This window comes from Peromyscus maniculatus, chromosome 8 (genome assembly GCF_049852395.1).
Source record: "Peromyscus maniculatus bairdii isolate BWxNUB_F1_BW_parent chromosome 8, HU_Pman_BW_mat_3.1, whole genome shotgun sequence".
In the NCBI taxonomy this organism is placed as follows: Eukaryota; Metazoa; Chordata; class Mammalia; order Rodentia; family Cricetidae; genus Peromyscus; species Peromyscus maniculatus.
In genome coordinates this window covers 95,205,836-95,277,525 of record NC_134859.1, presented here as the reverse complement: position 1 = coordinate 95,277,525, position 71,690 = coordinate 95,205,836, and the positions used below count along the sequence as shown (strand labels likewise).

The 71,690-nt window shown below is 48.1% G+C and overlaps 2 protein-coding genes across 3 annotated transcripts in view; both read left to right on the top strand.

Annotated features, from left to right (window-relative positions):
- Prkca (protein kinase C alpha) overlaps positions 1 to 708 on the top strand; it is a 400,362-nt gene extending 399,654 nt beyond the window's left edge. For both annotated transcript variants that reach the window (XM_015994108.3, XM_076543615.1), the window contains one exon: positions 1 to 708. This exon is cut by the window's left edge and continues 5,672 nt beyond it. The gene's annotated coding sequence lies outside the window, so the exon portion shown is untranslated.
- Positions 709 to 19,814: 19,106 nt separating this feature from the next.
- Cacng5 (calcium voltage-gated channel auxiliary subunit gamma 5) lies at positions 19,815 to 68,085 on the top strand. The gene is made up of 6 exons (XM_006970475.4): positions 19,815 to 19,932; positions 58,632 to 58,882; positions 60,205 to 60,291; positions 61,438 to 61,578; positions 64,749 to 64,894; positions 65,158 to 68,085. The coding sequence occupies exons 2-6, from the start codon at positions 58,687 to 58,689 to the stop codon at positions 65,413 to 65,415; spliced, it is 828 nt and encodes a 275-aa protein (XP_006970537.1). The 5' UTR covers positions 19,815 to 19,932; positions 58,632 to 58,686; the 3' UTR covers positions 65,416 to 68,085.
- Positions 68,086 to 71,690: the final 3,605 nt, after the last annotated feature.

The following is a 71,690-nucleotide window of genomic DNA, read 5'->3' as shown; positions in this document are numbered from 1 at the left end:
CCTAAGGCATCCGCTTCCATGTCCCTGTGTACGAGTAGACAGAACCCTACTTTTCAGAAACTAGCTCTTGTCCCACTTTGTAAGAACCCCCTTTTCTAAAATACGACAAAAGGCGGCTTTGCACTTTCTGATTAAACAGCTGTGTCTTTTGTCTCCCGCTTCATTTAAAGACTATTCTGTGATCAATGTTTGTAGATTTTTGTTAATATTTTGCCTGGAAAAAATGTGACTCTCTCTTTGGGAGGTTTGGTAGACTATTGAAAATTATACATGAAGGTGGCTACTATTTTGAGCCTAAGTGTTTTCTAAGAATTGGCCTCCTGTCCTGACTATGAAGGTTTTTTGAGATTATCTTTTATAGGCGATCAGAAGCATTGGAAGTTGCGTTTCCTGCATGGTTTCTGTTTTGTTTTATGAAGGACGCGCCATGTTTAAATCTCTCATTGAAAAACACCATGCAAAACCCCAAATTGGTTTGGAGGAAGGAGTGAAGGCCGAGGTTTTCTGCCTGAATAGGCCACCGTTACTGATGAGCCGGAGGGGCTGCTCACTTGGTCAGCTAGCAGGGGAGAAGGATATGTAAATTACTGCATAGCTTTCTTGGATTTGTGTAACCTCTAATCTTTGTTTGCATGATTCGCTTTGTTAGATGCATTCATTGTAGTTCGGAAGCAAGTGTGTATGAATAAAGATACTGATCACTGCTGAGTGAGTGGCTGTCATTTGCATCCCGTAATGGCCTTGCTATTCTTTCCCATCCAAGTGTGCGCTGAATGGCATGGACTCCAGACACAGTCTGTAGACACTTTCTCATCTTTTCAGCGGTTTCAGGCATGGCTCTCTATTAAAGTCACTTTTAAAAAAAATTCATAAAATAGCTTTGGGGACTGGAGAGAAGGTCCAGCAGTGAAGAGCACTTGCTCTACAGTCATGGAGACCGGAGTTCAGGTCCCAGCACACACAGCAAGCAGAGTGTCCCACAAAACTGGCACTGACCGATTGGACGCCTTCTAGCTTCTGAGAAAGCCTGCGTGAGAGCATACCCACTTGCCCATATACTCACATATAAACAAGTGAATAAATAAATAAACGTATTAAAAAGAAATCAAAATGCTGTGTGCTAGGCCAGTGAGATGGTTCAGTGGGTAAAGGCACTTGCCACCAAACCTGAGGACCCGAGTTCGATCCTTGGACTCCCATGTTGGAAGGAGAGAACTGACTTGGGAAAGATGCTAGTTCTTTCTCTCTCCACCCCGCCCCCAAACAGGATCTCACATTGTCCAGGCTGTTCTCAAACTCAGTATGGTCAAGGACAACCTTAAATTCCTGATCCTCCTGCCTCCCCACCTTCCTGTAGTACTAGGGGACAGCAAGGGACAGGAAAACCACCATACCCAGTTATAGTGCTGAGGACTGAGCCTGTGCTTTGCGCATACCAGGCAAACGTCTACCAACTGAGCTGTGTCCCAACCCCCAAACCCCAGTTTCTAAATGCCAAGGACTAATGTTGACAGTGTGTCTTACCCCTGACATCTTCCTCTGAGAAGCCTCTCTCCCCACTCAAAGCTTTATTCCACTGCACCCCACTTTCTTCCTATCCCCAGTCCTGTAATGCCCAGCTCAGGCCAGCTCATTTGAATGCTCTCTATATTCACATGTGCATCTACTAGGTCAATGTTCTGTCCCTAAGATGCTGGCCTCACACCTAACCTCCCGAAGGTCTTGCAGCCGCCATAGAAAGGGCTAAGGGATTGAGTTCTGAGGGAAAGTTCAGAACAGTATGTTCATACACAGGGTCATTCTGCCTAAAACCAGATCCTCAGGAACAGCCAGTGGCCAGAAGGGCCCTAGCCAGTCCACCAAGGTTCACCTCTGTGGTGGCTTCAGAGGCACAGGCAAGACTGAATATGGCTTGTCCACCCAGCCCTTCAGAGGTTGGAGGGGATACTCTGAATAAGGGGTCACGAGCAATACCCTTCCAGAGGTATCAGATATCACCAGACTGGAAGCTCAAAACCTAATTCTCTGTCCAAGGATGGCCTCTCCCATCCCCACCTCTGCCCACTGACCCCCAGTCTGTCAGCAGGTATTGCTGGAGTCACTCAGTCGGGATTCTCAGCTGGGGGCTATTTTGCCCCTGGGGCACCTAGAGAGATTTTGGCTGATACAGCCAGGAGGTATATGCTGCTGAGTCTGCTGGGCAGAGGGTGGGATGCTGCCAAGCTTCCCATAGTGTGTGGGATAGTCCCCGCTGCAAGGCGATGCCACACCCAAAATTTCAGTGGTCCTGCTGTTGAGGGGCCCAGCCTAAAATATCTCCCAAATTTTCCTACTCCTCTCCATCATCAGTTTCGCCTTTTCGCCTGCACTGAGATCATCACCCTTGATCTCTCACAGATGCCCCTGGATAGCAGCCAGCAGGACCTGTTGGTGGCAGTCCCTTCATATTTAAAGCCCCCCCATGGCTTCCCATCACCCACCATGCACAGCCTGTCAGCATAACCCACTCTTGGGATCCTGGGCCAACAGCTAGGAAGGTAAACTCAGATGCTGATTTGAGAGCTGGGGAAATAACCAGTGAAGTGTGTGTTCCGTTAGCGTTAAGGGCCTGAACTCAATCCCCGGAACCCACCCAATGGTGCGTGCTTATCATCCCAGCACTGGGGAGGTGGAGACAGGACCCATGGCCACCCTAGCTGAATAGCCACACCTCAAGCCAATAAAAGACCTCGTCTCAAAAAAAAAAAAAAAGGCAGATAGCTCCTGAGGGACAACACCTGAGGCTGAGGCTGTTCTCAGGCCTCTACGTGTGTGCACACACAAAATGCTGGCTTACTGTGTGCATGTGTGCAAGGCTCTTTCAGAATATACTAAGAGGCCAATATATTTGTCACGTTCTCTGCTGGATCCCAGCAACTAAAGCAGTGTTTGCACATAGTAGAGACCCTAAAGAAAATTTGTCTAATGAGTGAATGCATAAAAGGAGCCCAAGAAGGCTGTGGTATGTCAAGGTACTAGAGAGAGGCCATGTTCCTTGCTCTGGAGGTGTTCACACACTAAGAATGCAAGATAGACACACACAGGCATGGCTTAAAGATGAAAAATACCAGGAGTGGATGCCTCAGAAGCCTGAGTTCTCAGTTTCTGACCCTGAGCCCTGAGTCTGGAGGCAGCGGCTGCCTGCAGTCACACTTGAGTGATCACTGAGCACCAGAGGTTTTTCTCTAGCCTATTGTGTGCTCTTGGGGGGCAGTGGTGTAGAAATTACGGTTCAGCGAACATGGTACCACACACACAGCAAAGGCTATGTATTTTCACACCCTGTCCCAAGAGTGAGCATCACAGGGAGCAGGATACCGCCTGCAGAGTGTGTAAGAAGTGCTTTGAGCTCTAAGGAAGCAAACTGGAATATCCCCGGTTTCTTTTCTTGTAAAGCAACTCAATAAATGTGTTGCAGGCAAGCCTGTTCTAACCATGAAAACAGAAAAATGGAATCTGGTGAAATCAGAGGCCTAAAGGCAAGCTCAAGGACCCAACGGACACAGACAAGTGAGTGTGTTAAAGAAACAGAAGTCTGAAGCAGATGGCAGACACAAGTGTGTGGACACATTCATACACAGCTGCAGGCACAGGGGTCATCCATCATAAAGGTGCAAGGCACTTCTACAGTGCCTTTGTTTGCCTTTATTCAAAGCCCACGGTGACAGACACTTCAGGTAGAACCTAGTGAGCTTGTTCATCTTACAATTTCAGAGATTTTGAATACCAATACCCAGAGCAGCAAACAACAGGTACCCTGAGTCCACTACAAGAGCAGAGATGTGAGCTGGGCCCGGTGCATTCAGGAGGGGCGGGCCAAGAAACCGTGGTCTGATGAAGGAGGGGCTAGGAAGAGGAGGTCAATGAAAGCAGACACTAACTAATGGGAGGGGGAGAAAGGGCTGATGGCCGTCTAGCACCTGTTAGAGATCTGGACATAATGACCTCTTTAACACCCTGTGACCCAGTTGGGATAGAGGTCATGTGAGGACTTACAGATGAGGAAATCTTGTGATACCTCCTTACGGTAGGCGTCACAGTTCACATCTTAATGATGGGAAAATCAAGGCTCAGGTACTAAAAGGCTTCGGTAAGCTGTCTACAAGCTGTGGGTACCATCTAAGTCTGCTCTTCCCAGGCTCAGTCTACTCAGAGGTCGAAGATGCTGCAATAAGACAGAGATGCAGGACCTCCTGGGGGCTTTCTTTCTCTTCCTCACTTCCTTTCAAGCTTGCACCAAGGGGGGAGTTCTTCTCGGTTGACTGGATCATGAGACTAAATGCCCTCTGCAGCTGTTTCTGGAAGTGTATCCCTGTCTTCACCCTCTTTCTTCTGATTTTATTTCCCCCTCTTTAGCACTATGTCAGGGAATAGAGAGAAAAATAGCATCACCGTTCTTAGAACCCGCCAGGTACTTCACAGCCGCCCACACCTGCCTGCCTCTTGCCCAGAGAGACCCAGGAGAAAGAAACCAAGCTGCAGGAATGGCTGGCTGGCCTAGGACGCAGGCTCCCCTGCAGCCTTGACTAGAGGCTCCTCTCCTAGGAGCCAAAGGCTATCAGAGGGGAGCTTGGCCTAACGGGACGTCAGCAGAACAAGATACCCGGTGTCTATGGTGATGAGCAGCCCAGGAAGAAACAGTGGGACTTGGCTGGGACAGAACACTGTAGGAATGCTTTTACTATTTTAGGATTCAACAAAAATAACACCTGGATTTCTGGAACTAATACAAAGAGGGAAAATGAAATCCCATCGCCTTGAAGACAGTACTGTCGTACTTAATAACCAGGTAACTGGCCCATCACATCATGTCTTTCTGTGCTAGCAGAGAAGCCCTGTATTAAATGCCAGTAGGGCTCATGGCTGTTGATTTTGTACATGTGTGTCGCACATATGGTATATGTGTAGGTACATGCACAAGTGTGAGAGCATGCATAGGAAGCCAGAGCTCCACGCCAGATATCTTCTTCTATTGCTGTTGGCCGTATTTATTTGTTGGTTTGTTTTGAGACAGCATCTCTCACTGAACCTGGAGTCCATCAGTTCAGTTTGAGTAGATGGCCAGGGAGCCCCGGGGATCCTCAGGCCTCTGCCTCCCCAGTGCTGAGGTTACTGGCACATGTGCCCCTGGGCCCAGACTTTCTATGTGAATTCTGGGGATATAAATAAACTCAGATCCTCATGCTTGCATGGAAAACACTGTACTGACTAAACCATCTCCCCAGCCCCTACATTAAACATCTTACACATCCGGCAATACGGGAACAAAGAGAGGGGAGGCCAAAAAGTCTATTAAAATTTCTAATTTAGGCTTCGTGGAGGAAAAGCACCATCAGAAGAAATTAGGCACGGCCCTTTTTGACTTTTACAATATTCCTGGTCTTTCTTGGCTGGATTCAATGCATTTTTTTTTTAACTTGCGTTTTCCATCTTTGGTGGATCTACAGGGATGTCACCCCATCAGAAGTCGACAGCATGTGAATAGCAGGCATCAGAAGTTTGAGAAATGGGGACTGAGAGACGGCTCAGTAGTTAAGAGCACTTGATATATTTATGTTAGTTATATATAATTTAAAATATATTCATAACCTAAAGAACAATGAATTCTGCTTTGTAACAGATGAGTCATTTCAAGATTCACTGTGCATACACACACATTATATATATATATATATATATATATCCTATATCTTAGTACACCATGTTACTAGTTCCTGTATATTTTAGCTGTGAGTTGCTGTGTAACTAATTACCTGCTACTTGCCAACTTAAATATTTGCTGTCTCACAGTTTTTGTGGGGTGGAAGTTTGGGACAGCCTAGCTAGCAGAGGGGAGTGGCCCCCACTCTTTATGAAATGGCAGTGATGACATTCTTGTCTTCAAACATAGCTCAGTAAGTCTTTCTGTTGGCATCTGTCTTTTCCCATTTTACTTTTAATTACGAATGCCCTACTGCTGTACTACATAGTGATAGTTAAAAATCTTGAAAAGGGGACTGGAGAGATGGCTCAGTGGTTAAGAGCACTGGCTGCTCTTGAAGAAGACCCAGGCTCAATTCCCAGCATCCATATGGTTCTCTGTAACCATCTGTAACTCCAGGTCGAAGGGCTCTGATGACCTCTGTGGGCTCTGCACATATGTGGTACACAGATGTACATTCAGGTAAACACACTCATATGCACAAAATAAAAATTTAATAAACCTTGTTGAAATCTTGAAAAATATGGAAAAATCAAGACAAGAATAATAAAATTCATTCATCATCACAGAACCTAAAGAGAACATGGACAAAATCTGAGTTTGTTTCTTTTCTTCTTGCATATTATATTACCCTGTTGGGCACACTTTAGGCAACCAAGTGCCTACCCTGCTTTTCCATGTATATGTATTTCCATATAAAGTATTGCATACTTTATACTGGTTTGTTTGTTTGTTTGTTTGTTTGTTTGTTGAAACAAAATCTTGCTGCATAGCCCAGGATGGCCAGAAAGTCCCTTTGGAGCCCAGGATGGCTGTGGTAGTTTGAATGAGAAGTGTCTCCAGTAAACACAATCATTTGAACTCTTGGTGTCCAGGGAGTAGGGCTGTTTAGGGAGGTGAGCCTTGCTGAAGGAAGTACGTCACTGGGGGCGGGCTTTGAGAGATTTTCAGCTTTACCCCACTTCCAGTTCTCACTGCTTAGTACTTTAAGTTAAAGGTGTAATCAATCACTTTCCTGCCCCAGCTGCCAAGCCTGTCCCTTGCGACCATCTCCGCTCCATCATGATGCACTCCCATCCCATCCCTCTGGAACAATAAGCCAAAATAAATGTTCTCTTCCTTAAGTTGCCTTTGGTCATGGCATTTTATCATAGCATCAGACAGGAAGCTAATAAATTGGCTTTGAATTCCAAAATCCTCCTTACTTCAGGCTACCAGTTCCTGGAATTATAGACATGTGCCACCACATCTGGATCTCCACCGAGTATCTTCAGTGACTACTGCTTTCTGCTGTACAAATTGACAACATTTGTTACTAAGTCTGCTATCATTCAGTTTTCAGAGGCTTCCATTTTCTCTATTATTATTTTGAAACTTTGATCCAAATTCTTTTAATGCTTTTATGTCATTTCTTCAGTTGGATCCTAGAAACACAATTGAATGTTTTTTTTAAACTATTGGTATTTGTTTATAGTTTATTGTGGTTTGTTTGTTTGAGACAGGGTCTCATGTATACCAGACTGATCTCAAATTCGTAGCTGAGGCTGGACATGAACTCCCAATCCTCCCGAGTACTGGGATCACAGGCTATACCACTATGCCTGGCTTGAAACCTTGTTTTCTATAGTGACATTTTCTTGCCCCAAGATCAACTAAAAACTAATTATTTGTTTTTAATGTTGTACTGTTTCTACATGGCTTGCCATCTAGCCATCATCAAGAGTCAACTCCTTCATTTCTTCATTCAGCAAGCATCAGGTGTACCTTGTACAGTGTACCTGGACCAGGTGACACTAGAGTACAATGGTTGTCACGGCTCTTAGTCAAGAGGATGTTTACCTTTGGCCTCTTTCTGTGACATTTGAAGCAGCTTGAAGTAAAACACTTCAAGCAAATAATTAAATAGAAATAGACCATCAGGCCCATAGAGAATAAAAACATATATTTTCTACAAAAATCAATAAACTCACTGTCACTGAACTTAAACTTATCTGTGCATTTCCTAGAACCCAAATAAAGTAGGAGCCATGACGGTCAGTCACATGGTTCTTGTTTCTGGAACCTTATGCCTCTAGGAAAGACAGCCTTCCCTAGCACTGACCTCCAAAAGAATGGTTTTATTGCCTCAAAGAGACATTGTCAATATCAAAATTTTGCTTTTAGTGGCATTTTGGAATATTTTTGTTTTGTTTTGTTTCTTTTTGAGATAGGGTCTCATATAGCACAAACTGGCCTCAAACTCTAATAGCTGAGCCTGGCCTTCAACTCCTGATGCTCCTGCCTCCACACCCCCATCCTGATATGACAGGCTGTACCACTGAAAAGTGGCTGACAGATTGGAGTAGTTTTGTTCTTTCTTTTCTTTTTTTTAAAGCCAATCAGTTCAGTGGCCTGTCTCCCCTGGCCTGTCTTTAGTGATCTGCATCAACTACTGGGCATAATATAAAAATGAAATTTTATGAAGGTGACCGATGGGGATGTTCAGGCCAGTGTCTGGAAAAGTAGCCAATGACATGCTCCACCTCGGTCCAAGAAAAGAATTTACAATTCCTGGAGGAAAAAGAACAATGAGATGCCATGTTTCATCTGTCAACTTGGCAAAAGTTAAGGGCCTGCTTTAAAGATTAAAACCCAATTTTGGCAGGAGTTGGGGAAGTCAACCCTTGCCTACCCTGTGGGTGGGAACAGAAATTGGTGCAATAACTTTGGAAGGCAATTTGGCACTCTGTAACAATAATCTTAAAAATGTGCTTAGACACAGCTATTCTACTTTAGGAGACTTTAGCAAGGGGAGTGGGGAGCATGCAAAGCCTTAGGCGGTGGGACTTCATTCTTGCAGGTTGTTAGGATTGAGGTCAACCAGCTGCAGAACTGGAGATGCAGCTGGACTTTGCAGTCATTCACTTAAGCTTATCAATAGTCTTATATATTCATTTATTCATTTGCTCATTCACTAATTTATTCATTTTGTGTGTATGTTGGTGTGGGTGTGTGTATGGGGTTCGGGTTCATGTATGCAGCTGCACAGGCATGTGCATGCATGTGGATGCCAGAGGACAACCTCAGATGTCATCCCTCCTCAGGGTTTTCCACCTTGCTTTTCTGAGACAGGCTCTCTCCCTGAGACCTGAGGCTTATCAATTAGGCTAGGTTGGCTAGCCAGCCAGCCCTGGGCATCCTCCTGTCTCTACCTCCCCAGTGCTGGATTACAAGTGCAGCCACCAATGCCCGCATTTTTCACTCAGGTGCTGGAGCTCCACCTAAGTCCTCCTATTTGCATGGCGAACACTTTACTGACTGAGCCATCTCAGCTCACCCCTTGCCATGCTCTCTTTTAAAAACTAGTTGTTTTGAAAGAATTTCAGACTCAAAACAGTGTGGACTCTTCCCATCTGTTCTTCAGCCAGTTTCCCCTTTGATTTTTATCTACACAGACAAGTGTATGAACAGAGCTAGGGAATGGCTGCCCCACTGAAGACCACCCCCAGGGTTCACCAATGTGTGCACACACACACACAGCGTAGGAGGTTTGCTGCTGTCAAAGTCCACCACATGGGTAGGTTCATGTTAGCCACCACCATCATCAGGATTTCTAACTTGTTCTATACTGTAAGAAACTCACTTCTGCTCGCCCTTTCCAGCCAGACTCCTGCCTCACCACAGCCCCTGGCAACCACCATTGTACTTGGCCTCCCTCTCAGTATCATTTTTAGTGTTATAGAAATGAAAGCATGGGCTGGAGAGATGGCTCAGAGGTTAAGAGCACTGGCTGTTCTTCCAGAGGACCCGAGTTCAATCCCCAGCAACCACATGATGGCTCACAACCATCTGTAATGAGATCCTGTGCCCTCTTCTGGTGTGCAGGCGTACATGAAAGCAGAACACTGTATACATAATAAATAAATAAATGTTGAAAAAAATTCCTCTGCCTCAGAAAGAAAGAAAGAAAGAAAGAAAGAAAGAAAGAAAGAAAGAAAGAAAGAAAGAAAGAAAGGAAGGAAGGAAGGAAGGAAGGAAGGAAGACACCCAGGCCCGGAGAGGTGGCTTAGTGGAGTGTTTGATATGTAAGCATGAGGACCTGAAGTCAGGGCCCGGCACACATGGAAACAGCTGGAGTGATGGTACATGCCTACAGTCTCAGCTCCAGGGAGACAAGATAGGAAGATCCCTGGTGCTTTCTGGCCAGCCAGTCTAACAGAATACGTGAGCTCCGGATTCAGTGAGAGACCCTGTCTCAAAAATAAGGTGGTAAGCAGTAGAGGAACCTATCCAATGTTGACCCTGACCTCCACAAATATGGGCACATACATGCATGTGCCCCTGTACACACACACACACACACACACACACACACACACACACACACACAGAGAGAGAGAGAGAGAGAGAGAGAGAGAGAGAGAGAGAGAGAGAGAGAGAGAGGTGGGGGGGGAGAGAAGATATGGAACCTATGTACATTTTATCTTCCTTGGCATCTCTCTCTCTCTCTCTCTCTCTCTCTCTCTCTCTCTCTCTCTCTCTCTCCCTCTCTCTCCAAGGCTTTAACCAACTACACCATCCCCTTTCCTCTCCTCAGCCTTTGGCCATTCTTTCAGCTTCTTCATCCATAGACCATTCCAAAGAAACAGAAAGGTGGCCCAGTAAGCTTTTGGATGGAGCCACATCACTGTGCACCAAAGGGCCATGAATATTGTCTATGTCAGGTTCCCACTTCAGATCCATTCACCTGTGGCTGAGACGAACAGGCTGCTTAGTACAAAATATGACCAGCTCAGTGTAGCAAGTCTTTCTGTCCTACCATCCTGCTACCAAATCATGACATGGAGACTTATTATTAATTATAGAAGCTCAGCCGATAGCTTAGGCTTGTTTCTATCTAGCTCTTATAATTTAAATTAACCCATATCTTTTACTACATGTTCTTTTACATGGTTCAGTTACCTTTACTCTGCACTGCCTATCCTGCTTCCTCTGTGTCTCCTGGCTTCTCTCTTCTTCTTCCCAGCATCCTCTCTACCTGGAAATACTGCCTAGCTATTGGCCATTCAGCTGTTCAGCTTTTTTATTAAACCAATCAGAGTGACACATCTTCACAGTGTACAAAAAGATTATTTGAACAACAGCTCAGCACACCCCACCACTGAGGAGGGCACAGAGACATGCCAGTGAGAAGGGCAGGGGCACACAGGATAACTATAACCATGCCCAGCTCATTGGACATCCATGGCTACAAGCTAGCCATTCCTCTGCACATCCTTGCTCATAGAATCCTGAGCAATTCAAGGTTGATATGGGTTAACTAAGTGTTCCCAGAGTCCTCCAGAACCTCGGGAGATACACATTCACTGGAGTAAACCCATCCTAAGTATTCCACTTGCTTTGCCTAAGGAGGGTTAGGTGAGAGTCTGTGACCTGAGATCCCAGTGAAGACTTCCATGGCCCAATCTTGGTCCATGAAAGCTTTCTAGTTTGGGGCCAGGTCCAGAGATTGCGGGTTAATTTAGAAGAGCTCCTGACGGCGTCTTCAGTATGAGGAAGTGGCTTCTTGGGCAGTTTCCTTGTTTTTAAAAATGTGTATGTGTGTGTGATGTGCCCAAGGGTGAGAGCACATCTGTTTGCAGGAACAAGTACACATCACAATACACAAGTACACAGTGCTAATGTATATGGAGGCCAAAAGTTGACCTCAGATAATGTCCCCAATTGTTCTCTACTTTATTTGTAGAGGCCAGGTCTCTACAGTAGGTCTCACTGAACCTAGAGTACACTAATTTGGTTTATTTCGCTAGCCAGTCTGGCCCGTCCCCACCTCTGGATTACTAGGACTGCAGACATCTGATACACCTGGCCAGGTTTTATGTGACTGCTGGGTATCTGAACCCTGGCCCCCACCCTTGAGCACAAAGTACTTTATCTCCCTCTCTAATCCCTGTGTGGTTTCTCCAGACATCCTTACCCAGGGAACATTGCCCAGAATACTATAGCTATGGCAAAGACAATTTAGAGCTAAACAAAACAGAACTCGAAATAATAAAGCAAGGGTGGAAAAAAAAGATTAAAGGCCAGAGAGGAGATGTTGGAAATTTTATTAGACTGAAAAAGTGCAGCGTAAAGAGTTTCTTGAGCTAGGTGGATCGTTCCATCCTGGATACCCTGTGTCATTCCTGTGACTGGGAAAGTTATTGCGCCCTTCCTCAACCGCTACACACCCTCCTGTCTCCAGACTCCCCGGGGAGCAGAACTGAGCAGAGCAGAACCAGAATGCTAGCTCTGGTCAGGAAGGTGTTCCTCCCCCTCCTCCCATCACCACTAGAAAGAAACAATAGGGCCCCTATGTAATTAACTGTCCAGTCCAGGGCACATGCAGGTGACGATGTAACTAAATATGCAAACCAGGACAGATGTGAGTTTTAAAAAAATGCTGTTGGATGTTCTGTATGCTGTGAATGTGTTGCTCTGATTGGTTGATAAATAAAAAGCTGATTGGCCAGTAGCCAGGCAGGATAAGCAGAGAGGAGAATTCTGGGAAGAGGAAGACTGAGTCAGCAGATGCCAGTCTGCCATCCAGGGAGCAGCATGTAACAGCACACAGGTAAAGCCACGGAACATGTGGCAACATATAGATTAACAGAAATGGGCTGAGTTTAAGTGTAAAAGCTAGTCAGTGGTAGGCCTGAGCTAATGGCTGAGCAGTTAATTAATATAAACTTCTGAATGATTATTTTATAAGTGGCTTCAGGGTCCGTGGGACTGGGCAGGACCAGAGAAAACTTCAATATATATATATATAGGAAGCTGTCACTTAGTGCCTGTGCTAATTTTTATCAGTTTGACATAAACTGGAATCACCTGGAAAAGGGAACTTCAAATGAGGAATTGCCTCCATCAGACTGGCCTGTGGATATGTCTGTGGGACATTGTCTTGATTAAAGGTTGATGCCTGAGTGCTCAGCTGACTTCTCAGTGACTGCTCACTCTGAGCAGATGGCCCTGGGTTGAATTCAGAAAGCAAGCTGAACAAAGCCATGAAGGGTAAGCCAGTAAACCACGTTCCTCCACATCTCTGCCTCGGTTCCTGCCTTGGTGTCCCTCAGTGATGGACTATGACCTGTAAACCAAGTCAACCCTTTTCTCCCCAAATTGGTTTTGGTCATGTACCTACCACAGCAACAGAAACCAAAGTAGGAGAGTATCCATGGGGTATCTAAGGATATTAATATAAACCATATCGTGCTGAAGTGCCATATATGAAATAGGTGGGGTGGGGCATGACCCAGCCTGCAGTGGAGGCTGCTGGCAGGTCCCCTAAACACACCTGGGGGTAGAAGGCTGCTGTGGCCAGAAAGGATTCATCCGGACCCTCTGCTGGTCTTCTAGCAAACTCCTTCACTCATTGATTTCAAAGCTTTTTTCATTAACTTCAAAGCTAGGAAATGGCTGCTTAAGATCCTATTTCCTGTCATCCTGAGAGCCCAGTAATTGGGGAGGTGACATGAGCCTAGCCTGGTTCTCTTTGTTCTGAAATGAGTGGAAATGCTCTTATTTTCTAGCCCCTCTTTTCTCTGCACTCCCATGCCATCTTCGAGAGGCAGGGTTCTTGCCTTTGCCTTGGGAATCCAGCCTCTTCCCTGGTTGATGAGGTCTGCCATGTGCAGCACACTGGTGAGAGAAGACCACTCGTCGGACCCCAGAGTAGGTGAGCTCAACTGAGCTGCCTTCCCTTCCATGGAGCCTGGGGCCCTTGACAAGCTTTCAGAGCTTGTGACCATGAAGTCACTGTTCTTACAGAATGTTCTCCAAGGCCCTGTTCTATAAGGCCCTAGACACCCCTTACCAGGCCTGTTTAACCCTTTATGGCTGGTAGGTGTGGGTCCACGCTGATGTCTTTTCTGTTTTCTTTTGTTTCTCGAGACAGGGTTTCTCTGTGCAGCCCTGACTGTCCTGGAACTCGCTCTGTAGATCAGGCTGGCCTAGAACTCACAGAGATCCACCTGCCTCTGCCTCCCATGTGCTGAGACTAAAGGTGTGTGCCACAATGCCTAGCTATAATATATTTATCTCTGTGTGTGTGGGGGTGTATAGGCATATACATGTTCTTGTGTATGCAGGTGTGTGTGTGTGTGTGTGTGTGTGTGTGTGTGTGTGTGTGTGTGTGTGTGTGTGTAGAACAGGGATTGATATCAGGTGTCTTCTATTGACTCACCCCGCTTTTGATACAGGGCCTTTCACTGAACCTGGAGCTCCCAGGCTCGGCTTGGTGGCTGGCAGAAAGCTCCAGAGATGCCCCTGTCTCCCCAGTGCTGGGATCACAGGCACCCCCACCATACCCAGCACTTTAGTGGGTGCAGGAGATCCGAACCCTTGTACTTGCATGCCAAGCACTTTTCTGACTAAGCCATCACTCCAACTCAGTGTCCTTATCTTACTTTGGGGAGAGGAGTTTCCAGACAGGGTTTCTCTGTGTAGCCTTGGCTGTCCTGGAACTCACTCTGTAGACCAGGCTGGCCTCAAACTCGCAGAGATCTGCCTGCCTCTGCCTCCTGAGTGCTGGGACTAAAGGTGTGCACCACCACCACCCATCAGTGTCTTTATCTTATCAGATGATAAGTGTCTCCCTCAGGCCCAAGGCTTGAGTCACCAGAGGTGCTTTATAGGGTGAGAACAAGGAACAATCTGGAACAGTGATCCTCAACCTGTGGGTCGCAACTCTCTTGGGGGTCCCATACCAGATATCTTCCATATCAGATGTTTACATTTCAATTTCTAACAGTAGCAAAATTACAGTTATGAAGTAGCAACAAAAATAATTTTATTGTTGGGGGTCACCACAACATGAGGAACTGTTTTAAAGGATCACAGCATTAAGAGAACCACTGCTTTGGAGTTTATGATTCCCTGCAGAGAAGTCCATGTTTGCCTGGCAACTTAGCCTGGCGAGGAGCTGTCCAGGTGCTGACTGAGACTGCGCTCCTTCCCAGCCTCCTGCTGAAGTTTCTTTCTTCCTCCTCCCCTCCACCCCCACCCCACCCCACCCCCAGCGTATTTGACTCCACCCAGGGCCTGTATGCGAAACTATTCCTTGTAACTTTCCCCGGGATCAAAATCGAGAGACATCTTCATTTTGAGGATGGGCTCCCCTGACCTTGAAACTGCTTTAGAAGCAATCATCGAGTTACCAAGGGGACGGACGACGCAGGAGAGCAGAAGCTGAACAGCTGGCCTTTGAGTAAGCAGGGAACTCAGCCCTGAGAACATGGAGAACAGCCGTGCTGGGAACAAGAGCTGCTGCGGCAGTCACCAGGTGGGAGTGCGGGCACCAATGTCATCACCCGGGTTCCACAGGATGCTGCCTGGAGAATAAGGGAGAGCGTGTTCCCAAGCAAGCAAGGAAATCGCTTCTTTTCCTGCTGGGCCTGGAGCCTCAGCAAGGCACTTACTGGGCTGTGGGAAGGTGAGGGGTGGGTGGCTGGGAGGGAGCATAGAAAACAGCTCAGACTGGCTGATGGAAAAATGGAGGGATGTGGCTGGGTCTGAAAGAACAGGGGGCAAGGAAGAATATACCAGTGTGTCTGTAGAGCACGTGCCATGCCCAGACCAGCAAAGTTAAGTGCAGGAAAAAAAGGAAGCCACTTACAGAGGGGGGGGGGGAAGAGCTGGAGAGCAAATAACAAAGCCTGACCTTCCAGGTCCCCACCTGCCAGCCTCTCCCCTCCCCCCTTCCTCCTCCTCCTCCTCCTTCCTCATGAGTCTCTTATAGTTTAGGATGGCCTCAAATTTACTATGTGCCCAAGGATGACCTTGAACTCCTGAACTAATCTTCCTGCCTCCACTCCCTAAGTGGTTGGATTATTGATCTTCACCATTGTACCTGATTTGTATGGTGCTAGAAACCAAACTGAGACTGTGCATGCCAGGCAAGCACTCTACCAACCGGACCACATCACCAGCCCTGGACTTTGGCTTCTTGAAGCTACTCTTCTTTCAGCCCTGTGGCCAATCATCCTGTCATCCCCAGCCGTCCCTGCTTGCCCAGTCTGAGCTGTGTGACTCAGAAGAGCTCCCTGACTCTCCTGTTATGATCAGCTCTTGGGACCCGGGGCCTTGTCTCTGAGAGCAGCCTGAAGATTCTGGATTTTGCTCTCTCCTTCAGCATGGGTGATACCTAGATAAACAGAGCCTGAACTTGCCATTTTCCTTTGGGCATTGGAATCTGGCTGCCTCTGGGGAAATTTACTTCGCTAAGCATCCAGTTCCCCACAGGCAATGATGACGTCTGAGCTGGTAGCTTTGCTTTAAGAATCAGCTATGCTAACACAGAACACACTTAGGTGTGATTGTCTTGAGTAATGACAGGGATTACAGGGTTAGCCATCAGCCCTCCATGAGGACGGGTAGACATTGTACTCAGCCCCTGCCTGCTCTGCTGTTCTCACCTCCCCCAGGCCATCTTCCTTCCCCTCATCTCCAAAGACATAGATAGACATGTGTCCTCAAGTCACAGTTCTACAAACCTGGCCTGCATCTGCAGAGAAGCACTGACTTCCTTTGTCCTTGATACCGAAAGGGTGCCGCCACCTGTCCATCACTGACAGGTTCACATCTGTGGGGACCACCCCTGTGACCTAAAGTTTGGGTTCCCAGCCCAGCTCCCCGGTGCTCACTGTGTAGTAATCAGCCCACAAGGCAAGACGGGGGGGGGGGGGGGGCACCAGCACACACTCTGTGGAGGTAACAGCCTGCTTGCCTGTTCTTGCCCATGGCGTGTGTCTATCAAAAGTTATCCAGGAAGTTCAGCTGCTCGTTATCACATACAGGAACTCAGGAGACAGAAGACAGCATGTCTCCTGTCTCCATGATCCCCAAAGCAGAGAGAATCGGCTGACAGAGCAGACACTTGAAAGTGACACCTGTCACCATCTCCCCGTCCCCAGGGTCAGGAGGAGGCTGTCAAGAAGGCATTCCCCATCCCCAGACACAACTGGACATATCCTTCCACATGTACGCAGAGCTCACTGGGCAAAGCTGACATGCAGGTGTGGAGAGTGGCAGGGTGTTCCTAATTAAGACCTAATGTGTGGAAGCTCAGACTAGCTCAACTCAGCTGCCGATTCAGAGAAAGCTTGTGTTTCATGAAACTCCTCGCCCAACAGGGAATGCATGAATTATTGAAAGGATCGAAAAAAGAGAGCCAGGGAGGGAGATCTGCTCCATTATTCATCAGGCCCGGAGTCCCCAAGTCCCCAAGCACAGCTGCTGGCTTTCACACCTACAGCATTTTCCCATTATGTCGACATGAGCGTTTCCAGCCGCCGTATTGGCAGCCTCTGAGCAGGCTTCCTCTCCTGCCGTTCAGGGCCTGTCCTCATCTGCAGCCAGCCCTGCCGAGCTCTAGCTAGGGATGGAAACCCTGCTTAGAGCTGCCTCCCTTTCCGGCCCCAGCTCAGGGGTCCTCCAGGCTGAGGGCAAGACTCCTGAGAGGATCAGAGGGCTTTTCCACAACCCCTGTCTGTGTCTAAGGCTGTTGCTTCTGTGCTGGCCACGCCCACCGGACCCTAGCTCATTTGCATTTCAAACCTGAGTGAATTGTCTGCTCTCACTCTGACCTAGGTCCACACTGGCCACTCCCTCTGCTCCAAACTCTCTCTCTCTCTCTCTCTCTCTCTCTCTCTCTCTCTCTCTCTCTCTCTCTCTCCCTCTCTCTCTCTCTCTCCCTCCCCCCCCCCCCGCCCCTTCTGAAATGCTCCTCATCCCTACATGTCCAGATCTCAGGACTAGGAAGTAACTTTTTTTTTTTTAGAGACAAGATTTCTCTGTGTAGCTGTGCGCCTTTCCTGGATCTCACTCTGTAGACCAGGCTGGCCTTGAACTCACAAAGATCGGCCTGGCTCTGCCTCCCAAGTGCAGGGATTAAAGGCCTGCACCACCACTGCCCTGCGGAAGTAACTTTCATCTGGGCCATGTCAGGGGTCACGCCTCTTCACCCACCAGGTCTCAGAAGTATCCCAGTGGCCCAGGGAGTTCAAGATTCTCACCAGCTCTGGCTGCACAGGGAGGAGGGAGCCTGTGCAAAAAAATGTCAGAGCCTCAAAGCCAAAAAGATTAAGAATTATGAGGTGGGAAAGCTTATCAGTAAATACACCAAACAGCCTTCCTGAGAAGGCTGTTCAACTGTGCAAGCCATACCCTGATTATACCAAAGTGAGGCTCAGAGAGGTTAACTAATTTGTCTGAGGTCACACAACTAGTTAGGTGGCAGGCTCAGGTTGAAGATTCCATTCCAGCAAAACCACATCCTTTCTCTCTCAACCAGCTAAGTCTTGGGGCACACTGCCTTGGGCAGAAGAACTGGGAAGGAGGCCATGAGCATCCCTGGAAATGCCCTTTGTAAAGAGTTTCATAGGAAAAAGAAAAAGTTGGGCATGGTGACACTCGCCTTTAATCCCAGCTCAGGGCCAGAGGCAGGCAGATTTCTGTGAGTCTGAGGTCAGCCTGCTCTCACCATGTAGCCCTGGCTGTCCTGACACTCACTCTGTAGACCAGGCTGGCCTCCAACTCAGATCTTCTTTGTCTTTTCTTAGCGTGGGTCCACAACACCTGTAGTTTAGTTTGTTTAGTGATTGTCTCCTTGGCAGTTTTAGTCTCTGGAAAATTTATCCAACTTTCAGTCATTCATTCAACAAACACCTCCCTCGCACCTGCTATGTGCCAAGCCTCCTGCCTAAGCTCACAGTATACTCAAGGAGACTGCCAGTCAACTTATCATTGCCACGCTGATGGGAGGAGGGCCCAGAGAAGAGGAGAAACGAATCCTTAGACCAGAGGGAGCATCACTAGTATGTGGTGCAGTTCATATATGGCAATGTCCACCCATGCTATCTGAATCAGGTGACCTTAGCCACCTAGGGCTTCCATGCAGGTGGGGCTTCTGGTCTGTGGTGAATGCGTTTACTGCTGATGACTCAGCATCTGACCACTCCCTATACACGTTTGGGCCAAGGACACAGCTGAGCTGGTAAAATGGTGGCACACACTTGCAGTTCTGACATTAGGGAGATGGCAATGGGAGAGTCTCTGGGGCTGGCTGGCCAGCCAGCCAAGCCAAACAGGGTCCCACTAAGAGACTCTAACCACACAAACACACATGTGCGCGCGCGCGCGCGCGCGCGCGCGCACACATGCACCCTCCCCATCTTGACCCACTTCATCGCCTGTAGGAACTTGACAGAGCTGCTGCTGGAAGCTCCCTGGGGCCTGGCGGGCTGGCCAAGTCTCCATGCCTGCAGGGCACTCTTCCAGCTTGCAGCAAATGCCACTGTATGCAAGGCTCACAAACGTGTGGACAAAGATATCAGCTGCCATTGCAGAGAAATGGAGAGGGGCAGATGTTCCAGACAGAAAGTGAAATCTTGCATTTTCCCAGCCAGCCTGGCTGGGTAGCCCCTCACCACACGCCACGCCGTGGCTCCAGTTGCAAATTGTCCAGGGCCCCATAAGCCTGTGAAATTAAGTTTGACGGTGCTAGGCGTAACCATGGAAGCCCTGTATTCCACTTAACAATTTAGAGAAGGAGAAAGTGCTTAACATCAGAGCCAGGAAGCTGTGAGCTGCAGATCTGGTTGTGTAGCTTGCCTTCAGGCACACATCTTGGATCCAAGTCTCCTCATTAGCACCCATGAAATGGGACTGTTGTGAGAGTCAAATGACTGAGGACCTGAAAAGCGCTTTGACTAGTGCCTGGCCCTCCGGACTCAAACAGCTGCCTGGCCTTGGAGCGTTCTCTTCACCATCAGTGGCAGCAGCTGGCACGGGAAGGTGGGTCTGACTCAAGGCAGGTGTTCTTGATCCAGAAAACCTCCCCTGTTCCACGACACCCTCCCTCAAGCTCTTCACCTAAAATCTCCACGAGGGTGCTTCCCCACCCCAAAGGTTCTCCCCTCAGTGGAAAACAGCATCCTTCAGTATCAAAGCCCACCCGCAACTGACAGCATAGGGCGGGCAGGCCCCGCCCAAGCCCCGCCCCAGACCCCGCCCTCTTCGAGTCCCGGGCTCAGCGGCTGCCACCGCCACGGTCGCTGGCGCAGAGCGGCTCAGGCGGACCGGACGGGGCGGGCGCCCGGCAGGCAGCGCAGTACCTTCCACCGCGCGCAGCCCGCCAGGGACCTTCCACGCGAGTCTGGGGTCGTGGCCGCGAGGTAAGAGCCAAGATGAGCCGGAGGGATAGGCTCTCTCCTTGTCGGGTGTCCGGGAAGCGACGATCTCCAGTGGTGCCACCGCCACTGCGTCGGGCTGGCCTCGTTACTGAGTAGCCAGGGGCAGGGTGGGGTGTGCACCCGTGCCTGTGTGTGTGTGTGTGTGTGTGTGTGTGTGTGTGTGTGTGTGTGTGTGTGTGTGTGCAGGGGTTGGGGGATCATGACGGCCCCTCTTTGCAGACGCTTCGGAGCAATTCGCCCACTCCAAAGCCAAAGCCACACTTTCCCATCAGACTTGAGTCGAACTGGAAGAAATGACCTGGTTGCGGGGAGCAGGGAGAAAAGGAAAGCCCACCGCCACCTGTTGAGCGCTGCGCCTCGAGTCTCTGAGGGCCAAACTCCCCAAGCTGGCGGTCTGTGATTGGAGTCACTTCCCAGGGGTCTCACCCATCCACAAGCTACCTGTTTATCTTAGGACATCTGATCTGTAGATATTGCACTCATGCTTCCTGCCCCAGGCGACAGAAGGATGTCTGGAGAGGCTTGGTAGCTGGAAGGGGCTTTGCCAAAAGCCCGAGAGCTGATAAAGACCTGTGGTGGAAGAGCTTAAGACATGGGGATCCCTTCTATGAGGAAATACCAAAGCCCAGGAGCACCCCCCATTTCCCCTCAGCCACTCCAAAGTGCCCCCTTTTAATGACTTGCTCTCTTTACTGGAATTCTAGCTTGGCAATTGATGAAGCTGCAACATGTTAAGTCTTCTAAAGTGAAATCAAATCCTAGGGCTGAAAGGGATTAGAAACCATACTGAGTGCCTGGCTGAGAAGCCGTGTGATGCAGAGGAAGTCCCTCTCAAGGCTGGCTTCCAGGGTGTTCAGAAACCTGAACACCTTTGTCGGCTTTGTGTCTGGGTTTTCCATATTCCCACCTTCTTCTTGCCACACAGAAGGCAAAAATCCTAACCCTTCCCAGGCTGGAGGCATCAGGGTTTTGTGACCCGGGAGAGGGGTTGGGGACATGGTAGCTGAACGGTTCACATACAGCTGGAAGAGACTGGCCTTAGTTTGTGATGGAAAACACAGACTCCAAACCCAGTTGCTCACCCCCTGACAGCGTGGCATTGGGTAAGTCACAGAACCTCTTGGAGGGCTCCGCTTCCTCTTCTTGTAAAGCCAGGCTGTCAGTCGTGAGAACAAAATAAGGTCACTAATGACGGTATCCACTCACAGAAATGTCTGGGGCTGCCTCAGCTTCCTCACACGCTGGACTTGAGGAGGGTGACCACATAGTGAGGATGCCCATTAGTCTTCCCAGAGGGAGAGTACAGTGTGAATATCACAGCTTGAGAGCTCAGATTGAGTTTAGATTCCCACAGAAGTGAGGATAAAGAAGCTGCAACTGTGGAGCCCTGCCTCTAGGGGGAGCTATCACGGCCTCCCCAGGCTTCGGTCCATTCATTGCAGATTCCTGGGTCATTGCCAGCTGCTCCTTTACCATGTGCCTGTCTGTCACCTTATCCTGAGTTTGATGTCAGCCTTACATGTTGCCGAACTGGGAATTGGGGACAGCTGCATGTGATTTAGAGTCACTAGTAAAGCCCCTGCTCACCAAATATCCATTTCTGCCCAAGTATAGCTGTCTGATGTTTAATACTCCATCGTGAAAGATTCAGCCCTTTGGTCCACCGCCTTGTATCCCATGTCAGCTACTAAACCTTCACAGCAATGACTTGCTTAGAGACTTTCAGGACCTTAAAGAAAAGAGGATGAGGAGAGAAGAACAGAAAGGGAAAGAGATGGGAGTGCCGGAGAGAAAAAAATGGGGCTTTGCCAACTTTAGGGTCCCTAGGAAGAGACCCAGTAGCCTGGGAGTAAAAAGGGCTGGGCAGGCAGGTGGCAAGTGGTGGGCAGGGAATGGCTGGACCTCAACTGGGATTCTCTGTGGGATCAGGAGGTGGGCGCCTGCCGGGGCAGCCAGGGTAGGTGGTGCTGACGGACTGGGGATGAGCTGCAGGGCTCTGTGGGAGGCAAGGAAGCCCCAAAGCAAAGCATCAGCCAGCCGTGCGGCATGTCTCTTCCCGCACACGGCCCCAGCCCTTCCCGCGAGGCAGCTATGCAGCACTCTTGGAATCTGGAGCCTAGGCTGTGGTTCTGGCCATTTAAATTGTTAGTTAGGGGGCAGAAGAAGGACGCCAGAGAAGAGCTTTCACCCTGTGTGCCTTATACACATACACACACACTCACAAGCCGCGCGCGCGCGCGCGCACACACACACACACACACACACACACACACACACACACACACACCACTGCATCACCTCTCTGGAAAGAAGCAGAAACAGAGTAGTTCACCCACACCCAGTGCGGCTCCAGGGCTAATGGAGGCTGGAGGGACAGAGGGATCCCACTGGAGTCAGCCTGAATGGTTTGTGGGGTTCTGGGTGTACCTATGTGGGGCATGCTGGAGAACTGGGGGAAGTCCCTGCTGAGAGTCCCCGTGAGACGACCTCGTTGGGGAGGGGTAGATGAGCATCACTTGACTCTGGACACCATGTCCTGCCACCATGGCAGCCCTGGCTTCTGATAGTCCAAAGGTGGGTGTTTGCAGCCCATCCTCGGTGTCCAGAAGGCAGGGATGCAACCAGAAAGGAGACATAATGGACCATTAATATATCATACTGGCCCTGCATACCCAATGGACACCTTTTTCTGTTTATTTTGTTTTCTAATAAAGCCCCAGGTCTCATGTACCTCAGACTGGCCTGTAGCCATGTAGCTGAGGATGACTTCGAACTCCTCATCCTATCTCTAGCTCTCAAATGCTGGGATTGTAGCCATGTACCACTATGCCTGGTTTATGCCGTGCTGGGGGCCAAGCTCAGGACCTCATACATGGTAGGCAAGCACATTACCAACTGAGCTGAGCTCCAACGCCAGCCCAAGGGACAACCATTCTTTCTGTTGTTGTTGTTGTTGTTCTTATACACAATGTTGACGGTGGCAGTGTGTCTTTGTTCCTCCACAGGGGCACCTCTTGCTGAGCACCAAGGATGCTTGCGCTAACCACTGAGCTAACTGTCCTTGGTGTGGTGTCCTTGGCTTCGGGAGATGGGTAGTCTTATGTTTGTTGGCAGGTAGGCTGACCTTGTATTGCAGGATGCTCTCAGTCTCCACCAACTAGATACCAGGAACGCCCACTCACTTACACACCTGGCTGTCCGCAGACATTGCCTGATATTCTCCAGGGAGCAAGGCAGCCTGCAGTTGAGAATCACTAGAGATCTAGCTAAGAATAAACCAGGAAGAAAAAAAAAGTCCCCTTCCCTGAGGAGCAGCATTATGTGAAAGCAGCAAAAAGCAGCCAGCTTCCTGGCGAAAGTTATGGCGAGGCAGAGTGAGGCTGGAGAGGGTGGATGGGGCAGGGCTGCCATTTTCAAAAGGGGCCCCACTCAGGAAAGGCCTGCCTAAGTAGGTGACATTTCATCAGAGAGGGGAAAGGGGGAGGGAGCAAGATGTGCAGAAATCTGGGGACCCACCTGCCAAGCAGCAGTGTCAGGGAAGAGCTAAGGAGCGGGTGGTTGGGTTGGATGTGTGAATGGGGTTAGGGACAGATGGCTGGAGTCTGATAATTCTGTCTCTCAGGACTTTGTGCTTTTGCTCTGAGCACTCACAGCCTGCCGAGGGCCAGCCATCTTGACTACAGTTAGCTAACGTTGACAGAGGCAAGTGCTGTTCCATTACTCGGTTTTTCGATTGTGAAGAGTGAAGTCCAGAAGGGTGGAGGAACTTGGAAGAAGGTGCAGCGGGACTGTGAGCACGGGCAGCCCACACCCCTGTCTCCTGCCAAGCACACTTCCGGGCTGTGCAGTTTGAGTTCACTCTAGCCCTCAGCTCTAGCCCCTCACTAAACTTCTCCCAGGGCTCATGTTTTCTCTGAGGACGGTGACCCCCACATGTCGGTGCTCACTGTGAACAGTGTTTATCCTTAGTGCTCATGTGCCCCATGCCTGTCACCATGTACCTACCAGCCAGGAACCAGGAGGTAAGTGGCACCTCCTGCTCCTAGACAAATCTCTTGCTTTTGACTTTGCATGCAATACTGAACCAAACCATGCCAGGGCTATCTGCGGAGGTCAAGACCTGTATCCCAGGAGGTTAAGGGACGTGAGCCCAAGAATCAGAGATGTGAGAGGAAGTCAACACTGTGTGAGCCAGTGTCTCTCCAAGCCTGGCTCGCCATCTCCCTCTGCTAATGCTGGCCTAACCTCCCCTGCAAATGAGACTAGACTCAAAAGTACAATGTTCCTCAGTGGAGCAGAGTCGATAAGACCATCTCCCTCCCCTAGATTCTTTTGCCTCATGCAGAAGTCAGTGTCTCAGTGGGTCCCCCGTAGGCCCTTATTTATTGATCAAACAGTATATATGGGAAGCTGGGTCCTTCTTAAAAATAGAAGCTGAAAAAATAGTTCAGAACTGGGAAGAGGGAAGCAGCTCATAGTGGCTACGCACGAATAACCTCCCAGGTCACCGCTAGGAAGCCATTGATGCTTTTCCCTGCCCACGGATCCCTGGATGAGGAAACAGGTAGAAGGGTGCCTGGAAGAGAGGCATCTGCCAGCCTGCTTGAGGGGCACCCAAGCTAATGAGAGATCCTTGTACCAGGAATTCACCTCCCTGCAGGCTGCAGTGAGGGTTACAGATGGGCATGAGGAATATCCTTGACTTTGGTGGAAAAACCTGGGTTATAGAGTTACCTGTGCCCTCTGGTCTGTATTGTCCTTTCCAGGGACAGGCTGTGTAGGAGCGCAGGTCTCCAGTAGTTCCATTAAGGGGAGGGAGTATGGAATGGTGTATCCTGGGAGCTAACACCGGGTACAAAGTCTAGTGAGCGTCCTGTCTGCTCAGCCTTTGGTGATGCACCGTACTGCCGTGTCAGTGGCTACACCATCCATCCCTTGGGAATGAAAACCCAGGCAGTCAATCATGAGCCCCTCCCCCATGCAGTGGACTCACCAGCATGTGGTCTGAAGTTCAACTGCTCTGTGTGCCTTGAAGAAGTCACTAGACTTCTCTGAGCCTCCACCCCTCTAATCCTGAAATGAAGTGGTAAGCAGTTATTGCATGACTAGAGATCCTTGCTACGCCTGTACCAGGCTCATCCTCCTGGTGCTGTGGGCACAGAGCTCCACCCACCCTCTTCGTGGTGTCTAGACCCAGTTTGGCTGAAGTTTGTGTCTGGAAAGAGTGACCCCAGTGTGTCCTCATAAACCACTATGTTGGTGAGCCTGGTCCCAGAGCCACCATCTGCCGAGAAATGGGCACAACGGTAATGATGATGGTGTGTTTCCTCCTCTGGGTTCCCCCAGGCTGGTGCTCTGATACCTTTGTCCAACTGGAAAATGAATTTGTGAGGCTGTTACCATGAGCCCTGTGTGTGTGTGTGTGTGTGTGTGTGTGTGTGTGTGTGTGTGTGTGTAGACAGAGAGAGACAGAGACAGACAGACAGAGACAGAGAGCATATGTGTGCAGATACACATGTGTGTGCAGATGCATGTGTACAGTTGCACACAGACATGTGGAGGCCAGAGGACTCTCTCAGGTATTGTTCCTCGGGGACTTTCCGCCTTTATTTTTTTTTTTAATTTTTATTTTTAGACAGGGTGTCTCACTGGGCTAGTGCTCACTAATGGACGAGGCTGGATGGCCAGCAAACCTCAGATCTGCCCATGTCTACTTTCCACCCCTGCCTTTTTTATGTGGGTTCCAGGAACTGAAGTCATGTCCTCATCCTTACAAGGCAAGAACGTTACAAACTGAGCACTCTCCTAAATCCCCCTGGGCCACATTTTATAAACAAGGAAACGAAGCACCAAGAGAGCCACTAACTGCTCTCAAGTCACCCAGCTGAACAAATGGTGGAGCCAGAACTTGAACTTGGTTTCCTACGCTTCATGAATCAATGAAATTTGTCAAAGAAAAAAAAAAAAAACGTAACCAAAACATCTAAACTGGGGGTGGACTCTTGTAAAACTGTCTTTTCATCTGAAATGAACCTCCAGATGGAAACCATGTGACTCAGCCAGGTGTCACCTCCTCCAGGAAGCCCTCCAAGATGGTCCTATCTGGGGGCTTATGTGCCTTGGGGGCATCCTTGGTGCATAGCAGTAGCCAGTTTCCTCCAGTGCTGTCCCTTGAGACCAGGAGCACCAAGCAGTGTTTCCAAACTGCTTGCCAAGTAGTAACCACCCCTGTGTCATAGAAGCCCATACACACTGTGACTCTGCCAATGCCCAAGACATTTGTGTGCCCAAGTCTAGTCATGGGCCTCCAGAGTTTGGTGACCAGGGACTTTGAAACAGGTTCCATCTTTGGAGTCTGGTCCTCAGCTGCTCCCAGAGGCAATAGGTCTCTTGATGTGGAAGAGGCCTGGCCCTCCTGCTCCCCGGGGCTGCAGGCCATGTGGCTATCGGGGCAGAGTTCTCAGCATGAGCAATGATGTGAAGGGGTTGGGGCAATTAATGGATGCTTGGGTCTCACCCCTTGATGAACACATGGCTTCTAGTCTCTCCTCCCCCAGTTCCTGCCCTCTTTCCATTGCTTATATACACATACTTGTAGTATGCACCCCTAAATTAATATGAATGGTGCCCTTTCAAAGAAATGCATTCAATTGTGTCTGTGTGTGCATGCGTGCACATGTGCGTGTGCGTGTGCATGTGTGTGTGTGTGTGTACACTGTGTAACTTTTGGCTGGGAGGAGTGGACAGATGTCTGTTCTCCCAAAATAGGATGCAGACATCAGACCAAAGAACTGACTCCATCCCAGTGTAGCTCGGTGAACCAGTGAGTTTACTGCAGTTCCTTATAGGAGGGTGGGTGAATTGGAGGCGGCTGCATCTCCTAAAAGCCCGGCCCAGAGTAAGAGATGACTCCAGAAAGCTGCACACCTAACAGACAGCTCCGTGCAGTCCCCGCCGACCCGCAATTGTTTGCGGCTATCACCTTGAGGATCCACCTTGTACATCTTGTAACTTTTTCAGTTCCCTAAGCTTAGTCATTTTTATGAGTTTCTGGGCCTTTTAAGTTTTCTTAGCTTCCCTGTGAGCCTCTCCTCTCTCCTGGAGGGAGTGTTGCAGTATGGCTATGCTGTACACAGCAAGTCTACCATTTTAGTGCTCTCTCTCTCTCTCTTTGTGTGTGTGTGTGTGTGTGTGTGTGTGTGTGTGTGTGTGTGTGTGTGTGATGTATGTGTATTTATGCTCACATGTGTGGGAGGAGGTACATGCGGAGGCCTGAGGTTGACTTCAGGTATCGTCCTCAGCCCTTCTGCTCCTTCGTCACTGAGGCAGGCTCTCTGAACCCAGAGCTTGCAAACTGGACTGGCCTAGCCTGCCAACTCTGTCTCCACATCCTGAGCACTGGACTTACAGGTGGCCGCCATGCTTGCCTGGCTTTTCTATGGGTTCTGGGGAGCCAAACTCAGGTCCTCACATTTTCATTTGGCCAGCCTTTGCCACCTTCAATGTCTAATTCAATGACATTTTGTAATCAGTGGTGAAGCTGGCCTTGCTCCCTAGAACATGATCACCCAAAACAGAGATGCACCCCAGTGATCACCCTCCCTTGTGGCCCCCATTTCTCTAGGATTCCAGCAACCACCAGTTTGTTTCCTGTCCCCGTGACTTCACCTTCAGGCCACTTTATATAAACGTGTGATGTGAGGTTGTAGCTGATGTCTTTCATTTCACACTTTCCCAGCTGAAATGTATTGAGATTTCTCCCCCCACACACACACCCACCTGCCACCTTCTCGTGTGTGTGTGTGTGTGTGTGTGTGTGTGTGTGTGTGTGTGTGTGTGGTGTATGAGCACAGATGTGTGCAGTGTGCACACCCATGCGCAGTTGGAGGCCTGAGGAGGACATTGGGTGTCCAGCTCTACAACTCTACCTTGCTCCCTTGAAACAGGGTCTCACCGAACCTGGAGCTGAGCTAGAGGCCAGCAAACCCCAGAGATCCTTCTGTTCTGCCCCCTCACAGCACTGGAGTTACAGGCACACATGGCCACACATAGCTCTGTATGTGGGTGCTGGGGATGTGAACTTGAGTTGGAGGCTTGATAAGGATGCTTGTATTGCAAGCACTCTCACCCTCTGAACAAGTTCACCAATGCAAGAGATTCCTTCCATTTGATGGACCACACCACTCATCCATCCATCAGCTGCAGACAGCTTGAAGCAGTGACAAGAATTCTTCCAGGTTCCTGTTTGATTTCTTGTCCTAGCTTCCCTTAACAATGGACTATAGCATCTGGGTGGTGACAGGTGTTGTTCCCACAGTCACAGTAGAGGATGACTGGGAACTTGATAGGGGAACTACCTAGACCTCGGTCTACTCAGGACAGGTTCATAGGCACGGGCTCCTCCCCACCAGGGTCAACTGTCTGATCCTAGCTACCTGCAGGATGGCAGCCAGGCACAAGGGTCTCTGTGTCCTATTCTTGTTCTTGCCACACATGCCAGGCCATTACTGTGAGTTCCAGGTCAAGGTCAAGGGCCTGAATTCTAAGAAGACTCCTTCCAAACAACAACGGTTATGAGGGGCAATGGCTAGAGCCCCTTTTCAGCTTCAATGGACAAGAGTGTTTCAAACAGGAGGAATTCTGCTGTTGGCAGATGTGACTGTCACCTGATGTCCAACCTGGCCCCAGTGCAGATGCATGCTGGTAAAAGGCCTGTAGTCATCATCAGAAAGTGCCCAACCGGGGTGTCTCTATGCTGGGCCCAGCTCTGTACTCATTCCATCCACCTGCACACAACTCCACAAAAGGAGTTCTATTTTTATCATCCCTGTATAGATGCAGAAAGTAAGATAGACGGTCCTACTCAAGGTCACTCCGTTAGGAAGGGCTGGAACCAGGACCAGAACTGACAAAGCACTTAAATGGACAACTCATGGCTTTTGTAGCTTCTTGGGGGATAGCCCTAGGAATAACTTGCATTGGGCAAATCCTTTCAACCCACCAGTGTGGTAATATATTGTGTACTCCCATAAAGCTTGCCTGGGGATCGGAGGACAAAGCCAGCTATTATATTAAACATAGAGGTCAGGAAGTGGTAGCATACACTTTTAATCCTAGCATTTGGGAGGCAGAGATCCATCCAGATCTCTATGAGTTCAAGGCCACACTGGGAACAGAGCCAGGCGTGGTGGCACAAGCCTTTAATCCCAGCATAGAAAGGAAGATGGCAGGGCGCAGAAAGGTATACAAGGCGTGAGTAAACAGGAAGTCTCTCTCTTGAGGCTGAGGATTTCATAGCAGTAAGAACATGGCTGGCTTGTTCAGTTTCTTCGATCTTTTAACTTTCAACCCCGATATCTGGCTCCGGGTTTTTTATTATTATTATTATTATTATTATTATTATTATTATTATTATTATAAGACCTTTTAAGATTCGTGTTACACACCTGCTTTCTCTGTGCCAAGAACACTGATTGGCCCCTGCAGACATGAAGGACAGGGCCATAGGCTGGAGGTATCAGTTCTCTGAGGGTCAGGGCTGGTCCGGACATCCTTCCCATGCACCTATCCACAGGTTCAGCACCAGGTATGAGGTGGTGGCTGACCTTTGTGTGGCCTCTGCACCTTCCTTTGCCCTCTCTGAAGTTTTCCTCAGAGGCCTCAGTGTTCTCCCTTCATCTTTCTACTTCCAAAAATTCTAGAAGCTTGATGGGGGAACAGCCACCCTGTGCCAGGAACTATGCCAACTCCTATTCATGATGCCATATTGCCTGGTTCTGGAACTTCCACAAGAACATATCATCCCACCTCATAACACCAGTAAGAGTTCCTCCTGGAGGAAATAGAGATCCTAAGAGGCTAATTCTAGCCAGAGCACCCAGATGGTAAGCCAGTTAGGAACTGGAGGGCCCCGGCCAGAGTAGCTGATGGGAGGGCCAGATGTAAGTGTGAATCACCTCATACACCCCTTGCCATGTCCCTGAACCAGGCTTTATGATTTTCCTCATGAGAAGGCTGTGAACGTTCAGACTGGAGTGTTAGTGGCTTGATAATACTGTCTGTAACACTTGGATTTCAGCTTAGCTATGAAATGAATGCATCTGAATCTGGGGCAGGGAGGAATTTCTACCTGGCAGGGAGCTGGATTGACAATTACATTAGTAGTGCCGCTTCCCTCCTGGAGAGCCTCCTCCCCGACCCTCAGACCCCTGCAGTTAGACACCAGTGTGGGGTCAGGAAGAAGCAAGGTACAGAGTCAGACGGGGCACTTGTGCACATTGATTGAGAGCTCACTGTCAACCCCAGTGCCCGCAGGTGGCGGCTAGCTATTAAGGGGGCATTGTCAGGTTCCCCCAGCATCAAGATCAATTAATATCAAAACTAGCATTATTTTATCGGCTGCCTCTGAGGAGGGCCTGGAGCAGGGAGGCACAGAACAGACCCATCATTCTCCGATATTGATTTCCTCCGCTCTCTCTCTCTCCCCTCTGGACAGGAATGTCTCCCTCCTGTCATTATGGGCAGGGTGAAGCCACTCATCTTCTGAGGTGCCCAGGGAGCTCTGCTGTGCACAGGCAAGCGGAGGCAGTGGCCATGAGCTGGCCAGATGGAGCTGGCCTGGGAGACGGGGTGGGGAATGCCAGGAGGCAGCCGTTGCCTGGTGCCACCCTCTCCCCACCCTGGAGAGGGAAGATCCAGCATGGGGTGACGGCTAGGCGCCTCTCTGCTTGGGGTGCACATAGCTCTACCTGAGGATGACACTTACCGCCTAAGTGGCCTCCTAGGGCTGTGTTCTGCCTGGGAAAACCCCTGTCTCTTTGGAGGAGTATCCCTAAGTTCAAATCCTACCCCAGCTTCCCAGAGCAGAGCGCCTCCCTTGGCTTCTGTTTTATACTTCATGATGTGAATCCTATCACTTATAATGAATGTCATCTCTATAGGCTTGGTCAAAGGAGCCAGGGAGGTAACACATGCAAAAAGTGTTTGGTAAGACGAAAGTAAAGGTCAGTGCCATCGATCAACAAACACTGCTCTGCCGTCCCCGTGTGACTGACGGCTCTTCTGGGCTCCTGTGGGTATAAGCCTCTGACGGTCAGGAGACACAGCTTAGATGGTGGTGAAAGTAGAGAAATGAGAATTCAAACATGAGGCTGAAGATGGAGCTTAGTCAGTCAGCCAGCCGAGTACTTACTTGCCTGACAAGCACAAAGCCCTGGGTTCGATCCTCAGCACTGCAGAAAGCTGAACATGATAGCACACAGCTCTAATGTCAGTGACTTGAGAGGTGGAGGAAGGGGGATCCAGTCCAAGGTCATTATAGCTACACATCCAGTTTGAGGCTGCCTGGGCTACATGAGACCGTGTCTCAAATACATATATACATACATACATACATACATGCATACATACATACATTCATACATGCCTACATACATAAAATAAAAGAGTTCAACCCAACCACCTGTATGGGGCTGGGGATGTGGTTAACGGGCCAGCACTTGCTTAGCAGGCACAGGACCCAGAGCTCAATCCCCCAGCAATGAGACCAGAAAACAGCAACAACAACTTTAAAAACCGATTCCTAGAGGAAGCGAGCCCCAGCAGAGTTCTCGGCCAATGTAGCCTAGAGCTGAGTTAGTTGGTCAGAAACAAGCCAGGAGAAGGGAGAAAACAAGATGACAGCCAGGGCGGGGTTGGGGGTCGATGTGGGGGATCCCTCCCAAGAGCTGACCCACGGCTGGCTGCTGGCTGCTGGCTGCTGGCTTCCCCTCCTACAGCCAGCCCTCCTCTGTTTCCTTGGCAGATCCTCCCCACCCCTGCTCTCTGGGTCTTGTGCCCACGCTGAGGTGGGGGTAGGGGTGCTGTCTCCATGTGGCCTGGGCATCTGAGGTCAGTTGTCCATAAACTCCAGAGCTGGGCACTCTGCTTCCAGAGGATGTGGGCCACGGTTAACTGGGCAAACGAAAGTAGAACACAGCAAAGCCCCAGGGCAGGCCGGCTGGAGCCCCAGGAAGAAGGAGAGAGAGAAGCTGTGCCAGGGAAAGGGGGGGGGCACTCACTGTCGGCCTGGAAGCCGAGGCCGTGAGGTTTACAGTATATATCCAGCTGCCATTCACTATGGGGGCACTCCCAGGATCCCCAGAGATACCCAAGTCCCAGAGTGCCCAAGCTCTTATATGGTGGTGGATTCAGGGTGCCCATGCCCTCCTCCTGCATGTTTAGAATCCTTTCCACATCACTGGCATCAGCTCTTAGAGAGCAAACGCTGTACCTGCTGCATTCTTCACTGAGTAGTGACTTAAAGAGCCTATACGTGTTCACTGCAGACGTGGTTTAAAAAACTTTTCCAAGTTCTGGTTGTTTGAATTCATGGCCATGGAGAGCTCCCTTATATGGAAGTCATCATTTGTTAATTTTTTTAAAAATAATTTATTTAACTTTATTTTATGTGCATTGGTGTGAGGGTGTCAGGCCCCCTGAACTAGAGTTACAGACAGTTGTGAGTTGCCATGTGGGTGCTGGGAATTGAACCCTGGTGCTCTGGAAGACAGCCAGTGCTCTTAATCACTGAGCCATCTCTCCAGCCCATCATTTGTTAACTTTTAAATTAAAATGAATAAAAATTAAACATTTGTTAATTTTTCTTTTCTTTTTGAGACAGCCTCACACTGTAATCCAGGCTGGCCTAGAACTCGCTCTGTAGACCAAGCTGACCTAGAACTCATAGAGATCTGCCTCCCACTGCCTCTGCAGTGCTGGGATGAAAGGTATGTCCCACCATACCTGGCAACATTTGTTAATTTTTAAATTACAACACACATACACATATACACACACCCATGTATAGACATGTATATAGTCAAACATATAAATATATATATATGTATACACACATCTATAAATACACATGTGTATATACACATGTGTATATGCATACATGTACACACATATATAGACATGTATACATATCTGTGTGTGTGCACACCCCACTGGAGAAATCGTTTGTGCTCTTAGCAGCACATTGGGAAATGTAGAAGACTAGATAGAAGAGCCTTCCTTCCCCTGCTCCATCCCAGAATGCAGGGCAGAGGTGACAGAGAAGTCTGGAACACCCCTAAGGAAGAGAACGGGATGTGAAGTGGCGACCGAGCTCAGACACAGAGCAAGCTCAGCTGAATCGCCCGCCCGTCCAGCTGCCCGCTCCCGAGAGCTTCCCCAAGTACACAGGTGACTTCTGAGAAAGACTCGGCCTGTGTACTCAAACTCAGAGCCTTGAAACTGACATTTAAACCGACATCAAGAAGGGCCCCGGTGTGAGTGTAGATATGTGTATGCGTGTATTGAATCCAGATATGGACCACAGAAACACACACTCACATAGTAACACATGTTCTCCCACACACACCCATCATACAAACATACAACAGTGGTCAATATAAAATTCAAAGGTTAAGTAAAATAACTAATCTGTGGTAATATTAGAAAATTGACAAGAGAGATTTACAAAAAAAGAAAAAATGTTAGGAATGAGATTAGGGTTGCAGATATGGACCAGTAGGAAAATTTTAACACACAAGAGAATATCATGAACTTTTATTAAAATGGGTGATTTTTCTAAAAGTAATGTGGGAAGAAACTGAAACTGAATGGGTTGTAGTCATTAGAGAAACTGAGAGGAATTCAAATGCAGCCACATGCAAAAATAGGCCCGTGAAAAGGGTGTATGTGAATGTGTGTGTGTGTGTGTGTGTGTGTGTGTGTGTGTGTGCATGCACACATGCATGAGCACGCATGTGTGTGCATATGTGTGGAGGCCAGGAGTTAATCTTGTGATGATGTGTCCCAGGTACAATCCACTTTGTTTTTCGAGACAGGGTGTCCCACAGGCCTGGAATTCCCTGGCTGGCTGGTCAGTGAGCCCCAGGGATCCCCTTGTCTAGAATTCTGAGCTTGCACCATAATGCCTGGCTTTCTGGGGTGGATTCTGGGAACAGTCACAGCCCTGTTGCTTTACCAACTGAGCCCCTCGCCTCCCCCAACCCATGAGGCTTTAAGGCGAGTTTGACCAAACCCTTTGGGAGCTGGTTGTCTCTGGCCTGTAAACGCCTCTTTGGGAAGCTAATGGATCATGTAAAGAAGATGTAGTCTGTGCATAACACAAGTTTCCAATTACTCATGTACAGTCGGTGAGGAGACAGAGTTCTCCTGTGCCCTGCAAAGGGCTGGCTGCCCACTAGTAATCTCTCTGCCCCTGAGCCACTCACCAGCTTTCTTCTTCAATGTCATGTAAAGGGGAATCAGACCGTATGTGGTCCTTTGGGTCTCAATTCTAATTTAGCATAATGCTTTGTTTTTTAGATAGGGTCTCACTATGTAGCCCTTCCCTGGCTGGCCCGTAACTTGCTATTTAGACCATGCTGACCTTGAACTCACAACAATTCTCCTTCCTCTGCCTCTGCGCTTCTCAAGTCCAGGACGGTGCCATCACACCCACTTTTTAGATTTTTCAGTTGGTTTTCCATTTACCAGGAAGGGATATTTATACTGGTGATAATTAGGAATCCTTTGAATTAACCTGCACTCAGGACGAGTTTCGTGAGGCTGTATATTTCTCCCAGAGTCCCATCCAAACATGGAACTGGTTAGTTGTATGGCAAAGAAGCTGGCAAACTGGTTTCTGGAATAGTCAGACTGTTCACCATTCTCTCCTGCAATGTGCAACAACCCCTAGTTGTTCCAGGTCTTCACCAACACTTAATGTTGCCAGTCTTTTTAACTTTAGCCACACCTGTGTGTCATGGTATCTCGCTGTGGTTCTCCTATGACTTTGATGGTGATACTGGCAGCTGCAGATCAACCTTACTTATTAATATAATTACAAATGTCACTAAAATTAATTATGTCATGTGTATGCATACATGTATGTGTATGAGATAAGAACAGAAAACCAGACTCACAGAGTGTAAGGAAGGCTTAATGCTAGAAAATAAACATGTTCTCTCAGGAAATGAAGAAGTTTATAAAAATCAACATATTATAAGGCAAATTTTTAATAGCGATAATCAAGAAAGCCTTTGCCCTCCATAAGCCATATTTTAAACAAATATCATAGTCAATGAGAAAATATCAGAGACATCTTTTCCAAATCAGACAAGAATCATTGCTTATATGTCTCAGAGACACTACATAATTTACCAAGATCAGAGAAAGAAATGTGAGGTATAAGAGTTGGAATCAAAACTACAAGATTGTTCAGGTCCAAGATACTGTTATCTATACAGAAAGTCCAGGAGGACCAGGTTCAGCAAAGTTGTTCAATACAAGATCAACACACAAAAATCAATAATAGCACAATACTTTAAAAAGCTCCCACAAGACACCACAAAAAAAAAATGGAGGAAAGCTGTGAAGTTGCCCAAAACATTTCCCATATAAATATATCAAATGTTGTATCTAGCTGATTTTGAGAATTCCCATAAATGAACGAGAAAAGATAGAACAACTTGGAAAGAACAAAGCCAAGGTAAGATTGGAGCGATGGCTCAGTGGTTAGAGAACCTGCTACTTGATCATAAGGTTGGGAGTTCAGATCCCAGCACCCACAGGAGACAGCTCATATTTGCCGGTAACTCTGGCTCCAAGCGATCTGCTGCCTTCTTCTGGCCTCTGTGGGTGCTTGCACACACACACACACACACACCCCTTTTATTCAATGAGGGAAAGAGGCTGCACCTATGAAATTACAATGGGGTGACTAAATAAGTCTAGCAGAGAGACACCACCAGCTGACATGCCAGCATGAATGAGGGAAATCTCACAAGGCCCCGCCCCGAGATGAAGAACTACAGGCAGTTAATGGCTGCTGAGAGAGGAAGAATCAGCATCTTCCAGGTAAGAGTCCCCTGGTAGGTTACCCATCCCAAGTGGTCTACACACACACACACACACACACACACACACACACACACACACACACACACGTGAGACCACCACGTGGACCCAACAGGTTGCAGAGGTCATGAATGTGAGAAGGAGTAAGAGACTGGGAGGAGCTGGAGGGGTGTAAATATAATACTTATATATAAAATTCTAAAAACATAAATAAAATCAGGAAAATAAATAAATGAAGTCATTTCACCAAAAGAGGAATAGTAATATGACTATAAATGAAAAGATGCCTTGTGTAATTGGTAAACATGTGTGGTGGTTTGAAAGAAAATGGCCCCCAAAGGGAATGGCATTATTGGGTGGTATGGCCTTGTTGGAGTGGGTGTGGTCCTGCTGGAGGAAGTGTGTCACTGTGGAGGCGGGCTTTGAGGTCTCATTTATGCTCAGCCATGCCCAGTGAGACAGACCACTTCCTCTTGCCTGCAAGTCAAGATGTAGGACACTTGGCTCCTTCTCCAGCACCAAGTCTGCCTGCCCGCCACCATGCTCCCCTCCACAATAATGGACTAAACCTCTGAAACTGTTCACTGCCACCCCATGTTTTCTTTTATAAGAGTTGCTGTGGTCATGGTGTCTCTTCACAGCAATAGAAACCCTAGCTAAGACAGAAGTTGGTACCAGGAACTGGGGTATTGCTGTGATAGGCCTGACCATGCTTTTGTTTGAAGGACTATGGACCTTGGGACTGTGGATTAGAAAAGCAGTTGATCACTTTAAGTGCTGCTTATCTAGTAGAACACAGAAGACAGGGATGCTGAGAGTGATTTGAACTGTGGGTGCCTGGAGCAAGAGGTTTCAGAGGAGAAGAATATTAATATGTGGCCTAGAGACCAGTTTTGTAATACTTTGGTGAAGAACATGGCTGCTTTTTGCCCTTGTCTGAAGAGTCTGCCTAAGGCTAAAGTGAAGAGTTTTGGATTACTTCCGTTGGCAGAGGAAACCTCAATGCAGCCTAGTGTAGACTCTGTTGTGTGGTTACTGCGGCAACTCTAAAGAAGATTTATAATGAAAAGGAGGAGGGTAAATTACAAAATATAAAATCTGAGGATGAGAGGAGCACCAGGAAGTGGAGTGGAGGCCTGTGTTCAAGGAGATAAACAGACTAAGAAATGGAATAGAGGGGGCGGTGAGCTCAGGGCAAGATCCCACCCGGGTAAGTTTCCAACCTGAGTAAAAGAATTAAAGAAAAGTTTAGAGCCAGGTGTGGTGGCGCACACCTTTAATCCCAGCACTTGGAAGGCAGAGGCTGGTGGATCTCTGAGTTTGAGGCCAGCCTGGTCTACAGAGTAAGTTCCGGGACAGCCAAGCTTAGGCAGTGATGGAAAACAGAAAGCTGGTGAAGATGTAACTGAACAAGAGGGCCATGTTCCAGCCCAGCAAGCAGCAGAACTTGGCAGCTTTGGCCACGTGGTTCTGGCTTTAGCATCAAAGACAGAAGACAGGCATGTGGAACCTTCCTCCACTACTAAGGAAAACTTCTGAGGCCAGGCATGTGTCAGGGTGTCCCTGAATGGAAGCCCAGAGAGGCCATTGTTTGAAGCTGTGAAGTTGAAGCCTGGATTGTTTGGAGACCCCAAGATGTTAGGGATGCCAGAGCTGTGGGATACCTGCTGAGGAAAGCTGCTAACAGGGAGTGGAAACAGCCCAAGAGAAAGAAGTGTGCTGCATTCAACAAAGCTGAGAGGAGTTGGAGATCTGAAGAGCGTTTTGACATCAGACATGAGATGCAGAGTTTGGAGTTTGCCCAGCTAGTTTTTGGTCTTGCTTTGGTTCAGTATTTCCTCACTGTGATCCCTGTCCTATGTTTAGGAATGGTAATGTGTATCCTGTGCCATTATATGTTGGAAGCATGTGATATGCTTTTTGATTTTAATTTTATAGGGGATTACAGTTAAGAGATTACATGAATCTCAGAAGAGACTTTGAACTTTAGACTTTTAAATAAGTTTGAGACTGTTAAAACTATGAAGACTTTTGAAGATGAACTGAATACATTTTTGCATTATGATTTGGCTATAAGCCTTTGGGGGCCAGGGAGTGGAATGTGGTGGTTTGAAAGAAAATGGCCCCCAAAGGGTGTGGCACTATTAGGAGGTGTGGCCTTGTTGGAGTAGGTGTGGTCTTATTGGAGGAAGTGTGTCACTGTGGAGACAGGCTTTTCATAGCAATAGAAACCCTAACTAAGATACCATGGAAACAGGGATGAGAAAACTGGGACCATGTTATTCTCACCACCACTGACAAGAGTGAAGTCTGCAATCCCAGATGCTGAAGTGGATGTGAAGCACTATGACCTCATAGATGGCAGGTGCTACAACTACTTTGGAAAACAATTGGACACCTCCACAGTCCCTGTCACACCACCCTGCACACAGAGATTACCTTGCCCCGTTCTTCTGTCTTTACTGAAGGAGCCTAAGAAAGTTTAAATATCTTGCTATAGTTCCCATAAGCTGTGAAGTTTCAGATTCTCTTTTCTACCGCCTAACTGACAAGGACTCTCTGAGTGGCATTGGGGTAGGAACAGGCCCCCAAATCTGCCCATCATAAACATGAGCCTCAAAGGTCCAATCTGTGCTTCCAGGCAACTCAGGACATCAGGCTGCACCACCATGATACACCAGCAGGGGGCAGGTCAGCCATCTGCCCTCTTCCCTGGTAAGGCCTTGTCTCCTAGCATAGAAGGCTACCTCATTTCATGGGGTGTAAAAAAGTGAACATTCTCCCATCATGATCTTGATGTCCCTCGCCTGCAGAATCCCTCCTCTCTCTCATCAATTGGATTTCCGGAGCTCAGCCTGGTGTCTGGCCTTGGATCTCTGCATCTGCCTCCATCAGCCACTGGATGATGACAGCTAGGTTATTTGCTAGATGGGTCACCAGAGTAGACCAGTCCGTGCACCCTCTGGACCACTGCCAGCAGATCAAGGTGGGGTCATCCTTGTGGATTCCTGAGAGCCTCCCCAGCACCCTGCCTCTTCCTATTCCCATGATGTCCTCATCTCGAGATCATGATGGGAGGACGTGCAGAGATGACCGGCCACACTAGTTGCTGGGCTTGAGCACTGGGCTGTCAGAAAGTAAAGTGAGTCACATCTTTGTTGCTTTGTACTCAGGTCCACATTTACTTCCCTGGCAGCAGTTCCCAGGAGTAGCCCTGTTGGAACCAAGAGACGTGAAAACCCTTAATGCTTGCCCAAACCACTTTCCAAATGAGGTCTACTGTTTCATGTTCCTGTCTGTGTCAAAGTTATTGTTTAGGAGGCGACTTTTTCAGAGTTAAACCTTTAATTTTTTTTTCTTTTCCGTGTGTGTGTGTGTACTGCTTGCATCTTTACATGTTTGTGGGCATATGTGTGTGTGTGTATGTGTGTGTGTGTGTGTGTGTGTGTGTGTGAGAGAGAGAGAGAGAGAGAGAAACACATGTAGAGACCTGAGGTTGAGGTTACGAATCTCTGTTGTCCTCAGTAGCTCTTCCACTCTATTTATTGAAGCAGATCTGGTCTCTGAATCAAACCCAGAATTCATTCACTCGTGACTCTTCTCCCTAGGCAGCTTGCTCTGGGCTGCCATGCCTGGGTTCTGGGGATCCAAACCCTGGTTCCCACTCTAGCACCGTGAGTGCCTAGCCACTAAGCAGGCTTCTTAGCACCTAAACCCTGGGTTTGGAGGCCATTCTGGGTCACCTACAATTGTAGTAAACATGTAGTGATTCCATATGCCTTGTGTCCCCGTCCACCCCCACCCCCAATGGTAACATCTTGCAGAATTACAGCACATCACTACCAAGATTTTGGCATCATACAGTCAGGATACACACCTCACCACAAGAATGTTGCTCTTTTCTGACCACATCCTGCCTCTCGCCATCCCACCTCCCCTCGTGGCCCCAGCAACCACTGATGTGTCCTCTGGCTCTCTTATAGTTCTTTTTATCATTGCAATGCTATTAAATAAATGGATTCATAAGCTAAATTCTTGCCAAGACCGGAAGAAATAAGTTTACTGCTAGAGAGATAGAGAACGCATCCTTGATGGGCCTGTCTCTAAGCCTGCAGAAATGGAATGTGAGTATCATAATTTAAAATTATTCCTATGACCCTACCACATTGGTTACTTTTCTCAATGCTGTGATTATATACCCACAATGGAAGAAAGGAAGGAAAGGAGAGAGGAGGGAGGGAGGGAGGGAGGGAGGGAGGGAGAGAGAGAGGGAGGGGTGATTTATTTGAATTCACAGTTTGAAGGTGCAGTTTGTCACAGTGGGGAAGACATGGCAGCATCTGCCATCAGGAAGCAGAGAGATGGATACAGGCACTCCACACATTTTCTCTTTTCTCTCAGTCTGAGATCCCAACCCACAGAATGGTGCTGTCCACATACAGGGTGGATCTCTCACCTCAGGTAACCCAACAGAGACTCCCCATCACAGACACACACAACGCTTTGTCTCCTAGGTGACTCCAGATCCTGTCAAGTTGACCATATCAACCATCACACATACTAAAAAATGTAAAGGCATGTGTAAAATTAATTTTAATAATATATGTGTGTGTGTGTGGCATATGTGTCTGCACATGTGTGTGACCATGCACATGCCACAACGAGTGAGCATTTGAGATCAGAGACAGCCTAGGGTGCTGGTCCTTGCCTTCCACCTGTTTGAGACAGAGCCTCTCTTGTTTGTTGCCATGTGAGCCAGGCTAGCTGGCCAGCAGGCTGCCTCCACTTCTCATCCCACAGGAGGAGTGCTGGGTTAGAGATGGAAGCAACTATGCCCAGCTTTATATGGGTTCTGGCGATCCCAACCCAGGTCCTCACACGGCATGGCAAGCACTTTACCCACTGGGCCATCTTCTTGGGACCACTGCCGTGAAGGTTCTGTCCTGCCCCATCCTACTGGTCATGGGCTCTGGGTGAGGGCCAGGACACAATGATTCCTTTACTCTCAACTCCTCAGCTGACCTCTTGGAAAGCGTACCTCTCCTTCTGGCAGTTTCTACGTTGCTCCACTCTGCAGAGTTCTGAGCGGCTCTGTCCTACTCTAGCTTCCGACTTGTTCAGTGACCCAGCTACGTCTGCTGTTGGACCGCGGCGCCCAAGCTTCTTGTACGTAGTACCTTCTGCATCGGGCTTAGCCACCTCGACGGTCAACATCCGCATCCTCTCCCGATGCAGGAGTGAAGGTTACCATTTGCCATGAGCATCTTTTCTTATACCGACTCTGCAGAAAGGCATTCCTAAATTATCTATGAGATGGAGGGACTGAGCAAGATGCCCAAGGGGCTCAGCTTGGACAGAAGTAGGAGCCAGACGGCCATCCTGGGGCTGCGGCAGCGAGGCAGAGCTTTGCGCTTGGCTGCCTCCATGCTGCCTCTTCCACACCGATGCTCTCAGATACCCAGTGGCTCGGAGGCCTGTGAGATGGTGTTGTTAGCTGAGGAAGAGGAAGAGAGCAGTGCTCTGCCTTTCCCCACCTTGTCATGAGGTCTCAGCCAGGGGCCCAGTGAGTTGTGAACTCACCCCATCATGGCTCTGCATTCCGTCCCCAGGCCTTTAATTTTGTCACTCAGTCAGGGGAGATGAAGAGTTCTTTAAAACGACTCTAAGCAACTGGACACATCTCTGAAGAGGTGTAAGGCACCTGCCAAGGACACAGATGGGGGTGGTCACAGGCAAGGCCTCCCAAAGGGCCATGGGCCACTTCCCAGAGCCATGGGAGTCAACGGACTTGCTTTGCCTCACTTAGCCTTGGGCTTCCTCCTTCATGGGGACATGCTCCAGACCAGGCCATGAGAGGCCTCAGGTTACCTCAGACATCTTTTCATCTTAAGTTACAAGGATGGGAGGGGGTGGGGATCAAGACAAGAACTCACTCCTTAGAGAAACTCGGCGCCTTCCTCAAGCCTTCCTGTCCTTGCTCGTCTGTCCAGGCTCTCATGCTGAAGGGCTGGTACATCATTTTCCATTTTGCACCTGTCGGGGGTGGGGGGGCTGGGAACTGAGGTTTGAGAGTTGTTTCCTGGGCCCCTGGAAACCTGTCCAGCTTTTCTGTTTGACACTTGAACCCAATGGAGCAAAGCTAGGACATGTGAGTGAAAGGTGGGGATGCAGGGTGGTGGAGAGGGGGGAGGCCCGGGCGTGTGCCCTACATAGCGCAGAACGCTGATTTATAGTAAAATAGGCTGGAGGCGAGGAAGCGGTGCTGAGAGAGGTATTTATAGCAATACGGCCATGCTCTGTAGCAGGCAAGGCCACACTAGATTGTCTGGAAAGTCCTTCTGCAGCGCACACAGCCTTTCTCTCGGGAGGATGGGTCCTCAGCAGGGCACCAGGCTGGGCTGGGAGCCTCTCTAAAGCCAGGCTGGTTCTCCCTCCCCAGGGTCTCCTCTACCCCCCCCCCCAGAAGGAAGGACTGGCACAGATGAGGGGAAGGAGGGAGGAAGGGAGCGAGATTCCTCTTGGAACATAAATATTGACTCTAATCATCAGGGGAGGCCCCGGAGTAATCAAGAATAGCTTCTATCCAGCAGAGACATTCAGCGGCCTTCTCCACCCCAATTCCTTTCCCTCTGTCCTCTTCCCTTCCTTCCTCTCCTCTTCCTGTTTCTTCCCCCATGATCCTCCTCCTCTTTCCTCTCCCTCTCTCTCCTCCTCCCGTCCTGTCCCTCTCTCCTCTTTCCCTTCCTCTTCTGTCTTCTGTCCCCCTTCCCCTCCCCATGGGCATTTACCTCTGTCTCCTCCTCTCTCCTTCATCCTCCTCCCTTCCTCTCTCCCCTCCGTTCCCTCTTTTGCAACCACTATTTTATCAGGGAACTTCCGACTTCTCCATCCACCCGAGAGGCACTCATGCCAACGGGGGAAACTGGAGTCATCAGCGCTTATATCCCAGGCAAGACGCTGACAGTGTTGAGGAAAATTAGGTCAGAGTTTCTGCTTGTCACTCGGCAATCCCTGCTCTTCAGAAGAGTGGTCCCAAGCCCAGGAACCCAAGTAGAATGTGGCGACTGCCCTCCATAGCCCTGCAGGAGCCAGGCCGAGGGGTGAACAGCACAACCCGGATGCTGATAGGCCCACAGGACTGGTTTCAGACCCTGGGTCACCCATACTTTAGCTGGGCAAGTGACTTCCTGCTGTGTCCCAACCTCTGCATCTAAAAGGGGCATGGGGATATGCATAGTGGAGACGAAGTGTGCAGCCACACCCAGACGCAACACAGGCAAAGGCCCAAAGAGCATCATGAAAATGGTATCCTGAAAGAGAAAATGAACACGTATGAGGCACCCTCACCCACCCCGCACATCCAGCAAGATGCAGAGCTGAATCTCCCTCAAACGCCCTGAGTGGAGAATGCGGCAAGGCCTCTTCTTTGAAAGGCTGGAAGATGGAGTGTGGGGGGTGCCACCCACTAAGAATCTCAGAGCCCGAAAAACCACCTGTGGGAAATGAAGGTGGGAGAGAGATCAAAATAAGCCAGCTAAACAAAACCAGAGCATTGTCGGAACCACCTGATCCTCTCTCCTAAAATGCACAAAGCAAATGAAGCTAGATAAGAACATTAAATCCCATAAAATAATTGTAAATAGACCAGAAGTAATTATGCAGATAATTACAAAAGAGCAGTATCACTGCCTATTTCCTCTCTTGACAGCAGTAAAAAAGATACTAAATGATATGAATATAATTACATTGCTGAGCTTCCCTAGAAATGTAATAGTCTGTGTGTGTGAGTGTGAATGTTTGTATGCACACAGATGCACATGTCTTTGGGTGTGTGAGTGAGTGCCCATATAGAGGTCAGAGGTCAACCCCAGGTGTCCTTTCTCAGGCACTTGTTCCCCTTGTTTTTGAGACAGGGTCTCTTATTGGCCTGGAATTCACCAAGTAATCTCATCTGGCCATGATTTCCAGGGTCTGCCTATCTCGATCTCCACATGGCATCTTGCCTGGCTTTTTTTACATGGGTTCTGGATACTCAAATTCAGGTCCTTATGCATAGGAAGCTAACTGACCCATCTCCTCACCAGAATTACAGTAGTTTTGACAATAATAATGCAAAAGATATGGGAACAAAGTTGTAGTAGACAGAGGAAATGTCATCATGTGTTAACTCTGATCCAAAGGAATGAAGAGAAGCAGAAAGAACAGATCGCAAGGTCGGTCAGTGTAACCAATTCTAAATCAAGAGGTTGAGGCAAGGGCATTTCTAGTTCAAGGCCAGCCTGGGCTACAAAGTGACACTCTGCTTTAAACACTGAAAATAAAGAATAGGGACTGGAGAGATGGCTCAGTGCTTAAGGCTGGCTGCTCTTTCAGAGGACCCATTTGATCCTTAGTACCACATGGCAGCTCTCAACCATCTGTAACTCTAGTCCCAGGGGATCCAACACCCTCTTCTGGCATCCATGAGGCACTGTATACACGTTGTGCACAGACATACATTCAGACAAGCACTAATAACATACATAAAATAAATATTTTAATACAAATAAACATACAAAATTAAAAAACCTGCACTTCCTCCGTGTCTGGCTGGAATCCCCACACTAAGCTTGTGGGGTATGTTAGCTTCTTTAGCCTGGAAACCCTGTGAAGTACCATCATCAGCATCTCTTTGTATGATACTGCAAAGGGTTATTGGAGGATTCGGAGAGTTAATATGCACTTGGAACAGTGCTTGGCACGCGTCCTAGCCCAATAAACATCTGCCGGTGGGAGGCAGAGATGCGCACAGCAGAGAAGTGCAAGCCCACCATTGGGCTTCTGAGAAAGGGTGAACAGTGTGGCCTGGCCAACTCGGCAGGCTGTGGCAGCCTGGGTCTGATGGATGGCTATTGTCACCAGAATTAGATCAAGTCTGCACATTTTCCTGTCTACATCTATTAAGTCGCAGGGTACAAAAATTGTTTTCCATTTCTCACTGGCTTTTATCACACCCTATAGCCATGGGGGAAGCGGGTGTTACATCTCCTCGGAGTTGCTGGAGGTGTGAGCCAGCGAGCTCGTGGGAGCTGGCTTCTAATTGGCGACAATTAAGTCTACATGTCCCTGAGTTATGGAGCTTGCAGCACCAGCGCCGTGTTTAATTTAAAGGGGGGAGATAGTGTGTGATGGCACCTCCCGGAAGGGTGTTGGCTTTTCTGAAACAGCTATAAGACAAAAATCCATTTCTTTTGTCTCAGAGGTTTGGAGGGTGGCTCTTCTCATAGGATTGGTATTGGGTGAGTTGCCGGGTCTCTTGCTTGCTGGCCAGGTGCCCTGAAGGGTCCTGTGGCTAAGCTGAGACTTAGGAGGCCAAAAGGAAGGTCTGCAATGACACTTCAAAGATGGCGGAGCTGGCGTCAGCCATCAAAACGGAAAACCACAGCTGTGTCCAAACACTCCCTTCTGTGACCCTTTCCCTCCCCTTTCTCCCTCTCTTCCCTTTGGTCTGCTCTCTCGTGACAGTCTCTTGTTGTGAGATTATTTTTCTGTCAGTTTCCACTTTTATTATATATTTCCTTCCTCCTGCTTTAAGGAGAAAGTTTTCATTTTAATTGATTTTTTCATCTTCTTGAGATACATACTTAGAGAACTGGTTTTTACCCTTGCCTTTGTCTTTTGTGATACACACTGTTATTTTGTTTCGTTTAGTGAGTGTTTACATGTGGAGGCCAGAAGTTAATGTCTTCCTCTACTGTTCTTTATGCTAATTTTTGGTTGTTTTGGTTTTTGTTTTGTTTTGGGGAGTTTGTTTGTTTGTTTGCTTTTTTAAGATAGGGTCTCTCACTGAGTATGGAGCTCACTGATTGGTAGGCTCGGAGAGTGCCAGGGATCTGCCTGTCTCCATCCCCACCCTCATGCTAGGGTTACAGGCACATGTCACCACACCTGGCTTTTATGTGTATAAGCATAAAAGCAAGGTCCTGTTTACATGGAAGCCATCTTACTGACTGAGACATCTCCCCAGCCCTGACATTTGCTCTTCAGGCAGTGATTTTCTAATTTCTTTGTTACTTGACAAGTTCTGACAAGGGATATTTTGATCATCGTTTAGTTCAGCCAATGAAGAGAAAAATCTTTAAACTGGTCATAGGTGGAAAAGGCATATTGATTTCAATTAATTCTCTCTATCTGAGACCCATAAGACAGTATTATTTATTATTTACACACACACACACACACACACACACACACACACACACACACCTACCTTCTTTTTCTTTCATTGTCCTATTTTGACCCTGCATATCTGTGCTGTAGTGCCAGAGTGTTTTATTCAATTGATAAGTGCTTGCTGAAGAGGCGTGAGGGCCTGAGTTCAGTCCCCAGCACCCAGTGCTTAGGAGGCAGACAGGTGGGTGTGCCTGGGGCTGGCCGGCCAGCCTGGCCTACTCAGGCAACTGCAAGCAAGAGAGACTGCCTCAAAACATAAAGTGAATAGTTCCAATTGAATGACACTCAAGAATGTCCTCTGGCCTCTACACCTTGACACACATACACACATACTTACATACACGTGAACATTCATGTACACACACAGAAAGAATCTATTTAGCATTTCTTTTATGGAAATTTGTTTATAACACATTGCCTGGTTTTGTTTGCATAAGGACATTCCCATTTTGCCTTCAATGCTGAGAGATATCTCTACTAGGTATAAAAGTCTAAGTTGATGAATACTTGTTTTAAGAACATTAAAAGTGTTATCATGTTGGATTCTGACTTTTATCATTTCAGTATCTGACATCTGTCTCGGTGCTGCCTCTGGATAGGCCTGGGAACTTTCCATTGAGTGCTAGACATCCACATGGGAAAGCTGTAGGCGCTCCTTCCTGGTGGTGGCCCCTTGCTTTTGGCATGTTACTAGAAGACACCTACATCCCAACATGAGTGAACCAGTTTGAAGATGGCTTTCAGTCTTTGCAGAAGCAGATCTCTGTCACCTCCCAGGTCCCACATTGGAAAGTTTGGGCTATCTGTTAGGCCCATCCTCCTTGGTGAGCTCTCATTTTGATTCCTCAATATCAAAACACGACTGAAAGATCTGCTCAGCCCTGGGCTCAGCCTCTCAGACTCACACTCCGTATGAATGGGCACGTACTTCGAGGGGAAAGTTGCACAAAATGACAAGCTCACTCTGCATCTCCTCCGCCTTCATCTCCTCACCTCTGAAATCTTGATTTTCTTGATGATTGTCCAACATCTTCAAACTGACTTTTCGCATTTAATCTATCTCTTCTACTCATTTTCAGCAGGAGGATTTGCCTAATCTGTGCTAGTTATTCATAGCCAGAAATGGCTATTTTTAACACGCTACTTAATCACAGCCAAAAATAGCTTTTTAAATTCCCATTGATGTTTCTCCCCTCCTCATCAGAATCCAACTGTTTTCATTATTGTGGCTGCATCATGAGAATAATTGCCTGGTATTTGCTACTCATTTGTCTTCATCCTTAAAATAAATTCTCTGGCTATTTGCAAATGTCTCCCCTCGAGGGTAACCCCAGAATCATGGCATTTTCTAAAGAACTCATTGTAGGGGCCACAGAGATGGCTCAGTGGTTATGAGCACCTGCCATTCCTGAAGTCCAGTGGTAACTCACAACTATCTGTGACTCCAGAAGACACAGCGCCCTCTTCTGGTCTCTGTAGACACAACATATATGTAGTGCACATACATGCACTCATACACATAAAATAAAAATGAATACATTTTAAAATAATAAAAGTAAAAACAGCTCATTATGTTAAATTCATAGTTTAGGGGATTTTTTATGATATTGTTTTTCTATATAAAAATATGAAATATCCTTATTTATCAATATTAGTTTATATTTGTCAATAAAGTTATTTTATGTGTGTGTGTGTGTAAATGTGTGTCAGTGTGTGTAAATATGTGTGAGTGTGGGTATTCACATGACAGAAGGCCTCCAGGCTCTGTCCTCTCCTCCATCTTGTTTGCTACAGAGTCTCACCACTGCTGGGCACACCAGACTGGCTGACCAGCAAGCTTCTGGGCATGCTCTTGTGTTTGCCTCCTATCTCACAGTTGGCGTGCTGAGACTGCAGATGTGCAAGCACATCTGGCTTTATGTGGGGCCTGGGGATCCAAACTCAAGCTCTTATGCTAACACAAGTGTTTTTTATTGTGCTGGTTGATTTTTGTCAACTTGGCACAAACCTAGACATATTTGGGAAGGGGAAGTCTTGAAGAAATGCCTCCATAAGATGGTCCTGTGGGGCATTTTCTTGATTGATGATTGATGTGGGAGGCCTTAGCCCACTGTGGGTTCTATAAGAAAGCAGACTGAGCAAGCCAGGGGGAGCAAGCCAGTAAGCAGCACTCCTCCATGGCCTCTGCATCAGCTCCTGCCTCCAGGTTCCTGCCTTGAATTCTGACCCTGACTTCCCTCAGTGATCGACTGTGACCTGAGAGTTGTAAGTTAAAATAAATCCTTTGCTCTCCAAGTTGCTACTGGTCATTGTGTTTATTACAGCAACAGAAAAACAAATTAATGTGTACATTGAGCCATCACTCAGCCCTGTATTTCTTTTCACAGCACCAGCACATAATTTACTGTTTAGTTCCAACAGCTTATCTTTTTTTTTTTTTTTGCTGCATAGAAAGTATTTTTTCCATGCATTATCTTTTCTATTTGACTACTAGTTCCATGTAGCTATTTTTGCATCCAACCATTTATATAACCCCTTGGATTTTCTTGTTTTGGTTTGGTTTTGAGACAGGGTTTCACGCTGTAGTGCAGGCTGGCCTGGAATTCACTGTGTAGGCCAGGGTTGCCTCAAATCCATGTCAATCCTCCTGCCTCATCCTTCCAAGTGTTAGGACTTCAGATGTAAGATGCCATGCCTGGCTGGATTGTTTTTAGTACCACTTTTTCCAGCTGACTGACCTGGCTGTTGGTGTCTATGTATCACAAAGGTGATGATGGACCTAGAAAGTTCCCAGTCACTGATGTTTGTCAGTTTTCTGTAACTATTCCTGCAATGATTACAAATACCTAAGTTGATCAACCCTTTCTCTTTAATAACTCTGGAGATCCCAGTTCCTGAATACTCAGGCTCATTACTCCGGGCCTGTGGTAAAGCAGCGCATCATGGTGGAGTGTGCAGCTCTTTTTCTCAAAGAAAAAGAAAGAGACTGGAGTCCCATATCCCCTTCAGAACTGTACCTCCAATTGCCTAAAAACTTCTCTTTAGGTCCCACCCCCTGAAAGTTCTACCACTTCCAACACCTGGACATTTAGATAATGTACTAGCACTGAGGAAAGACATTTTGCTTTTTATATGGGAAGCCTAGAAATTTCCCAGGGCATCTAGGGTGATGTGGAATCCTTACCCTGACACATCCCCTCAATGCAGCAGACAGTGGTAGCTGAGCAGAGCTCAGGGACCAAGTTCCCAGTGGAGCCAGGAGAGGACTCTTCATGGATGGGGAGGTGTAGAACTCTTTATGGACGTACAGTGAGGCCTCTGCTGTGCCTTGGGTAGTAGAGTCTTTGAAAGCTTTCAGAGTAGATCTGATGATACTTTTAGGATTGCGAAGATGGTATTGTTTCCTTCTAAAATGCCACTTGTAGGAATTTATCCTGAAAAAAAAATACTTGCCAAATGCCTCCTTGATATTTAGAGATGAGTAAGTTTATTCATTGATTTTTATAATAAGGACATATTTGAAAACAACTGTTCTGCAGCGGGGAAATGGTTATCTCGCTTTGAGCATATGCAAATCAGAAAATATACATTCTGAAGCTATTAAAATAGTGCAAATGTTGATAATATTAAGTAAAACAGCATGAAGCTGCACTGTGCATACATATGGTCTAGTGATATGGTCCCATTTTTAAGGCATAGCATAGAGAATTTTAAGCTGCACAGGAAAATGCTGCAAAGGCAATAATGTGGTGATACACAGTAGTTAACCCTTTCTCGCTATGGTAACAAAATGCCCAAAGGGAAGGGGAGTTTGGACTCTTCGTCTGGGATACAGTCTATTGGGTACAGAAGCTGTAGTAGTGAGGCTGCCTCTCAGGAAGCAGAGAGAGATGGATGCTGATCCTCTACACACTATCTCCTTTTCCTCTTCTTTGTTTAGTCTGGGAGCCCAGCCCTTAGGACACTCCTGCCCACGTTTCTCTTCACTTGATCCTTTCTGGAAACACCCTCACTGATGTGCCTACAGCTGTGTTCCCTAGACGATTCCAAATCCTGTCAGGTTTACAGTGAAGATTAACCATCACAAGGTGTCCTGCTGGACCTTCATGGTCACCTGACTCCTGCCAGACGTCTATTGACAACAAGCATCGGCCCTTGCTGGTTTCCCACAATGCCTCTTGGTCTCCATGAAATCTCGTTCATCAACCACCTCTTTCCAAACCAAGGATGCGAGGAGTTTTTAATGAGCATTGACCTCCACTCCAGGAGGTCTGGGGACACAGTGTGATGGGGTTTGCCAGAGTTCTGTATCCTCCACTTCATAGGCCGAATTCCTGGCAGACAGGCTGGCTGTGGCTTAATCATAGAACAGAGTGTGTTAAAATGCAGAAAGCATACTCCTTGGGTCTTTCTTTTATTGAAGGACAATCCATCCTTGCCCAGTAATTCTCAAACCCTAACAAGAGCATCTACAATGTAACAGAGAAAGACTGGTAGTGCCAGAGGGGAGAGCAAGCTATTTGGCAGCTCCCAGCCAGCAGCTGTATGACCATTTGGTGGAAGGTGGTATCTCAAACCAAGACAGAGCAAGTTTGGAGAGAGAAGCATGGAATGACACTGAGGTCTCCAGGCTTCAGATGATGGTCCCTTCTGAGCCCCTGTGTGCTTGGTACTTAGTGCTCCTTATGTTTGGGTATTTTTCATCCATGTCCTCAGAGATGCCACTTTCCCTACCATGAATTCATCCTGTATCATTATTACACAGAGCAGTGTAACTCCTCAGAGGATAAAGACCTAACACCTCTTCAGTTGGCTGGTGTGGAGGGAAGACGGGAGGGCTGAAATTTGTTAGGTATCCCATGCTGGCTCTTGTTGGGAAGCTCAGCAAAGTGTCAACCAGAGTGTCCGTACCTACCCTGTAACTGGGTCCCAGTCAGATGATTTTTTTCCTGTAGAGAAGCATTTTCATCTGTCAGAACTAGGATACTATTGACATCTGGTGATGGTAGATTGGAGAGGGATGCTCCTAAGCACCCTTCAGTGTTCATGATTGATGGCCCTCACAACACATTTCCCAGCCCCAAAAGTCAGTAGGTTGAGATGGTGATCTCAGATTGGCCATCATATGTGAGTGCTATTTTCCCCAAAACAATGCCTGAGAAAATCCAGTATCTTCTCATAGCCCAAAATGCCTATAGCATCACTGCTATGTATTTTCTTGTTGTTGGTTGTTTTTGCTCTTTTGGGGGGCCCACCACCCGGCTCCAATAAATCACACACAGAAGCTTATTCTTAATTATAAATGCCCAGCCTTAGCTTGGCTTGTTCCTAACCAGCTTTTCTTAACTTATCCCAACTACCTTTTGCCTCTGGGCTTTTACCTTTCTCTTACTTCTGTAGATCTTACTTTCACTCTTACTCTGTGGCTGGCTGGGTGGCTGTGTGGCTGTGTGGCAGAGTGACTGGGTGGCTGGGTGGCTGGGTGACTGTGTGGCTGAGTGGCTGGGTGGCTGGGTGGCTGGGTGACTGTGTGGCTGAGTGGCAGAGTGGCTGAGTGGCTGGGTGGCTGGGTGACTGTGTGGCTGAGTGGCTGGGTGGCTGGGTGGCTGGGTGACTGTGTGGCTGAGTGGCTGGGTGGCTGGGTGGCTGGGTGACTGTGTGGCTGAGTGGCAGAGTGGCTGAGTGGCTGGGTGGCTGGGTGACTGTGTGGCTGGGTGGCTGGGTGGCTGGGTGGCTGGGTGGCTGTGTGGCTGAGTGGCTGGGTGGCTGAGTGACTGGGTGGCTGGGTGACTGTGTGGCTGAGTGGCTGGGTGGCTGGGTGGCTGGGTGGCTGTGTGGCTGAGTGGCTGGGTGGCTGTGTGGCTGAGTGGCAGAGTGGCTGTGTGGCTGGGTGGCTGGGTGGCTGGGTGGCTGGGTGGCTGGGTGGCTGGGTGGCTGGCCCCTAGTGTGCTCCTCTCCTTGTTCTTTTGCTCTTTCCTCTCTTTCTCCCAGATTTCTCCTTCAATTTATTCTCTCTGCCTGCCAGCCCTGCCTATCCTTTCGCCTGCCTTGATATTGGTCATTCAGCTCTTTATTAGACCATCAGGTATTTTAGACAGGCACAGTAACACAGCTTCACAGAGTTAAACAAATGCAACATAAACTAATGTAACACAACTTAAAATAATATTCTGCAACAGTTTCTTAATCAGAACAGTCACAAACATGTCTAGATTCAAGGGAAAGAGATGCAGGCCCCACTTTTCAAGGCAAAGAATATCAAATAATTTATGATCATTTAAAAAATATTTTATTTTTATTTTATGTATATGAGTGTTTTGCTTGCATTTATGTGTGTGCACCCCCTGAAGCTGGAGTTACAGATTGTTGTGAGCCATCACATGGGTCCTGGGAACTGAACCCAGGTCCTCTGCAAGAGCAGCAAGTGTGGTGATATATTGTGTCCCCCAATATATTGTGTACCCTAATAAAACTTATCTGGGAGGGAACAGAACAGCCACTAAATTAGACATAGAGGCCAGAGACTTTCAGTCTGAGGAACCAGGATCAGCTGGGGAGTTGGCAAGGTGAGGTTGGCTGTGGCTTGTTCTGTTTCTCTGATCTTTCAGCATTCACCCCGATGTCTGGCACCGGGTTTTTTATTAATAAGACCATTTGCCAATTCGTCTTAGAAGCAAGTACTTTTAACACTGAGCTATCTCTCCAGCCCCTGTGGTCATTTCTTAGCTCTCCTAGAAGATAATGAGGCCATTCTGGAAGGAAGTAGGCTGGGGATCAGGGCCCACTGTTTGTCCTCTGGTCACCTTATCCTGCTGGCTGCTGGCCACACCATGCTGAGTCAATGGATCGGCTCAGAAGACCAGCTGTCATTGGTTCCCAAGCCTCGTTGACAGTCCCTACTCCCCAAACCCTTCATCAAAGCTCTACTGGGGTGTCTATTTGACTGTCTTTCTACTGTTCTCCCATTGAACCTCATCTAACTTCCCTACAATCCTTTGTACCTACTACCTCACCTACCCCTGGGTCCCTAAGCACTTCATCTCAAAGTCCTTTCATGACTGGCTTGGGTGGGGAAATGTACCATTAGTGATTTAATCTCCACAAGACATTTCTCTCTAATTGCTAGTCATGGATGATAATTAGCAGCCGTTAATTCCTGATCATTAACAAGCTAATACTTAGAGGTAATGGCACCGGTAATCATCATAAACCATGCAAAACCATCATGTCCCGGGCCCCAGTTCCCAAAGGATGACACTGCATGGTGATAGCTTCAGTCCAGGAGGGAGCTAGAGCCCTTCATTTTGTTTCTGAGAGCAATGGTCAGAGAACTGATGTCTCTCATCTTTAGTCTCAAGTTCTTCTCTGGCTGTAGAAATAATATGTGTTCTTTTAGAAGCCTCCTGGAACACAGAAAAGTATAAAGAACATAAAACATACATAACCTAATTACCTGGAGCATCTTCCATCGATATTTTGGTTTATTTCTTCCCACTCTATACTTTTTCACATAGTCAAGTGTCTGTTAAATTCCTGGTTTTGCAGTCTGCTCTGTTCATTGACCATCATAAGGTGATTATCTCTCATGTGGTGGCAACTTATAATACAACTTGTCCTCCTCTCCCATTAGCAAGAGAAAGGAAAGAAAAGCTTTAACTGTAGAGGGATGAGAGTCAGGAGACAGAAAAGCGGGCATCAGAAGACAGGGCGAGGGAGATGACTTGATAAATGAGTGATGTGGTGTCATATTTATTTATAACATACTGAGGCTTAGAGGTGCCAAGCAGCCTACAGGATATCAGAGGCGGCAGACTGGATTGAAACCAGGTCCAACTTGAAACCCTCTGCCTACACCATATGATTTTCTACTGGGGAACTGAATGGCCTCAAGGAGTGTTCATGTGATGGAGAAACATGCAAAGAGGACCTTCAAGAATCTTGATTCAAGAACATTGATATTTTGTACTTTTGTTCCTTGGAATAACAGACTGGCTTGTCTCTGGTGCTCCTGCCTTCTGGAACCTCGTTGCCTGACATGGGGTTTAGGGAAATATTAGTCTCATTGCTTACAATGTGGTTTTCAGAATCAGAAGTGCTGAGTCACAGTGACCCACCAGGGAAATGATACCAGAAGCTACACCCCAGGGGCACCCCATAGGAAGCCCCAAAACACTGTTACTCCAATCCTTATGTAAGACTTGATCATTTAGAAAATTATCTAAAGACCCGTGTCTTACACATTTCTAGATTCTTGAAGGTCCTCTTTGCATGTTTCTCCATCACCTGAACACTCCTAGAGCCCATTCAGTTCCCCAGTAGAAAATCATACAGTGTAGGCAGAGAGTTTCGAGTTGGACCTGGTTTCAATCCAGTCTGCCGCCTCTGATATCCTGCAGGCTGCTTGACACCTCTAAGCCTCAGTTTCCCCATTCACAAAATGGAGTTACTACTACTCATGGGGTTACTGTAAGGGACTGGAGAAGGCTTTATGCAGTAATTGACAGTCAGTACTTTATAAATAAATATGACACCACAATAAAAGTATAACTATGGGGTTGGGGATTTAGCTCAGTGGTAGAGCGCTTGCCTAGGAAAGTGCAAGGCCCTGGGTTCAGTCCTCAGTTGGGGTGGGGAGTATAACTATGTGTGGTGGTATTGTTTTCCCCAAAATATTGTGCACCCTAATATACTTATCTGGGTTCAAAGAACAGAACAGCCACTAGATACAGAGGCTAGAAAATGGTGGCACTCGCACCTTTAATCCTAGCATTCCAGAGGCAGAAATCCCTCTGGATCTCTGTGAGTTAAAGGCCACATTGGAAACAGCCAGGAATGGTGACTCACGCCTTTAATCCCAGGGAGTGATGGTAGAAAGCAGAAAGGTATATAAGGTGTGAGGACCAGAAACTAGAAGCTTTTCGCTGGTTAAGCTTTTAGGCTTTGAGCAGCACAGTTCAGCTGAGAGCCATTTGGATATGAGGACACAGAGGCTTCCAGTCTGAGGAAACAGGATCAGCTGAGGAATTGGCAAGGTGAGGTGGCTGTGGCTTGTTCTGCTTCTCTGATCTTCCAGCATTCACCCTAATATCTGGCTCAGGTTTGATTTTATTAATAAGACCGTCTAAGATTCCTGCTACAACTATGTTTGCAATGAATTACTCATTTTTTGCTTTTCGCTCCCCTGATACAGTTGTCCCATTCTCCAGAAAGGGAGGGGACTCTTGGGGTTTGCCTAAGCACACTTCAGACTTTAGGGCCTGTCCTTATAGAGTTCTCAGGCAAGGTCACCTTCAGCCTCTTCTTTTATGCTTTTTTACTGATTTGGATCCAATCTCCTCTCCATTTTCATCTCTCCAAATCTCTAAGACCCAAATCTTTCTCATCTCTGCCAAGCTTAACATTAAAATTGGCTGCTCAGCTTCCGCCGGGCAACAGCTGTCGTATTTCAGGCGTCCCGATCTGTCTGCTCTGGGAAAAGTGGGGTTTTAGTCCATTGTTACTGAATAATAATACCCTACACCGAGTCCAGCCTTGGCTCTTGCAAGCTACGGTCCTATCCACCATGGCAGTTAATCCCCCAGCAGTTTTGGGGAAGGGTAGGATCAGGTCTTTTTATCCTCCAGAGGAGCAGCGGCGTTCCCAAAGTGGGTTTCCCGGACCCCTTTTGTGGCCAGATAAGTCTGGGGATAGTTTGAATAAGTAAAAGTCAACTGTGTTGTCAGCCTTTACCCTATGCAATGCAATTCTTCAAAACCAAGATACAGTGCCTCCTGACACCTTCCCCCCCCCCCCCGCTAGAATATTCCACAGAACTATTGCTCTAGCCTTCAGCATACTGTGTCGTGAATGACTTAGCATTTCACTTTCCCCTTCCCTGTCAAAGTCAGCGCAGGAAGGGTTATTTAGCTCTCCACACTCTGCCTTGCAGACCCACTGCCTTTACACACCTCCCAAGAGCCAGTACGTGGCCCATTCTTTAGCTCTCCCAACTCTCCCATAGCCAGCTGCTAGAACAGGGCTGCTGCTGTGGGGTGACCCCTTCCAGGCGAAGAGCGCCAACACCCTGTCCCCTGCCACCCAGAAGTGAGCTCAACTTTACAGACAAGCGGAGTTTGTGATGCTCTTTGGGTAGCTTGGCATCCACCTATACTTAGATCTCAGCCAAGGCATGACATCATCCCTCGGTAGGGTCCTCGGGACACCACCCAGGCCCTGTGCTTGGTGGACCCTGCCAAAGCAACACTGCACCATTTCAAAGTCTCTAACCTTGTATGGGAACTTGGTGGCAGGGCTGCTAGGTGTGACACTTGTGCTTGTCACCCTAGGCTTACATCTTTTAGAAGTGGCTCTGCCTGCCTTCTTCTGGGTTTAGGTCACATTCTGAGCTCTCCTATATATCAGTAACCTTTTTTTCATTGTAACAAAATGCATATGACAGAAGCAACGTGAGGAAGAGTCTGTGTTAGCCCAGGGTTTGAGGGCACACAGTCCACTGTGGTGGTGAAATCACGGTAGCAGGGGCATGAGACAGCTGGCCACGTTGTGCCTGTAGGAAGCAGGGAGGGATGAAGAGGTATGCTCAGCTCCCTTTTCATTCAGATTAGGACCCCGCCCTATAGATGCCGCTGTCCATGTTCAGGATGGGTCTTCCTTCAGTTAAACCTTTCTGGAGACATCTTCACAGCATAGCCAGAGGTGTGTTTCCATGGTGACTCTAAATCTAATCAGGGTGGCATCATCCTCGCACAGCAAGTGCCACACGGCAATGCTGTCACTTGTTAACTTGGCCCAGTGTTTCTCTGACATTAGCGAGCAGACAAACTCACCTGGGTCTCCTTAGAATGCAAATTGATTAGCTACATTTCTCATCACTATTGCAAAATCCCCAATAGAAGCAACTTAATGGATGAAAGATTTGTTTGGGTTCGTGGCTCCAGTCCATCCATCATAGGGAGGAAGGCATGGAGCTTGCGGCAGCGGAAGAGCCTCCTCACATCTTGGTGAAGCAAGAACCAGAGGCAGACAGAATTTCATGGCCTGTCCCCAGTGCCCCACTTCTGCCTGCCGGACCACAGTACCAAAGGTTTCATAACTCCCCCCAAACAGCACTACCAGCTCGGACCCAAGCATTCAAAACCACAAGCCTATGGGGGATCATTTCAGACCTAACCCATAACAACACTGGAGGGTTCAGAGTCTGCTTTTCAAACCAGCTCCCTAGCGACGCCAATGCTGCAGGTCCATAGACAGCATTTGGAACAGCAAAGATCAATATTTCTCAACTTCATGTTAGAATTACCTGGGAGAACTTTTTCAATGCCATCACTCAGGTCCTGACGAACACCCTAACAGACTCTGTGAGGCAACCCAGAATAAAGGACTCTTAGATGCTCCTGGGTGAGTCTTGGTTACAGCCTTAGAATAGACGCCCCAAGCCAGGCCATGGGCTCTGTGGGGGCTAGCATCCATCTGCTCTACTTCTCTACTTCTTCACTAGTTCAGTAAGCCCTGGAAGCATCAAATGAATTCATGGCTCACCTTGCAGACTCTCAGCTTTTCTCTGGATGGTTCAGAGCTTGACCCTGACAATGAAGAGCTCTAGGCAGGAAACAATCATTCCACACCCACTCAGGTGGATTTTGGAGGCCTTTTTGAAGACAACCTTTGGTTCTGGCTGCTTTACATGTGCTGACCCAGACTCCCTTGGATCAGAGTCCCATGAGGAACACTTCCTACAGGCAGCTTTCTCTGTCCCTTTGTGTGCCCCCAAGGCTGCTGCCCACTTCTGGAGCCTACTGTCAGAGAACAGTTGACCCTCAGAGACCTTGACAACTCAGAGGAACCCACCCAGAAGAGCTTGGTCTCCACATTTTCCTGTCTGGTGTCTCAGCCATGGTTTTCAATGGGTTACATTAGACTGCTTTGGGGGAACCATTGTTCTAGACAGGTAGTTCTTCAAGAGAAGGGGCAGAATGCTTTTCTTTGCATCTCTCATATCTGGCAAGATGCATGTATACATGGATGGATGGATGGATGGATGGATGGATGGATGGATGGATGGATGGATGGATGGATGGACAAATGAGTTGATGGATAGATGGATGGATGGACAAATGAGTGGATGGATGGATGGATGGATGGATGGATGGATGGATGGATGGATGGATGGATGGACAAATAAGTTGATGGATAGGTGGATGGATGGACAAATGAGTGGATAGATGGATGGATAGATGGATGGATGGATGGATGGATGGATGGATGGATGGATGGATGGATGGACAAATGAGTAGATGGATGGATGGATGGATAGGTGGGTGGGTGGATGTGGGTGGATAGGTGGAAAGATGAATGGTAATGTGTAGTAAAGAGGACTCAGAAGATAAGGGGATAGATACAGCAGCTTTAAGAGAAAGCTGTGAATTCCTGAGGGGCAAAGGGAGAGGGTCGCCCTTATGTGGAGATGGTCTAGAAACCGGAAGTAGCCTAGTTGCTCTTATTTGTTCATTGACTCCGAGAAGATTGTCTTGAGTTACTGCTCACTGCCTTGTGCTCACACTCCCTCCCTGTCCCCATAGCCTGTTCTGCTCCCGTGAGACGGCACTGCTGGCTGCCCGGTGACCATCCACGAAGATGAGCGCCTGTGGGAGGAAAGCCCTGACCCTGCTGAGCAGTGTCTTTGCTGTCTGCGGCCTGGGCCTGCTGGGCATTGCAGTCAGCACAGACTACTGGCTGTACCTGGAGGAAGGCATCATCCTTCCTCAGAACCAGAGCACAGAGGTCAAGATGTCCCTGCACTCAGGCCTCTGGCGGGTCTGCTTCCTCGCTGGTAAGGACAGTCCTGCCCTGGGGAATACTGCCCCACGGGGTTTTCTCCCTATTTAGAGACACCCAGGAGGTGCCAGTAGACAGTTCAGCATAGACAATCTCTGCTCTAGGCAGTGTTGCAAGCAGCCATCAGACTACAGACCCAAGCTCAGACCCCGGTTCACAGTGTCCAGAGAACAAGCTCTCTCAGGTCCCAGGGCTTTCTTCCCTCCTAAAAGATCCATGCAAGCCTGGTTTTCCAACACTCTGTTCCAGCAGTAAATGACACCCCCAGCTCTAAACCGCTGTTGCAGGCCTTACCTTAGCTACGCATGTTATTGATCGAACACAATTTAGCCAATGAGGAAGTGAAGACTCCGGCAGGCTAAGTGCATCTAGACTCTTAGCTTCCCTGACATCCACAAGGTTAAGGAATAGGAAATATTCAGCAGCTTCCTATTCCCCTGTCTGTGAAATGGCCCCACAAAGAAAACATAAATGTGGATCTTTCCAGGAAGGTGCAAATTTTGATCCTGCTATTGTAGATTTGGGGATTCTCTAGAATCTAAGTGAGTTGCTACACCAAGAGCCCTGTCCTTGAGGCCTTTATCACAACCAAGTTCCACCCTATACAAGAGAAGCATCCCCGTGTCCCGCAAGACCTGTGTAAACTGTGCTAGCCAGGAGAGCCACAGTATGGTCCCTGAGCTTCTCTTGTGGAATCCTGGAGCCTGTGTGCACATTGAGAAAAGATATAGCTTGTTCCCCCAGCTTTTCACCCACCTTGATGCTAGGGCTTTGATGGACAGGCCAGAGGTTGGATGGAGTTTAGCAGAAGGAACACATCCAGCTCCAGCCTGGCTACCCTGTGTCACTCTGTAGAGTCTGCTTAGGAACAGCATCCAACTCTGATCTCATCTCTCATGGCTCCAGATGCTGTGCCATCCATCTCTGCTTAACTAGAAGCAGAGTTTGAGGCCACTACAGTCTGATTGACAGGGTTGCGTTGGAGGGGGGGTATTGCACAAAAATCTGCACATGCATCTGAGACAGCCATGCACCATCACCACTAGTCAAAAGCAACAGATGGTACCAGATGCTTGATGGGTATAGATTTCATAGTGCCAACCTCTTCCCGGGCTTCAGGAAGAAAGTGGCATCAAGACATGTCCCCCACCCCCTGCTGTGGGCCACCAGCCAGGGGATGAAAACTTCCCTTGAGTGTTTATCCAGCCCAGGTGCAGAGACATAGGCCCAAGGATCCTAGAAACATTTGGAATGTACTAACCTCAAATCTGTGTTGGAGTAGGACCTGGAAATAGCAGTAATTTCTTGTCTCCACAGGTGAGGAGCGAGGACGCTGTTTCACCATAGAGTATGTGATGCCCATGAACTCCCAGATAACGTCAGAGTCCACAGTCAATGTTCTAAGTAGGTGTCTAGAACATTCTAAGCTGGGCTACTGGTGGGACAGAGAGCCAGACAAAGGGAAGAGTCAAACACCCAGAACCTTTCCAAGAGCTAGTGCCCTTGGCCTTACCTGATTATACTGGTCTAGTTCACTAGCACTTGCTCTGAAGAGTCATTTTTCCAGGGCGAAGCTAGATTGCTGGAACCCCCATATCTCTGGCCCCAGGAAATGAAGGAACACTCATACCCAGACTGAAGCAACGTCTCTGGACTGTAACAAGCTGACTTTATGACCTTGACCTCACCAGATTTGCTCCGACTCTCAGCAGAAACTTGCAATGTTACAGTAGAGTTCATCCCCTTGGTCTATTAGAGTTGGTTCCAGGACTCTCTGGATACAAACATCTATGAACACTTACATCTGCTATAAAAAATGGCTTAATGCTTGATGTGCATATAACCAACATACTTCAGCAGACTTCAAATAATCTCTAAATAATGGCTAATGTCTACTACAGTGTGAATGACTAACTTCAGTGTCAGCCCCTTCTCGCCTCTGAGATCAGGCTTATGTCACATGGCCCCAAGCCTCAATCCTCTCATCAGTGTGGCTGCTCTTTCCTGCCTCCATCCTGGGTCACCTGTTGGCATAAACTCAGTTGCTCTCCAGAGCCCACATGAATAGCAAAGATACTCGATGGGAAATTCTGAGGATTTAGATTGCCTCTTAGGAACCAGAAACAAAGAGCAAATTCTTTATTATACACTAGAACTCCCCCCAAGTGATTATAAATTGAAAAAGAAAGGGGCCAGCGCCAGTCTCCTGAACACTCAGAGCATGCTCTGTACCCCTGGAGATGGTGGATGTCTCTTAAAGATGAGGCAAGATGATGTGACCAGGCATGTCACAGCTCTCCTATAGACAGGCAACGTAGACTCCTGGGAGGGGAGCTTATGCATGAAGGGAAGACAAATCTTGGAATATGTTGGCAGTTGGAGCCACACCTCACAGGCCTGCCAGCACCAGGAGACCCCCTAGGCCACTTGTGTGGGACCAGGGCTTAGAGGACCTGTCCGTAGGCATCCACAGAACACACTTTCTGGAATGAGGTAATAAGGAAGGTCACTGTGGTAACCTGACGGGCTGTCCCTTTTTCCCTGCATTAGAAATGATTCGCTCAGCCACCCCGTTCCCACTTGTCAGCCTCTTCTTCATGTTCATCGGGTTCATCCTGAGCAACATCGGGCACATCCGTCCCCACCGGACCATACTGGCCTTTGTCTCTGGCATCTTCTTCATCCTCTCGGGTAAGCTATGCGGTTCTCTCTCCATACACCCTGGACTTTTGGTTTTTAGCTCCTGAGCAATTCTGTTTGGGGAAGTCCCACTCATAGCTTCGAGCCAACCCTGGACACAGAGTGAGCTGAGCCAGTGACCTTGGCAGAACGGTGTTAGGGCTGAAGGAGACTTCTGATGACCTTCCAAAAACAAAACAAAAAACAAAAAACACATAAGGCTTCAGAGTTTGAGTGACCCGATGAGTTCACGCTGGGCAGAGCTTGGATAGAATAGGAACCCAGCAACTGTGGTCACGAGACACACCACCACCACCATCACTTCCTCTCTAGCTCCCACTGACGGGTATTCATTCCTGTGTCTGAAAGGGCTACACCCTTGAATATGGCTTTGGAAAATAAATACATCACACTTGGGAATAATGATTCCTTCACTCCTAATCCTCAGCTACCCCCAGAGAGTTCTACCTTCATAATCTAACCACACCCCATATCCTGAGCTCACCAGACCCCTTCACCATAGACATGTCTTCACGGACTATCACCAGGCTGTACTTCATTCATTCATTTATTCAGTCAGTCAGTCACCATATCTATCACACCCTATTCTGGGTGCCGGCATCACTGGCTGTAGAAAGGTCAGGGTGGTGGGAGATGTAAACATGTAGAGTGGAAACAGGAACTCCGAGTGAAGAGAACTGTGACCGGGCCACCAGGAACTGCCATTGGGACTGAGAATAGTGACTGAAATTCAGAACAAGGGCTGGTCAGAGAAAACTAGAGGAGAAGTTTACCGATGCAGTGAATAGGAATTAGGGGGGAAATTAAATTAGAGAGAAGAAAGAAGAAAGAAAACTATCATGGAGTCTCTGGGGGCCTAAGAAGTGTGTTCGGAAGTGAGACTACCGAGGCATCGAATTGTCTTGAGATTTGAAACTTTGTAAGAAGGCTTGAGAGGATTTTTGAACCAAGGGACAGTATATTTGGATGTTAGAACACATGCTGTTCAGAACTGTGAGGAAAGGAAGGGAGCAGGAGCCAGGAAACCTGGACAGAGGTGGATCCAGAACTACAGGGGATGGGCAATAATGGGACAGACTAAGACGATACTGCTACAGAAAGAAGTGGGAAGATTCATGCACATTCAGAGGGTAAACTCACTAGGACCAGGATGAGGCTGGCGGGGGGGTCGGGGAGGCGCCAAGGATGAGTGCTATTTTCTTGCTTGAGCATTTCTACATCACATCCATGATCTAGGGATCACAGAAGGAGAAACAGCTTTGCACAAAGGTTATAAAATTAGTGTGGGAAACACTGGGTTTGAGCTGTCCATTGTGGCATAAAGGAGGGGTATCCAGAAAGCTGCCAGACATCAGGCTCTGGGGCTCATGGAGTCACCTGAATCGAAGACAAAGATTGGAGAGCTATCAGCCTAAGGGATGAAGGCGTGAATCATGATGAGTTATACAAGGGAAATATATGAGAAGGCAATGGAATGTGGTGAATAAAATGGGTGCTTTCTCCCCAGTGGCCTCAGGAGACCTTTTCTCTAGAAAATAACGGAACGGCTTTCAGGGCGTGCAGTTTAAGCGCCTTGAATTGGTTGGCTGGAGAAAAGAGGTCTAGAAGTTGATGCTCAGGTAGAAGATAGATAGGTGGTTTGAATAGGATGGATAGATACAATGGATGGATGGATGGATGGATAGATGATGGAAGGGTGGATGGATGGATGGATGGATGGATGGATGGATGGATGGATGGATGGATGAGTGGGTGGGTGGATGGATGGGTGGATGGATGGGTGGGTGAATGGGTGCATGGATGGGTGGATGGATGGATGGAAAGGCTGATGAACAGATAAAAAGCAATAAAGAAAAAAGGATTCTCTGGCATAGGCATCCTTATTGCCAACTGGCTTGCCAGTCCCTTTAGGATTGTTCCCCCCATTTCCCTATGAGCATAATCTTTGAGCCAGGTGGCAGGCAGATTGCCTGACTCCAAAGAACCATTCTGCCTTGTTCTTTCCTTACACACACACACACACACACACACACACACACACACACACACACACACACGACCTCCACCCATCCATTTTTTGCTCTACCTACCAACCCTTTTGCCATACAGTCTCCCCTCCATCCCACTCTTCCATTCATGTAATGAATCCAATAACACTGAAATATCCCAGCCCAGCACTGATATGGTGGTGTTCCAGCTAGCCAGAACAGGACAAATGCAGGGCCAAGCTATGCACTCTTCCTCCTGTGAATTCCATAGCAGCCAAGCTGACTGGAGATCAGGCGGCCTAAGATTCCAACTATGAGTGAATCACAGGACCATAAATCTAGGATGGAGCTGATACACAGGCTTCATAATAACAGAGGGACATTTAGGGGCAGCAGTGACTCACGCTTGAGTTAAGGACAGAGGAAGGTTTGGATCACACCTCTCTCCCTTTGACATCCCTCCTTGGAGGGGCCCCAGTTTCATCAAATGATGTGAATGGAATGAAACCCGAACAGCTCAATGTAGAGTAATTAAGTCTTGACTCAATTACACTCACTAATTGACAGAACTGCTGCCCGGGGCAGTCATGTGCACAATGGCAGTTGGCATTTGGGGCCCCAGGGGCCTCCTGATTCAATGTTGGCCAGGATTTGAACAAACTTCTCTTTCATCTCCTCACTGAAGATCTCAGAGGGGTTACACTGTGTGACCAAGTGGTCTGCATAGGCCCCAGGCTGTACTGGCAGACTCCAGGGAGATATGTACACCCCCTGCTGGAGACAGGGATTAGAAGCCCTGTTGAGGAGCCTTATCATAGTCCTCACATTAAAAAAAAAAAAGCCCTTTTGGTAGCTCAGGATTCATCCCCAGGATCATATCAATGTAGTACCAGGACCACTAGAGCAGGCCCAGTGAACAAGGATGCAGGAGGGTATGTGTGACAGAAGTGGGTATCAATCACGAGGCTTGTCTCTTGGCTCAGGAGAGTGGATGGACAGGGAGATAGCCTGTCACTCCCTACAAGATGCTGCCATAGACAGAGTCATTAGCAGGCAAGCTCTTGCTCACTCTGGAACTCCAAACTGAAGGCTTTGTTCCCAGCGGGTACCATATTGACAAACTCCCTGGACCACCAGGCTGAACGTGCCCTTCCCTCCCCTTCTCTCATGCAGGCCTCTCTCTTGTGGTGGGCCTGGTACTGTACATCTCCAGCATCAATGATGAGATGCTCAACAGAACCAAGGATGCAGAGACCTATTTCAACTACAAATATGGATGGTCCTTTGCCTTTGCCGCTATCTCCTTCCTTTTAACAGAGGTAACCTGCCCCATACTGCCCTGTGCCAGGTTGGTACTGCCCTACCCGGAAGGGAGGAGGGAAACATCCCACAGCATCCTGGACCACCTGCTCTACCAGATTCTCCAGAATGTACCTCTCCCTGGCTTTCCTGGGTCTCTTCCATCCCAGAGCACACTCCTGTCTACATGTGTACTAGCCATCCCACTGGAGAGGCTCTGTGGCTGTGTTCCAGGAAGATGCATTACAAGTGAGCTCTCTCCTCTGTTTCTCTTTCACTGTAGAGTGCTGGGGTAATGTCTGTGTACCTGTTCATGAAGAGGTATACTGCCGAGGACATGTACAGACCTCACCCAGGCTTCTACCGGCCACGCCTGAGCAACTGTTCCGATTACTCTGGCCAGTTTCTACATCCAGATGCCTGGATCCGCGGCCGCAGCCCCTCAGACATCTCCAGCGATGCCTCCCTACAGATGAACAGCAACTACCCAGCTCTGCTCAAGTGCCCGGACTACGACCAGATGTCATCATCTCCCTGCTGAGCCCTGGTCTCCTCCCCACCTGAACTTTGGATGGCTGGACAGCCTTGCCCTTCCCCTGAGCCAAGGCCCAGGCCATTCCCTCTTAGCCATTGTTACTTGACCACATCCTCTCCCTGCTCCCAGAGTAGCTCTTCCTTCAGTGGGTATCAGAGCCTGGAGTCACAGGCATGCTGATTGGCTGAGGGCATGGGTGAAGTCCTGCCTCTAGAGTGCCAATCATAGCCATGGCCCCCCGGGAATCCAGCAGCACCTCTTACTGTGCTGTGTCCGAAGATGCCCATGTTCTAGTTGTATTTTATTCCTGCACTTCCGGGTCAGCCAAGGCCATGCTGGAGTTGCCGAGTTTCTGATGATATAGACAAAGCCAGACTTGAATACTTGCCAGCCAGCCTGGCTCTCCATCCATGATCTATGCGTGAGGCCAAAAGGTGATTCTGCTCCAGTGGTCTGGCTGGCTCAGAAACCTCAAGCAAACAGTTCCTTGTGAGGCACTCTATGCTTTTATGTCTTCGGCCTCCCTCCACAAAACACAGTCTCTGTGTGACACTGCCCCCAAGGCCCTGGACTTTCTGTCTTTCATCCTTCCAGAATGCAGCTGCCCTGGTCAGGGACTAAGGTAAGTACTCAGTGGTGCCAATGAAGTCACAGAGGTGTTAACGGCTGAAGATGTCTTAATACACAAGGCCCCTTGATAAGGTATTTCACAGGGGCTTTTGATGCCTTAACCCAAAGAAGTGACTGATGACGAGAACCCCAGGATTTGATGATTCTGTGTTCAGAGCTCCAAGCACTGTGTCCCTCCCTGGGGGCATTGTCCCTGACTTCAAGGACCATATTTCCATCCAAGGCTCTAAGATCTAATCATGCAGACAGGTGTCTGTACCAACTAAGGACACTGTAGCTGCGAGCCAGGTTTGACGACACAGTGTATTTGGAGCCCAAACAAGCCAGATTCCAGATGATCCAGCTGCCTTGTTGCCAAGGATGCCTGTGAACATTTGGGGGTTGCCAATTTAATCCTAATATGGGGAAGCATCTGCTTCCCAGTTATTTGACATATGTGGGCAAATCACATGCCTCCAGAAGGCAGACAATGCGACAACCGCTTTCCTGATGGGGAAGCTGAGCCGGGCCGCGGCAAGCAGCTTCTGGGAAGTCCGTGAACCCCCCACAGTTCTCCAGGTGTCCGCCCAGCTTGACCGTGCTTCTTTCTGAGAGTTCTGAGTGGCGAGCCAATGTGGGACTCTCTTTGCTGTGTATTTTTGCCGTGCTCACTTTTGCCTCGCTCTCTTTAAGATGCCAAATGTCCCTGAGCACACAAAGTCACAGTGGGTAACTGGCAGGCTCTGGCAAGTGGCACAGGAAACCACACAGCTGGGGCCTACAGAGGGACATTGACTCAGTCAGCTTGGAAGAGGCCATAAGTTCAAGATCAAGTTGTCAGAGGACTGATCTGTGGGACATTTCCTCCACACGTAGAGATGGCCACCTTCTTGTTGTGTGCCCATGTGCCTCTGATACTTTATTTTCTCTGGTACATTCAAATTACCTCTTGAGGGACACCAGGGGCTGGGGACAGTATCTCAGCTGGTAGAATGCTGATCTAGCATGCATGAAGCCCTGGATACAACTCCTAACTCTACATATTCCAGGTGTGGCGGCACACATCTGTAACCCTAACACTTGGGATGTAGAGGGGTTGTTCAAGGCCAGTCTCACCTACAAGCTAGTTTGAGACCAGCCTGGGCAACATGAGACACTCTCTCAAAAAATTTTAAGACATCAATTATGAGTCAAAGCTCATTCCAATAAAGTTGATGATCACAATTACTATATCGTTTAAGTACCCATGTAGAAATATATTCACATTCTGAGAACTGGAGGCTGTGGTCTGAGAGTACAAATTTGGGAGAGGGCACAACTCAGCCCCTCACATGCGGATTGCTTCGTAACAGGTCACGACACTGCTTTCCCAGCACAGGGGAAGGGAGGATGAGAGAAGCTGTTTTGTCTCCCAGCTCTGTCACTGACTCACTGTGAATCCCCAGGCAACCCCTTCTATTCTGAGAAGCTCAGCTGAAGTTGTTCCCAAGCCCACTCTCCACACCCACGCCCACACCTCTAATGATTTGGTCCACATTGTTCTTGTCTGCCAATTTCCGTATCTGCCTGTGAACTGAGAGCGACGGGCAGGCCCCGGCTTCCCACACCATTGGCGCCTCGCAATGATCATTCGCTTTTGTTGCTGTTTGCAAGAGTCCGTTTGGAGACTAAGTGGGATTTTCAAACTGGACAAATGTTTAGACATGCTTGACTCCAATTTGTGTCAATGTTATTAACACCCAGGATGCACTTCTCTCTCTCTCTCTCTCTAAAACACTTTCTCTGTCACTGTGCCAGGCTCGGTTTTGTACACATGGGGAAAAAATAGAATTCACTCCTAACTGCAAGCCGACTGTTGACCGTGGTATTGTTAGAGTGGGCCATCCCCAGCCTGAGACTGAGTTGTCAAGTCAAGGGGGGCAGGATGTTCCCACCCCGGAACGGGCCATGTGCGCTTCCCTAGCAATGAGTCTGGGTCCCTTTCTTCTCCCATGAAGGATGGGTGAATGTATCAACACCATACCACTATCATAATTTCTTTTCCATCCATAAACTCATCTCAGAAACTATTCATAGCCTTTCCTTGATCAAAAGATTTCTTAATAACCCAACTCTTGCCATCTCTTGGTTGTGCTTTCTGAGTTGACTTTATCCTTGGGTCAGCAGCAAGATGATCACATAAAATATGATCTGGAAGATGCAGCAGTGACAGCAGAGGTACAGGGGGTACCCCTTCTTTTATCATCCCTAGAGACAAAGACAACATCTCCAGAAGCAAACCCCGCAGACTCACCTCATGTCTCCCTAGCCAATTCTGGGTCACATACCCATTTCTGAACCACCCTTTGGCCAGAGAAATAGGATGATCATCTATCATCATAGAAGGAATTATCCCCCAAAACTTAAGGTAACAGTGGCCATATCATACTATTTGAGGGGGTTGGCTGGGCCTCAGCAAGGTGGCTCTTGCTCAGTCTCAGTCTCATGGGTAATTGAACTTGAGCAGTGACCGTTATTTCAAAGACTTTTTTATTGACTTGTCTGGCCACTGGGGTCCACTGGCAGGCAGTAGTTGAGGTTATTGGCTGGAACACCTGGGTATAGATGGGATTTCCTCACAGCCCAACAGCTGGGAGCTAAGAAGGACTATCCCCGGAGCCATACTACTTGTTTTGAAGAAGCCTTGGAAGTGCTAGGCTAAAAAGTCACTTTTATTGCCATTATCAAACCACCCAGATTGAAGTGCAGGAACATAGATCCTGCAGCTTGAGGGTAGAGAAGCCCAGCTTCCACTGTAGGAAGAGAGTTGGCATCTGCTTTAGTGACCACCTTGGAAACACAAGACATCACTTCCTGATTGGCTTTGCTGATGTTCTTCCAGCCCCAAGATCCAGACGCTATTCTGGGTAAGGGCTGTGTCTCTAACAAACTTCCAGATTATGTCAAGACCGTTGCACACTCTAGGGGTTCTAGATAGTTTTAATTTCCTCAGAGGGTTCTCACCTCAGGATTAAGAACTTGGGCCTAGATCTGATGGAATTTACCCTCAGAGATGGAGATAAAGCCACCTCCTCATTAGTGCTCCTGGGAATTACTGGCTTCTTACGAAATGCTAAAGGTCCCAGTATCATCCTCGCTCCCTCCCAGCCTTCAGTGGCCTCACCCTCTCAGACAAGGCTGCGCCTTTGGGCAAGGTGTCAAGTTCATGGGCTTAAGCCCAGTACTTTGGCTCCAGAGGCATCCCTCAAGCTGGCATCCATGAGGATGCACCAACAGCATGCCCTTGAGCACCAGGATGGCAAGTGCTCAGCATTCCAGAGCCAAGCTGCTCTTCTTCCTGTGGTCATGGCCAAGAATGGACACCCGGTCCTGAGGAAGGCCAACAGACCTTCAAGGTGACCTTGTAGTCTCAGACCTCCAACTACAGAAGTTCTTCACTGCTGGCTTTTGAATAATTCATTTTGCACTCATCCATCATTAATTAACCAGGCTTGAGGGCTTTTGGGACCATAAAGAGACCGTGTATCACCAGGTTCAGAGTGAATGCAACTTCAGTCAAATTTTATTTTCAATCCACCCACACTCATATATCTCCCACCCCATTTCAGATTCGGTACAACCTGTGTGAGACCCTCTATAATATATTGTTTTCAAAACTCAAACACAAGGGCTGGAGAGATGGTTCAGTGGTTAAGAACAATTGCTGCTCTTGCAGAGAACCTGGATTTGGTACCCAGCACCCATGTGGTGGCTCACACTGGTCTATAATTCAAGTTCCAGAGGATCCAATGTCCTGGTCTCCATGGGCACTGCATGCATGTGGTACACTTACATACAGACAGACAAAACACTCATACATATAAAATAAAAATAAGTAAATCTTTATTTTAAAATCCCAAACACAGCAAAAATTGTAAAATCCCCTCAGATTAAGTTGTCTTTTATTAAGAAAATGGTAGAGATCAAGTGAGTATCATCTATGAAATCCACAGAAAGTCTCAATGCCCTGAATGTCAAGGTCAGCTCTTAGGCTTGGCTTCACCCAATAAAGAATTTGCTGTTGTGAGCTCAAATACAAGCTCTTGTGAATGTCAGTTTAGACACTATGACTTTAATTTCGGCTCCCACGGGAGAGCATCATTAGACATTATCGTCAGCACACATTACAGCCTTCATCAAAGTGTCTAGTTCCTAGCAGGTTTTTGTGAGCATGACCACCGTTAACGCTCTTCACCCTATGAATGGAAGGATTGTAAGACCTAAAGATGTTTCTAAACAGATTCAGAAACATGGTGGCTGGGGAGACAGCCTGATCAAGAGCTTGTCAATCAAGCATGAGGACCTGAGTTTGATTCCCAGAACCCACATAGGGGCACATGTCTGTAATCCCAGTACTGGGAGGCAGAGGAAGAAGGATCCCTGGTGCTTGCTGGCCAACCAAACATTCTAGCTGGTGAGCCCAGGCTCAGTCAGAATCCTCTCTCAAGAAAGTGGAGTCTAATTAAAGAAGACATTGGGCATTGAGACTTTTGATCTCCACAGGTGAGTGCACACACACATGTGCACATACATTCTGGCATACATACATGTGCACACACACTCTGGTGTGCACACAACACTCTGGCATGTGTACACACTCTTGCACACACACACATGTGCACATACTCTCTGGCACACACATGTGTGCACACTCTCTGGTACACACATGCACATTCTTGCACACATACATGTGCACACATGTGTGTACACACACTCTGGTACACACATATGTGCACATAATCACGCACACACACACACGGAGGGGGTTAGAGACTTACTCAGGGTTGGTAATAATTGCAATGCTCTGCAAATTGTATTTCACTCCCAAGAATTTGGCATCTGCAATTCTAAATACTCAGCTTGGCAAACGTACCCTTCCCATAATCAGAGAGAGAAGTAAAGGCCTAAGTGGGAAGAACGGTGATGCATGGTTCCCTAAGAGCCTCCCCACGCCTCGGCTGCCATCACTACTCTGACGTTAACCCACACTGAAAAGGCTGCCGCGCAATTCGGGATCTTCCAGGCTGGAGCTTACCCACTCTGCTCACCAACAACTGGAGGAAGACTTGTGACACCTGGTCAGGCTAGCGTGTCAGCAGATCCTCAGCTGGACAGGAGGGAGGAATATTTCCATTCCTTCACAAAAGCATTTCTGAAAGCTCCATGGGGGGACAAAAAGGAGCGTGGTGACAGTGAACTCAGCCTGTCCACTCTAAGATGTGAGAAATGTCATCTTGGCTTGTTCAGTCAAATTCGAAGTTGGATCCCTGCTCATCTGGGTGATGGGAAATTCCAAAGGTGCCCAGGAATCCTACAGGGAGAGAAGCTATTTGGTAGCTGGACACCCGGTCATCAGAACGTAGGTGTCAGGGACTTCACAGAGGTGAGATGTCACTGCCTGGTGACCAAAGTCCATGAAAACATCACCAGTTGTCCCTCTTGGGCCCTTCAAGTCTCTCTCTCATTCATTTTTTTCCTATGGGGATGATCCCACAGACCAGCTTCTCTCCTTGACCCATCCCTGGAATTTCTTCCTGCCTGCTTCTTTAGGAGAATGCTTCACGTTCTTGTGAATGGAGTCTGGTTTGGGGCACATCTGTAATGCCAGTGCTGGGAAGACTGAGACAGAGACC

Coding starts and splice junctions, on each gene's coding strand:
- Cacng5 (XM_006970475.4), top strand. CDS start 58,687: ATGAGCGCCTGTGGGAGGAAAGCCCTGACCCTGCTGAGCAGTGTCTTT. Junction 60,292..61,437: donor GTCCACAGTCAATGTTCTAA/GTAGGTGTCTAG, acceptor TCCCTGCATTAG/AAATGATTCGCTCAGCCACC. Junction 64,895..65,157: donor TCTCCTTCCTTTTAACAGAG/GTAACCTGCCCC, acceptor CTTTCACTGTAG/AGTGCTGGGGTAATGTCTGT.